Below are 72,089 nucleotides of genomic sequence, written 5' to 3' on the forward strand. Positions count from 1 at the left end.
CGACACAGACACTGTCTGATTAACCTGCACCCTGCCAGTCACTACACAGACTCTGTCTGATTAACCTGCACCCTGCCAGTCACTACACAGACACTGTCTGATTGACCTGCACCCTGCCAGTCACTACACAGACACTGTCTGATTAACCTTTACCCTGCCAGTCACTACACAGACTCTGTCTGATTAACCTGCACCCTGCCAGTCACTACACAGACTCTGTCTGATTAACCTTCGCCCTGCCAGTCAACACACAGACACTGTCTGATTAACCTGCACCCTGCCAGTCACTACACAGACACTGTCTGATTAACCTGCGCCCTGCCAGTCACTACACAGACTCTGTCTGGTTAACCTTTACCCTGCCAGTCACTACACAGACACTGTCTGATTAACCTGCACCCTGCCAGTCACTACACAGACACTGTCTGATTAACCTTCGCCCTGCCAGTCACTACACAGACACTGTCTGATTAACCTTCGCCCTGCCCGTCACTACACAGACACTGTCTGATTAACCTGCACACTGCCAGTCACTACACAGACACTGTCTGATTAACCTTCAACCTGCCAGTCACTGCACAGACTCTGTCCGATTAACCTTTACCCTGCCAGTCACTACACAGACACTGTCTGATTAACCTGCGCCCTGCCAGTCACTACACAGACACTGTCTGGTTAACCTTTACCCTGCCAGTCACTACACAGACACTGTCTGATTAACCTGCACCCTGCCAGTCACTACACAGACACTGTCAGATTAACCTTCAACCTGCCAGTCACTACACAGACTCTGTCTGATTAACCTGCACCCTCCCAGTCACTACACAGACACTGTCTGATTAACCTGCACCCTGCCAGTCACTACACAGACACTGTCTGATTAACCTTCAACCTGCCAGTCACTACACAGACACTGTCTGATTAACCTGCACCCTGCCAGTCACTACACAGACTCTGTCTGATTAACCTTCAACCTGCCAGTCACTACACAGACACTGTCTGATTAACCTGCACCCTGCCAGTCACTACACAGACTCTGTCTGATTAACCTTTACCCTGCCAGTCACTACAAAGACACTGTCAGATTAACCTTCAACCTGCCAGTCACTACACAGACTCTGTCTGATTAACCTGCAACCTGCCAGTCACTACACAGACTCTGTCTGATTAACCTTCAACCTGCCAGCCACTACACAGACACTGTCTGATTAACCTGCACCCTGCCAGTCACTACACAGACACTGTCTGATTAACCTTTACTCTGCCAGTCACGACACATACACTGTCTGATTAACCTTTACTCTGCCAGTCACGACACAGACACTGTCTGATTAACCTGCATCCTGCCAGTCACTACACAGACACTGTCTGATTAACCTGCACCCTGCCAGTCACTACACAGACACTGTCTGATTAACCTTTACCCTGCCAGTCACTACACAGACACTGTCTGATTAACCTGCACCCTGCCAGTCACTACACAGACACTGTCTGATTATCCTGCACACTGCCAGTCACTACACAGACACTGTCTGATTAACCTGCACCCTGCCAGTCACTACACAGACTCTGTCTGATTAACCTGCACCCTGCCAGTCACTACACAGACACTGTCTGATTATCCTGCACCCTGCCAGTCACTACACAGACACTGTCTGATTAACCTGCACCCTGCCAGTCACTACACAGACACTGTCTGATTAACCTGCACCCTGCCAGTCACTACACAGAAAATGTCTGATTAACCTGCACCCTGCCAGTCACTACACAGACTCTGTCTGATTAACCTGCACCCTGCCAGTCACTACACAGACACTGTCTGATTAACCTGCACCCTGCCAGTCACTACACAGACAATGTCTGATTAACCTGCACCCTGCCAGTCACTACACAGACACTGTCTGATTAACCTGCACCCTGCCAGTCACTACACAGACACTGTCTGATTAACCTGCACCCTGCCAGTCACTACACAGACACTGTCTGATTATCCTGCACACTGCCAGTCACTACACAGACAATGTCTGATTAACCTGCACCCTGCCAGTCACTACACCGACTCTGTCTGATTAACCTGCACCCTGCCAGTCACTACACAGACACTGTCTGATTAACCTGCACCCTGCCAGTCACTACACAGACACTGTCTGATTAACCTGCACCCTGCCAGTCACTACACAGACACTGTCTGATTAACCTGCACCCTGCCAGTCACTACACAGACTCTGTCTGATTAACCTGCACCCTGCCAGTCACTACACAGACACTGTCTGATTAACCTGCACCCTGCCAGTCACTACACAGACACTGTCAGATTAACCTGCGCCCTGCCAATCACTACACAGACTCTGTCTGGTTAACCTTTACCCTGCCAATCACTACACAGACACTGTCTGATTAACCTTTACTCTGCCAGTCACGACACAGACACTGTCTGATTAACCTGCACCCTGCCAGTCACTACACAGACTCTGTCTGATTAACCTGCACCCTGCCAGTCACTACACAGACACTGTCTGATTGACCTGCACCCTGCCAGTCACTACACAGACACTGTCTGATTAACCTTTACCCTGCCAGTCACTACACAGACTCTGTCTGATTAACCTGCACCCTGCCAGTCACTACACAGACTCTGTCTGATTAACCTTCGCCCTGCCAGTCAACACACAGACACTGTCTGATTAACCTGCACCCTGCCAGTCACTACACAGACACTGTCTGATTAACCTTTACCCTGCCAGTCACTACACAGACTCTGTCTGATTAACCTGCACCCTGCCAGTCACTACACAGACTCTGTCTGATTAACCTTCGCCCTGCCAGTCAACACACAGACACTGTCTGATTAACCTTCACCCTGCCAGTCACTACACAGACACTGTCTGATTAACCTGCACCCTGCCAGTCACTACACAGACACTGTCTCATTATCCTGCACACTGCCAGTCACTACACAGACAATGTCTGATTAACCTGCACCCTGCCAGTCACTACACAGACTCTGTCTGATTAACCTGCACCCTGCCAGTCACTACACAGACACTGTCTGATTAACCTGCACCCTGCCAGTCACTACACAGACACTGTCTGATTAACCTGCACCCTGCCAGTCACTACACAGACACTGTCTGATTAACCTGCACCCTGCCAGTCACTACACAGACACTGTCTGATTAACCTGCACCCTGCCAGTCACTACACAGACAATGTCTGATTAACCTGCACCCTGCCATTCACTACACAGACACTGTCTGATTAACCTGCACCCTGCCAGTCACTACACAGACTCTGTCTGATTAACCTGCACCCTGCCAGTCACTACACAGACTCTGTCAGATTAACCTGCGCCCTGCCAGTCACTACACAGACTCTGTCTGGTTAACCTTTACCCTGCCAATCACTACACAGACACTGTCTGATTAACCTTTACTCTGCCAGTCACGACACAGACACTGTCTGATTAACCTGCACCCTGCCAGTCACTACACAGACTCTGTCTGATTAACCTGCACCCTGCCAGTCACTACACAGACACTGTCTGATTGACCTGCACCCTGCCAGTCACTACACAGACACTGTCTGATTAACCTTTACCCTGCCAGTCACTACACAGACTCTGTCTGATTAACCTGCACCCTGCCAGTCACTACACAGACTCTGTCTGATTAACCTTCGCCCTGCCAGTCAACACACAGACACTGTCTGATTAACCTGCACCCTGCCAGTCACTACACAGACACTGTCTGATTAACCTGCGCCCTGCCAGTCACTACACAGACTCTGTCTGGTTAACCTTTACCCTGCCAGTCACTACACAGACACTGTCTGATTAACCTGCACCCTGCCAGTCACTACACAGACACTGTCTGATTAACCTTCGCCCTGCCAGTCACTACACAGACACTGTCTGATTAACCTTCGCCCTGCCCGTCACTACACAGACACTGTCTGATTAACCTGCACACTGCCAGTCACTACACAGACACTGTCTGATTAACCTTCAACCTGCCAGTCACTGCACAGACTCTGTCCGATTAACCTTTACCCTGCCAGTCACTACACAGACACTGTCTGATTAACCTGCGCCCTGCCAGTCACTACACAGACACTGTCTGGTTAACCTTTACCCTGCCAGTCACTACACAGACACTGTCTGATTAACCTGCACCCTGCCAGTCACTACACAGACACTGTCAGATTAACCTTCAACCTGCCAGTCACTACACAGACTCTGTCTGATTAACCTGCACCCTCCCAGTCACTACACAGACACTGTCTGATTAACCTGCACCCTGCCAGTCACTACACAGACACTGTCTGATTAACCTTCAACCTGCCAGTCACTACACAGACACTGTCTGATTAACCTGCACCCTGCCAGTCACTACACAGACTCTGTCTGATTAACCTTCAACCTGCCAGTCACTACACAGACACTGTCTGATTAACCTGCACCCTGCCAGTCACTACACAGACTCTGTCTGATTAACCTTTACCCTGCCAGTCACTACAAAGACACTGTCAGATTAACCTTCAACCTGCCAGTCACTACACAGACTCTGTCTGATTAACCTGCAACCTGCCAGTCACTACACAGACTCTGTCTGATTAACCTTCAACCTGCCAGCCACTACACAGACACTGTCTGATTAACCTGCACCCTGCCAGTCACTACACAGACACTGTCTGATTAACCTTTACTCTGCCAGTCACGACACATACACTGTCTGATTAACCTTTACTCTGCCAGTCACGACACAGACACTGTCTGATTAACCTGCACCCTGCCAGTCACTACACAGACACTGTCTGATTAACCTGCACCCTGCCAGTCACTACACAGACACTGTCTGATTAACCTGCACCCTGCCAGTCACTGCACAGACACTGTCTGATTAACCTTCGCCCGGCCAGTCACTACACAGACACTGTCTGATTAACCTGCACCCTGCCAGTCACTACACAGACACTGTCTGATTAACCTTCGCCCTGCCAGTCACTACACAGACACTGTCTGATTAACCTGCACCCTGCCAGTCACTACAAAGACTCTGTTTGATTAACCTGCACCCGGCCAGTCACTACACAGACACTGTCTGATTAACCTGCACCCTGCCAGTCACTACACAGACTCTGTCTGATTAACCTGCACCCTGCCAGTCACTACACAGACACTGTCTGATTAACCCTAACCCTGCCAGTCACTACAAAGACTCTGTTTGATTAACCTGCACCCGGCCAGTCACTACACAGACACTGTCTGATTAACCTTCGCCCTGCCAGTCACTACACAGACACTGTCTGATTAACCTGCACCCTGCCAGTCACTACAAAGACTCTGTTTGATTAACCTGCACCCGGCCAGTCACTACACAGACACTGTCTGATTAACCTGCACCCTGCCAGTCACTACACAGACTCTGTCTGATTAACCTGCACCCTGCCAGTCACTACACAGACACTGTCTGATTAACCTTTACCCTGCCAGTCACTACACAGACACTGTCTGATTAACCTGCACCCTGCCAGTCACTACACAGACACTGTCTGATTAACCTGCACCCTGCCAGTCACTACACAGACACTGTCTGATTAACCTGCCCCTGCCAGTCACTACACAGATTCTGTCTGATTAACCTGCACCCTGCCAGTCACTACACAGACACTGTATGATTAACCTTTACCCTGCCAGTCACTACACAGACACTGTCTGATTAACCTGCGCCCTGCCAGTCACTACACAGACACTGTCTGATTAACCTGCACCCTGCCAGTCACTACACAGACACTGTCTGATTAACCTGCACCCTGCCAGTCACTACACAGACACTGTCTGATTAACATGCACCCTGCCAGTCTCTACACAGACACTGTCTGATTAACCTGCATCCTGCCAGTCACTACACAGACACTGTCTGATTAACCTTTACCCTGCCAGTCACTACACAGACTCTGTCTGATTAACCTGCACCCTGCCAGTCACTACACAGACTCTGTCTGATTAACCTTCGCCCTGCCAGTCAACACACAGACACTGTCTGATTAACCTGCACCCTGCCAGTCACTACACAGACACTGTCTGATTAACCTGCGCCCTGCCAGTCACTACACAGACTCTGTCTGGTTAACCTTTACCCTGCCAGTCACTACACAGACACTGTCTGATTAACCTGCACCCTGCCAGTCACTACACAGACACTGTCTGATTAACCTTCGCCCTGCCAGTCACTACACAGACACTGTCTGATTAACCTTCGCCCTGCCCGTCACTACACAGACACTGTCTGATTAACCTGCACACTGCCAGTCACTACACAGACACTGTCTGATTAACCTTCAACCTGCCAGTCACTGCACAGACTCTGTCCGATTAACCTTTACTCTGCCAGTCACTACACAGACACTGTCTGATTAACCTGCGCCCTGCCAGTCACTACACAGACACTGTCTGGTTAACCTTTACCCTGCCAGTCACTACACAGACACTGTCTGATTAACCTGCACCCTGCCAGTTACTACACAGACACTGTCAGATTAACCTTCAACCTGCCAGTCACTACACAGACTCTGTCTGATTAACCTGCACCCTCCCAGTCACTACACAGACACTGTCTGATTAACCTGCACCCTGCCAGTCACTACACAGACACTGTCTGATTAACCTTCAACCTGCCAGTCACTACACAGACACTGTCTGATTAACCTGCACCCTGCCAGTCACTACACAGACTCTGTCTGATTAACCTTCAACCTGCCAGTCACTACACAGACACTGTCTGATTAACCTGCACCCTGCCAGTCACTACACAGACTCTGTCTGATTAACCTTTACCCTGCCAGTCACTACAAAGACACTGTCAGATTAACCTTCAACCTGCCAGTCACTACACAGACTCTGTCTGATTAACCTGCAACCTGCCAGTCACTACACAGACTCTGTCTGATTAACCTTCAACCTGCCAGCCACTACACAGACACTGTCTGATTAACCTGCACCCTGCCAGTCACTACACAGACACTGTCTGATTAACCTTTACTCTGCCAGTCACGACACATACACTGTCTGATTAACCTTTACTCTGCCAGTCACGACACAGACACTGTCTGATTAACCTGCACCCTGCCAGTCACTACACAGACACTGTCTGATTAACCTGCACCCTGCCAGTCACTACACAGACACTGTCTGATTAACCTGCACCCTGCCAGTCACTACACAGACACTGTCTGATTAACCTTCGCCCGGCCAGTCACTACACAGACACTGTCTGATTAACCTGCACCCTGCCAGTCACTACACAGACACTGTCTGATTAACCTTCGCCCTGCCAGTCACTACACAGACACTGTCTGATTAACCTGCACCCTGCCAGTCACTACAAAGACTCTGTTTGATTAACCTGCACCCGGCCAGTCACTACACAGACACTGTCTGATTAACCTGCACCCTGCCAGTCACTACACAGACTCTGTCTGATTAACCTGCACCCTGCCAGTCACTACACAGACACTGTCTGATTAACCCTAACCCTGCCAGTCACTACAAAGACTCTGTTTGATTAACCTGCACCCGGCCAGTCACTACACAGACACTGTCTGATTAACCTTCGCCCTGCCAGTCACTACACAGACACTGTCTGATTAACCTGCACCCTGCCAGTCACTACAAAGACTCTGTTTGATTAACCTGCACCCGGCCAGTCACTACACAGACACTGTCTGATTAACCTGCACCCTGCCAGTCACTACACAGACTCTGTCTGATTAACCTGCACCCTGCCAGTCACTACACAGACACTGTCTGATTAACCTGCACCCTGCCAGTCACTACACAGACACTGTCTGATTAACCTGCCCCTGCCAGTCACTACACAGATTCTGTCTGATTAACCTGCACCCTGCCAGTCACTACACAGACACTGTATGATTAACCTTTACCCTGCAAGTCACTACACAGACACTGTCTGATTAACCTGCGCCCTGCCAGTCACTACACAGACACTGTCTGATTAACCTGCACCCTGCCAGTCACTACACAGACACTGTCTGATTAACCTGCACCCTGCCAGTCACTACACAGACACTGTCTGATTAACATGCACCCTGCCAGTCTCTACACAGACACTGTCTGATTAACCTGCATCCTGCCAGTCACTACACAGACACTGTCTGATTAACCTGCACAATGCCAGTCACTACACAGACACTGTCTGATTAACCTTTACCCTGCCAGTCACTACACAGACACTGTCTGATTAACCTGCACCCTGCCAGTCACGACACAGACACTGTCTGATTAACATGCACCCTGCCAGTCTCTACACAGACACTGTCTGATTAACCTGCACCCTGCCAGTCACTACACAGACACTGTCTGATTAACCTGCGCCCTGCCAGTCACTACACAGACACTGTCTGATTAACCTGCACCCTGCCAGTCACTACACAGACACTGTCTGATTAACCTGCACCCTGCCAGTCACGACACAGACACTGTCTGATTAACATGCACCCTGCCAGTCACTACACAGACTCTGTCTGATTAACCTGCACCCTGCCAGTCACTAAACAGACACTGTCTGATTAACCTGCGCCCTGCCAGTCACGACACAGACACTGTCTGATTAACATGCACCCTGCCAGTCACTACACAGACTCTGTCTGATTAACCTGCACCCTGCCAGTCACTACACAGACACTGTCTGATTAACCTGCACCCTGCCAGTCACTACACAGACACTGTCTGATTAACCTGCACCCTGCCAGTCACTACACAGACACTGTCTGATTAACCTGCGCCCTGCCAGTCACTAAACAGACACTGTCTGATTAACCTGCGCCCTGCCAGTCACGACACAGACACTGTCTGATTAACATGCACCCTGCCAGTCACTACACAGACTCTGTCTGATTAACCTGCACCCTGCCAGTCACTAAACAGACACTGTCTGATTAACCTGCGCCCTGCCAGTCACGACACAGACACTGTCTGATTAACATGCACCCTGCCAGTCACTACACAGACACTGTCTGATTAACCTGCACCCTGCCAGTCACTACACAGACACTGTCTGATTAACCTGCACCCTGCCAGTCACTACACAGACACTGTCTGATTAACCTGCACCCTGCCAGTCACTACACAGACAATGTCTGATTAACCTGCACCCTGCCAGTCACTACACAGACACTGTCTGATTAACCTGCGCCCTGCCAGTCACGACACAGACACTGTCTGATTAACCTGCACCCTGCCAGTCACTACACAGACTCTGTCTGATTAACCTGCGCCCTGCCAGTCACTACACAGACACTGTCTGATTAACCTGCGCCCTGCCAGTCACGACACAGACACTGTCTGATTAACCTGCACCCTGCCAGTCACTACACAGACACTGTCTGATTAACCTTTACCCTGCCAGTCACGACACAGACACTGTCTGATTAACCTGCACCCTGCCAGTCACTACAGAGACACTGTCTGATTAGCCGGCGCCCTGCCAGTCACTACACAGACACTGTCTGATTAACCTGCGCCCTGCCAGTCACTACACAGACACTGTCTGATTAACCTGCGCCCTGCCAGTCACGACACAGACACTGTCTGATTAACCTGCACCCTGCCAGTCACAACACAGACACTGTCTGATTAACCTTTACCCTGCCAGTCACGACACAGACACTGTCTGATTAACCTGCACCCTGCCAGTCACTACACAGACACTGTCTGATTAACCTGCACCCTGCCAGTCACTACACAGACACTGTCTGATTAACCTGCACCCTGCCAGTCACTACACAGACACTGTCGGATTAACCTTTACCCTGCCAGTCACTACAGAGACACTGTCTGATTAGCCGGCGCCCTGCCAGTCACTACACAGACACTGTCTGATTAACCTGCGCCCTGCCAGTCACTACAAAGACACTGTCTGATTAACCTGCATCCTGCCAGTCACTACACAGACACTGTCTGATTAACCTGCACCCTGCCAGTCACGACACAGACACTGTCTGATTAACCTGCACCCTGCCAGTCACTACACAGACACTGTCTGATTAACCTGCACCCTGCCAGTCACTACACAGACTCTGTCTGATTAACCTTTATCCTGCCAGTCACTACACAGACACTGTCTGATTAACCTTTATCCTGCCAGTCACTACACAGACACTGTCTGATTAACCTTTATCCTGCCAGTCACTACACAGACACTGTCTGATTAACCTGCACCCTGCCAGTCACTACACAGACTCTGTCTGATTAACCTTTATCCTGCCAGTCACTACACAGACACTGTCTGATTAACCTTTATCCTGCCAGTCACTACACAGACACTGTCTGATTAACCTTTATCCTGCCAGTCACTACACAGACACTGTCTGATTAACCTGCACCCTGCCAGTCACTACACAGACTCTGTCTGATTAACCTGCACCCTGCCAGTCACTACACAGACACTGTCTGATTAACCTGCACCCTGCCAGTCACTACACAGTCTCTGTCTGATTAACCTGCACCCTGCCAGTCACTACACAGACACTGTCTGAATAACCTGCATCCTGCCAGTCACTACACAGACACTGTCTGATTAACCTGCACCCTGCCAGTCACTACACAGTCTCTGTCTGATTAACCTGCACCCTGCCAGTCACTACACAGACACTGTCTGATTAACCTGCACCCTGCCAGTCACTACACAGACACTGTCTGATTAACCTTCGCCCTGCCAGTCACTACACAGACACTGTCTGATTAACCTTCGCCCTGCCAGTCACTACACAGACACTGTCTGATTAACCTGCACCCTGTCAGTCACTACACAGACACTGTCTGATTAACCTTCGCCCTGCCAGTCACTACACAGTCTCTGCCTGATTAACCTGCAACCTGCCAGTCACTACACAGACACTGTCTGATTAACCTGCACCCTGCCAGTCACTACACAGACACTGTCTGATTAACCTGCACCCTGCCAGTCACTACACAGTCTCTGCCTGATTAACCTGCAACCTGCCAGTCACTACACAGACACTGTCTGATTAACCTGCACCCTGCCAGTCACTACACAGACTCTGTCTGATTAACCTGCATCCTGCCAGTCACGACACAGACACTGTCTGATTAACCTGCACCCTGCCAGTCACTACACAGACTCTGTCTGATTAACCTGCACCCTGCCAGTCACTACACAGACACTGTCTGATTAACCTGCACCCTGCCAGTCACTACACAGTCACTGTCTGATTAACCTGCACCCTGCCAGTCACTACACAGACACTGTCTGATTAACCTGCACCCTGCCAGTCACTACACAGACACTGTCTGATTAACCTGCACCCTGCCAGTCACTACACAGACACTGTCTGATTAACCTGCACCCTGTCAGTCACTACACAGACACTGTCTGATTAACCTGCACACTGCCAGTCACTACACAGACACTGTCTGATTAACCTGCACCCTGCCAGTCACTACACAGACTCTGTCTGATTAACCTGCACCCTGCCAGTCACTACACAGACACTGTCTGATTAACCTTTACCCTGCCAGTCACTACACAGTCACTGTCTGATTAACCTGCGCCCTGCCAGTCACTACACAGACACTGTCTGATTAACCTGCGCCCTGCCAGTCACTACAAAGACACTGTCTGATTAACCTGCACCCTGCCAGTCACTACACAGACACTGTCTGATTAACCTGCACCCTGCCAGTCACTACACAGACTCTGTCTGATTAACCTGCACCCTGCCAGTCACTACACAGTCTCTGTCTGATTAACCTGCACCCTGCCAGTCACTACACAGACACTGTCTGATTAACCTGCACCCTGCCAGTCACTACACAGACACTGTCTGATTAACCTGCACCCTGCCAGTCACTACACAGACTCTGTCTGATTAACCTGCACCCTGCCAGTCACTACACAGTCTCTGTCTGATTAACCTGCACCCTGCCAGTCACTACACAGACACTGTCTGATTAACCTGCACCCTGCCAGTCACTACACAGTCTCTGTCTGATTAACCTGCACCCTGCCAGTCACTACACAGACACTGTCTGATTAACCTGCACCCTGCCAGTCACTACACAGTCTCTGCCTGATTAACCTGCAACCTGCCAGTCACTAAACAGACACTGTCTGATTAACCTGCACCCTGCCAGTCACTACACAGACTCTGTCTGATTAACCTGCATCCTGCCAGTCACGACACAGACACTGTCTGATTAACCTGCACCCTGCCAGTCACTACACAGACACTGTCTGATTAACCTTTACCCTGCCAGTCACTACACAGTCACTGTCTGATTAACCTGCACCCTGCCAGTCACTACACAGACACTGTCTGATTAACCTGCACACTGCCAGTCACTACACAGACACTGTCTGATTAACCTGCACCCTGCCAGTCACTACACAGACACTGTCTGATTAACCTTTACCCTGCCAGTCACTACACAGTCACTGTCTGATTAACCTGCACCCTGCCAGTCACTACACAGACACTGTCTGATTAACCTGCACCCTGCCAGTCACTACACAGACACTGTCTGATTAACCTGCACCCTGCCAGTCACTACACAGACACTGTCTGATTAACCTTTACCCTGCCAGTCACTACACAGTCACTGTCTGATTAACCTGAACCCTGCCAGTCACTACACAGACACTGTCTGATTAACCTGCACCCTGCCAGTCACTACACAGACACTGTCTGATTAACCTGCACCCTGCCAGTCACTACACAGACACTGTCTGATTAACCGGCGCCCTGCCAGTCACTACACAGTCACTGTCTGATTAACCTGCGCCCTGCCAGTCACTACACAGACTCTGTCTGATTAACCTGCACCCTGCCAGTCACTACACAGACACTGTCTGATTAACCTGCACCCTGCCAGTCACTACACAGACACTGTCTGATTAACCTGCACCCTGCCAGTCACTACACAGACACTGTCTGATTAACCTGCACCCTGCCAGTCACTACACAGACACTGTCTGATTAACCGGCGCCCTGCCAGTCACTACACAGACACTGTCTGATTAACCTTCACCCTGCCAGTCACTACAGAGACACTGTCTGATTAACCTGCACCCTGCCAGTCACTACACAGACACTGTCTGATTAACCTGCACCCTGCCAGTCACTACACAGACACTGTCTGATTAACCTGCACCCTGCCAGTCACTACACAGACACTGTCTGATTAACCTGCACCCTGCCAGTCACTACACAGACACTGTCTGATTAACCGGCGCCCTGCCAGTCACTACACAGACACTGTCTGATTAACCTGCACCCTACCAGATATTACACAGACACTGTCTGATTAACCTGCACCCTGCCAGTCACTACACAGAGACTGTCTGATTAACCTTCGCCCTGCCAGTCACTACACAGACACTGTCTGATTAACCTGCACCCTGCCAGTCACTACACAGACACTGTCTGATTAACCTGCACCCTGCCAGTCACTACACAGACACTGTCTGATTAACCTTCGCCCTGCCAGTCACTACACAGACACTGTCTGATTAACCTTCGCCCTGCCAGTCACTACACAGTCACTGTCTGATTAACCTGCGCCCTGCCAGTCACTACAGTCACTGTCTGATTAACCTTCGCCCTGCCAGTCACTACACAGACACTGTCTGATTAACCTGCATCCTGCCAGTCACCACACAGACACTGTCTGATTAACCTGCATCCTGCCAGTCACTACACAGACACTGTCTGATTAACCTTTATCCTGCCAGTCACTACACAGACTCTGTCTGATTAACCTGCACCCTGCCAGTCACTACACAGACACTGTCTGATTAACCTGCGCCCTGCCAGTCACTACACAGACACTGTCTGATTAACCTTCGCCCTGCCAGTCACTACACAGACACTGTCTGATTAACCTTCGCCCTGCCAGTCACTACACAGACACTGTCTGATTAACCTTCGCCCTGCCAGTCACTACACAGACACTGTCTGATTAACCTTCGCCCTGCCAGTCACTACACAGTCACTGTCTGATTACCTGCGCCCTGCCAGTCACTACACAGTCACTGTCTGATTAACCTGCACCCTGCCAGTCACTACACAGACACTGTCTGATTAACCTTTACCCTGCCAGTGACTACACAGACACTGTCTGATTAACCTGCACCCTGCCAGTCACTACACAGACACTCTCTGATTAACCTGCACCCTGCCAGTCACTACACAGACACTGTCTGATTAACCTTCGCCCTGCCAGTCACTACACAGTCACTGTCTGATTAACCTGCGCCCTGCCAGTCACTACACAGACACTGTCTGATTAACCTGCACCCTGCCAGTCACTACACAGACATTGTCTGATTAACCTTCGCCCTGCCAGTCACTACACAGACACTGTCTGATTAACCTGCACCCTGCCAGTCACTACACAGACACTGTCTGATTAACCTTCGCCCTGCCAGTCACTACACAGACACTGTCTGATTAACCTTTATCCTGCCAGTCACTACACAGACACTGTCTGATTAACCTGCACCCTGCCAGTCACTACACAGTCACTGTCTGATTAACCTGCACCCTGCCAGTCACTACACAGACACTGTCTGATTAACCTTCGCCCTGCCAGTCACTACACAGGCACTGTCTGATTAACCTTTACCCTGCCAGTGACTACACAGACACTGTCTGATTAACCTGCACCCTGCCAGTCACTACACAGACACTGTCTGATTAACCTTCGCCCTGCCAGTCACTACACAGACACTGTCTGATTAACCTGCACCCTGCCAGTCACTACACAGACACTGTCTGATTAACCTTCGCCCTGCCAGTCACTACACAGACACTGTCTGATTAACCTGCACACTGCCAGTCACTACACAGACACAGTCTGATTAACCTTTACCCTGCCAGTCACTACACAGACACTGTCTGATTAACATTTACCCTGCCAGTCACTACACAGACACTGTCTGATTAACCTGCGCCCTGCCAGTCACTACACAGACACTGTCTGATTAACCTGCGCCCTGCCAGTCACTACAGTCACTGTCTGATTAACCTTCGCCCTGCCAGTCACTACACAGACACTGTCTGATTAACCTGCATCCTGCCAGTCACCACACAGACACTGTCTGATTAACCTGCGCCCTGCCAGTCACTACACAGACACTGTCTGATTAACCTGCATCCTGCCAGTCACTACACAGACACTGTCTGATTAACCTGCGCCCTGCCAGTCACTACACAGACACTGTCTGATTAACCTGCTTCCTGCCAGTCACTACACAGACACTGTCTGATTAACCTGCGCCCTGCCAGTCACTACACAGACACTGTCTGATTAACCTTCGCCCTGCCAGTCACTACACAGACACTGTCTGATTAACCTTCGCCCTGCCAGTCACTACACAGACACTGTCTGATTAACCTTCGCCCTGCCAGTCACTACACAGACACTGTCTGATTAACCTTCGCCCTGCCAGTCACTACACAGTCACTGTCTGATTAACCTGCGCCCTGCCAGTCACTAGACAGACACTGTCTGATTAACCTTTACCCTGCCAGTCACTACACAGTCACTGTCTGATTAACCTGCACCCTGCCAGTCACTAGACAGACACTGTCTGATTAACCTTTACCCTGCCAGTCACTACACAGACACTGTCTGATTAACCTGCACCCTGCCAGTCACTACACAGACACTGTCTGATTAACCTTCGCCCTGCCAGTCACTACACAGTCACTGTCTGATTAACCTGCGCCCTGCCAGTCACTACACAGACACTGTCTGATTAACCTGCACCCTGCCAGTCACTACACAGACACTGTCTGATTAACCTGCACCCTGCCAGTCACTACACAGACACTGTCTGATTAACCTTCGCCCTGCCAGTCACTACACAGACACTGTCTGATTAACCTGCACCCTGCCAGTCACTACACAGACACTGTCTGACTAACCTGCACCCTGCCAGTCACTACACAGACACTGTCTGATTAACCTGCACCCTGCCAGTCACTACACAGACACTGTCTGATTAACCTTCGCCCTGCCAGTCACTACACAGACACTGTCTGATTAACCTGCACCCTGCCAGTCACTACACAGACACTGTCTGACTAACCTGCACCCTGCCAGTCACTACACAGACTCTGTCTGATTAACCTTCGCCCTGCCAGTCACTACACAGACACTGTCTGATTAACCTTCGCCCTGCCAGTCACTACACAGACACTGTCTGATTAACCTGCATCCTGCCAGTCACTACACAGACACTGTCTGACTAACCTTCGCCCTGCCAGTCACTACACAGACACTGTCTGATTAACCTGCACCCTGCCAGTCACTACACAGACACTGTCTGATTAACCTTTACCCTGCCAGTCACTACACAGACACTGTCTGATTAACCTGCGCCCTGCCAGTCACTACACAGACACTGTCTGATTAACCTGCGCCCTGCCAGTCACGACACAGACACTGTCTGATTAACCTGCACCCTGCCAGTCACTACGCAGACACTGTCTGATTAACCTTTATCCTGCCAGTCACTACACAGTCACTGTCTGATTAACCTTCGCCCTGCCAGTCACGACACAGACACTGTCTGATTAACCTGCACCCTGCCAGTCACTACACAGACACTGTCTGATTAACCTGCACCCTGCCAGTCACTACACAGACACTGTCTGATTAACCTGCACCCTGCCAGTCACTACACAGACACTGTCTGATTAACCTTCGCCCTGCCAGTCACTACACAGACACTGTCTGATTAACCTTTATCCTGCCAGTCACTACACAGACACTGTCTGATTAACCTGCACCCTGCCAGTCACTACACAGTCACTGTCTGATTAACCTGCACCCTGCCAGTCACTACACAGACACTGTCTGATTAACCTTCGCCCTGCCAGTCACTACACAGGCACTGTCTGATTAACCTTTACCCTGCCAGTGACTACACAGACACTGTCTGATTAACCTGCACCCTGCCAGTCACTACACAGACACTGTCTGATTAACCTTCGCCCTGCCAGTCACTACACAGACACTGTCTGATTAACCTGCACCCTGCCAGTCACTACACAGACACTGTCTGATTAACCTTCGCCCTGCCAGTCACTACACAGACACTGTCTGATTAACCTGCACACTGCCAGTCACTACACAGACACAGTCTGATTAACCTTTACCCTGCCAGTCACTACACAGACACTGTCTGATTAACATTTACCCTGCCAGTCACTACACAGACACTGTCTGATTAACCTGCGCCCTGCCAGTCACTACACAGACACTGTCTGATTAACCTGCGCCCTGCCAGTCACTACAGTCACTGTCTGATTAACCTTCGCCCTGCCAGTCACTACACAGACACTGTCTGATTAACCTGCATCCTGCCAGTCACCACACAGACACTGTCTGATTAACCTGCGCCCTGCCAGTCACTACACAGACACTGTCTGATTAACCTGCATCCTGCCAGTCACTACACAGACACTGTCTGATTAACCTGCGCCCTGCCAGTCACTACACAGACACTGTCTGATTAACCTGCTTCCTGCCAGTCACTACACAGACACTGTCTGATTAACCTGCGCCCTGCCAGTCACTACACAGACACTGTCTGATTAACCTTCGCCCTGCCAGTCACTACACAGACACTGTCTGATTAACCTTCGCCCTGCCAGTCACTACACAGACACTGTCTGATTAACCTTCGCCCTGCCAGTCACTACACAGACACTGTCTGATTAACCTTCGCCCTGCCAGTCACTACACAGTCACTGTCTGATTAACCTGCGCCCTGCCAGTCACTAGACAGACACTGTCTGATTAACCTTTACCCTGCCAGTCACTACACAGTCACTGTCTGATTAACCTGCACCCTGCCAGTCACTAGACAGACACTGTCTGATTAACCTTTACCCTGCCAGTCACTACACAGACACTGTCTGATTAACCTGCACCCTGCCAGTCACTACACAGACACTGTCTGATTAACCTTCGCCCTGCCAGTCACTACACAGTCACTGTCTGATTAACCTGCGCCCTGCCAGTCACTACACAGACACTGTCTGATTAACCTGCACCCTGCCAGTCACTACACAGACACTGTCTGATTAACCTGCACCCTGCCAGTCACTACACAGACACTGTCTGATTAACCTTCGCCCTGCCAGTCACTACACAGACACTGTCTGATTAACCTGCACCCTGCCAGTCACTACACAGACACTGTCTGACTAACCTGCACCCTGCCAGTCACTACACAGACACTGTCTGATTAACCTGCACCCTGCCAGTCACTACACAGACACTGTCTGATTAACCTTCGCCCTGCCAGTCACTACACAGACACTGTCTGATTAACCTGCACCCTGCCAGTCACTACACAGACACTGTCTGACTAACCTGCACCCTGCCAGTCACTACACAGACTCTGTCTGATTAACCTTCGCCCTGCCAGTCACTACACAGACACTGTCTGATTAACCTTCGCCCTGCCAGTCACTACACAGACACTGTCTGATTAACCTGCATCCTGCCAGTCACTACACAGACACTGTCTGACTAACCTTCGCCCTGCCAGTCACTACACAGACACTGTCTGATTAACCTGCACCCTGCCAGTCACTACACAGACACTGTCTGATTAACCTTTACCCTGCCAGTCACTACACAGACACTGTCTGATTAACCTGCGCCCTGCCAGTCACTACACAGACACTGTCTGATTAACCTGCGCCCTGCCAGTCACGACACAGACACTGTCTGATTAACCTGCACCCTGCCAGTCACTACGCAGACACTGTCTGATTAACCTTTATCCTGCCAGTCACTACACAGTCACTGTCTGATTAACCTTCGCCCTGCCAGTCACGACACAGACACTGTCTGATTAACCTGCACCCTGCCAGTCACTACACAGACACTGTCTGATTAACCTTCACCCTGCCAGTCACTACACAGACACTGTCTGATTAACCTTTACCCTGCCAGTCACTACACAGACACTGTCTGATTAACCTGCACCCTGCCAGTCACTACACAGACAATGTCTGATTAACCTGCACCCTGCCAGTCACTACACAGACACTGTCTGATTAACCTGCACCCTGCCAGTCACTACACAGACACTGTCTGATTAACCTTTACCCTGCCAGTCACTACACAGACACTGTCTGATTAACCTGCACCCTGCCAGTCACTACACAGACAATGTCTGATTAACCTGCACCCTGCCAGTCACTACACAGACACTGTCTGATTAACCTGCACCCTGCCAGTCACTACACAGACACTGTCTGATTAACCTGCACCCTGCCAGTCACTACACAGACACTGTCTGATTAACCTGCACCCTGCCAGTCACTACACAGACACTGTCTGATTAACCTGCACCCTGCCAGTCACTACAGAGACTCTGTCTGATTAACCCGCACCCTGCCAGTCACTACACAGACACTGTCTGATTAACCTTCACCCTGCCAGTCAGTACACAGACACTGTCTGATTAACCTGCACCCTTCCAGTCACTACACAGACACTGTCTGATTAACCTGCACCCTGCCAGTCACTACACAGACACTGTCTGATTAACCTGCACCCTGCCAGTCACTACACAGACACTGTCTGATTAACCTGCGCCCTGCCAGTCACTACACAGACTCTGTTTGATTAACCTGCACCCTTCCAGTCACTACACAGACACTGTCTGATTAACCTGCACCCTGCCAGTCACTACACAGACACTGTCTGATTAACCTGCGCCCTGCCAGTCACTACACAGACTCTGTTTGATTAACCTGCAACCTTCCAGTCACTACACAGACAATGTCTGATTAACCTGCACCCTGCCAGTCACTACACAGACACTGTCTGATTAACCTGCGCCCTGCCAGTCACTACACAGACACTGTCTGATTAACCTTTATCCTGCCAGTCACTACACAGACACTGTCTGATTAACCTGCACCCTGCCAGTCACTACACAGTCACTGTCTGATTAACCTGCACCCTGCCAGTCACTACACAGACACTGTCTGATTAACCTTCGCCCTGCCAGTCACTACACAGGCACTGTCTGATTAACCTTTACCCTGCCAGTGACTACACAGACACTGTCTGATTAACCTGCACCCTGCCAGTCACTACACAGACACTGTCTGATTAACCTTCGCCCTGCCAGTCACTACACAGACACTGTCTGATTAACCTGCACCCTGCCAGTCACTACACAGACACTGTCTGATTAACCTTCGCCCTGCCAGTCACTACACAGACACTGTCTGATTAACCTGCACACTGCCAGTCACTACACAGACACTGTCTGATTAACCTGCACCCTGCCAGTCACTACACAGACACTGTCTGATTAACCTTTACCCTGCCAGTCACTACACAGACACTGTCTGATTAACCTGCGCCCTGCCAGTCACTACACAGACACTGTCTGATTAACCTGCGCCCTGCCAGTCACTACAGTCACTGTCTGATTAACCTTCGCCCTGCCAGTCACTACACAGACACTGTCTGATTAACCTGCATCCTGCCAGTCACCACACAGACACTGTCTGATTAACCTGCGCCCTGCCAGTCACTACACAGACACTGTCTGATTAACCTGCATCCTGCCAGTCACTACACAGACACTGTCTGATTAACCTGCGCCCTGCCAGTCACTACACAGACACTGTCTGATTAACCTTCGCCCTGCCAGTCACTACACAGACACTGTCTGATTAACCTGCATCCTGCCAGTCACTACACAGACACTGTCTGATTAACCTGCGCCCTGCCAGTCACTACACAGACACTGTCTGATTAACCTTCGCCCTGCCAGTCACTACACAGACACTGTCTGATTAACCTTCGCCCTGCCAGTCACTACACAGACACTGTCTGATTTACCTTCGCCCTGCCAGTCACTACACAGACACTGTCTGATTAACCTTCGCCCTGCCAGTCACTACACAGTCACTGTCTGATTAACCTGCGCCCTGCCAGTCACTACACAGTCACTGTCTGATTAACCTGCACCCTGCCAGTCACTACACAGACACTGTCTGATTAACCTTTACCCTGCCAGTCACTACAAAGACACTGTCTGATTAACCTGCACCCTGCCAGTCACTACACAGACACTGTCTGATTAACCTTCGCCCTGCCAGTCACTACACAGTCACTGTCTGATTAACCTGCGCCCTGCCAGTCACTACACAGACACTGTCTGATTAACCTGCACCCTGCCAGTCACTACACAGACACTGTCTGATTAACCTGCACCCTGCCAGTCACTACACAGACACTGTCTGATTAACCTGCACCCTGCCAGTCACTACACAGACACTGTCTGATTAACCTTCGCCCTGCCAGTCACTACACAGACACTGTCTGATTAACCTGCACCCTGCCAGTCACTACACAGACACTGTCTGACTAACCTGCACCCTGCCAGTCACTACACAGACTCTGTCTGATTAACCTTCGCCCTGCCAGTCACTACACAGACACTGTCTGATTAACCTTCGCCCTGCCAGTCACTACACAGACACTGTCTGATTAACCTGCATCCTGCCAGTCACTACACAGACACTGTCTGACTAACCTTCGCCCTGCCAGTCACTACACAGACACTGTCTGATTAACCTGCACCCTGCCAGTCACTACACAGACACTGTCTGATTAAACTTTACCCTGCCAGTCACTACACAGACACTGTCTGATTAACCTGCGCCCTGCCAGTCACTACACAGACAATGTCTGATTAACCTGCGCCCTGCCAGTCACGACACAGACACTGTCTGATTAACCTGCACCCTGCCAGTCACTACGCAGACACTGTCTGATTAACCTTTATCCTGCCAGTCACTACACAGTCACTGTCTGATTAACCTTCGCCCTGCCAGTCACGACACAGACACTGTCTGATTAACCTGCACCCTGCCAGTCACTACACAGACACTGTCTGATTAACCTTCACCCTGCCAGTCACTACACAGACACTGTCTGATTAACCTTTACCCTGCCAGTCACTACACAGACACTGTCTGATTAACCTGCACCCTGCCAGTCACTACACAGACAATGTCTGATTAACCTGCACCCTGCCAGTCACTACACAGACACTGTCTGATTAACCTGCACCCTGCCAGTCACTACACAGACACTGTCTGATTAACCTTTACCCTGCCAGTCACTACACAGACACTGTCTGATTAACCTGCACCCTGCCAGTCACTACACAGACAATGTCTGATTAACCTGCACCCTGCCAGTCACTACACAGACACTGTCTGATTAACCCGCACCCTGCCAGTCACTACACAGACACTGTCTGATTAACCTGCACCCTGCCAGTCACTACACAGACACTGTCTGATTAACCTTCGCCCTGCCAGTCACTACACAGACACTGTCTGATTAACCTGCACCCTGCCAGTCACTACACAGACACTGTCTGATTAACCTTCGCCCTGCCAGTCACTACACAGACACTGTCTGATTAACCTGCACACTGCCAGTCACTACACAGACACTGTCTGATTAACCTGCACCCTGCCAGTCACTACACAGACACTGTCTGATTAACCTTTACCCTGCCAGTCACTACACAGACACTGTCTGATTAACCTGCGCCCTGCCAGTCACTACACAGACACTGTCTGATTAACCTGCGCCCTGCCAGTCACTACAGTCACTGTCTGATTAACCTTCGCCCTGCCAGTCACTACACAGACACTGTCTGATTAACCTGCATCCTGCCAGTCACCACACAGACACTGTCTGATTAACCTGCGCCCTGCCAGTCACTACACAGACACTGTCTGATTAACCTGCATCCTGCCAGTCACTACACAGACACTGTCTGATTAACCTGCGCCCTGCCAGTCACTACACAGACACTGTCAGATTAACCTTCGCCCTGCCAGTCACTACACAGACACTGTCTGATTAACCTGCATCCTGCCAGTCACTACACAGACACTGTCTGATTAACCTGCGCCCTGCCAGTCACTACACAGACACTGTCTGATTAACCTTCGCCCTGCCAGTCACTACACAGACACTGTCTGATTAACCTTCGCCCTGCCAGTCACTACACAGACACTGTCTGATTAACCTTCGCCCTGCCAGTCACTACACAGACACTGTCTGATTAACCTTCGCCCTGCCAGTCACTACACAGTCACTGTCTGATTAACCTGCACCCTGCCAGTCACTACACAGACACTGTCTGATTAACCTGCACCCTGCCAGTCACTACACAGACACTGTCTGATTAACCTTCGCCCTGCCAGTCACTACACAGTCACTGTCTGATTAACCTGCGCCCTGCCAGTCACTACACAGACACTGTCTGATTAACCTGCACCCTGCCAGTCACTACACAGACACTTTCTGATTAACCTGCACCCTGCCAGTCACTACACAGACACTGTCTGATTAACCTGCACCCTGCCAGTCACTACAAAGACACTGTCTGATTAACCTTCGCCCTGCCAGTCACTACACAGACACTGTCTGATTAACCTGCACCCTGCCAGTCACTACACAGACACTGTCTGACTAACCTGCACCCTGCCAGTCACTACACAGACTCTGTCTGATTAACCTTCGCCCTGCCAGTCACTACACAGACACTGTCTGATTAACCTTCGCCCTGCCAGTCACTACACAGACACTGTCTGATTAACCTGCATCCTGCCAGTCACTACACAGACACTGTCTGACTAACCTTCGCCCTGCCAGTCACTACACAGACACTGTCTGATTAACCTGCACCCTGCCAGTCACTACACAGACACTGTCTGATTAACCTTTACCCTGCCAGTCACTACACAGACACTGTCTGATTAACCTGCGCCCTGCCAGTCACTACACAGACACTGTCTGATTAACCTGCGCCCTGCCAGTCACGACACAGACACTGTCTGATTAACCTGCACCCTGCCAGTCACTACGCAGACACTGTCTGATTAACCTTTATCCTGCCAGTCACTACACAGTCACTGTCTGATTAACCTTCGCCCTGCCAGTCACGACACAGACACTGTCTGATTAACCTGCACCCTGCCAGTCACTACACAGACACTGTCTGATTAACCTTCACCCTGCCAGTCACTACACAGACACTGTCTGATTAACCTTTACCCTGCCAGTCACTACACAGACACTGTCTGATTAACCAGCACCCTGCCAGTCACTACACAGACAATGTCTGATTAACCTGCACCCTGCCAGTCACTACACAGACACTGTCTGATTAACCTGCACCCTGCCAGTCACTACACAGACACTGTCTGATTAACCTTTACCCTGCCAGTCACTACACAGACACTGTCTGATTAACCTGCACCCTGCCAGTCACTACACAGACAATGTCTGATTAACCTGCACCCTGCCAGTCACTACACAGACACTGTCTGATTAACCCGCACCCTGCCAGTCACTACACAGACACTGTCTGATTAACCTGCACCCTGCCAGTCACTACACAGACACTGTCTGATTAACCTGCACCCTGCCAGTCACTACACAGACACTGTCTGATTAACCTGCACCCTGCCAGTCACTACAGAGACTCTGTCTGATTAACCCGCACCCTGCCAGTCACTACACAGACACTGTCTGATTAACCTTCACCCTGCCAGTCAGTACACAGACACTGTCTGATTAACCTGCACCCTGCCAGTCACTACACAGACACTGTCTGATTAACCTGCACCCTGCCAGTCACTACACAGACACTGTCTGATTAACCTTTATCCTGCCAGTCACTACACAGACACTGTCTGATTAACCTTTATCCTGCCAGTCACTACACAGACACTGTCTGATTAACCTGCACCCTGCCAGTCACTACACAGACACTGTCTGATTAACCTGCGCCCTGCCAGTCACTACACAGTCACTGTCTGATTAACCTGCACCCTGCCAGTCACTACACAGACACTGTCTGATTAACCTTCGCCCTGCCAGTCACTACACAGGCACTGTCTGATTAACCTTTACCCTGCCAGTGACTACACAGACACTGTCTGATTAACCTGCACCCTGCCAGTCACTACACAGACACTGTCTGATTAACCTTCGCCCTGCCAGTCACTACACAGACACTGTCTGATTAACCTGCACCCTGCCAGTCACTACACAGACACTGTCTGATTAACCTTCGCCCTGCCAGTCACTACACAGACACTGTCTGATTAACCTGCTCACTGCCAGTCACTACACAGACACTGTCTGATTAACCTGCACCCTGCCAGTCACTACACAGACACTGTCTGATTAACCTTTACCCTGCCAGTCACTACACAGACACTGTCTGATTAACCTGCGCCCTGCCAGTCACTACACAGACACTGTCTGATTAACCTGCGCCCTGCCAGTCACTACAGTCACTGTCTGATTAACCTTCGCCCTGCCAGTCACTACACAGACACTGTCTGATTAACCTGCATCCTGCCAGTCACCACACAGACACTGTCTGATTAACCTGCGCCCTGCCAGTCACTACACAGACACTGTCTGATTAACCTGCATCCTGCCAGTCACTACACAGACACTGTCTGATTAACCTGCGCCCTGCCAGTCACTACACAGACACTGTCTGATTAACCTTCGCCCTGCCAGTCACTACACAGACACTGTCTGATTAACCTACATCCTGCCAGTCACTACACAGACACTGTCTGATTAACCTGCGCCCTGCCAGTCACTACACAGACACTGTCTGATTAACCTTCGCCCTGCCAGTCACTACAAAGACACTGTCTGATTAACCTTCGCCCTGCCAGTCACTACACAGACACTGTCTGATTAACCTTCGCCCTGCCAGTCACTACACAGACACTGTCTGATTAACCTTCGCCCTGCCAGTCACTACACAGTCACTGTCTGATTAACCTGCGCCCTGCCAGTCACTACACAGTCACTGTCTGATTAACCTGCACCCTGCCAGTCACTACACAGACACTGTCTGATTAACCTTTACCCTGCCAGTCACTACAAAGACACTGTCTGATTAACCTGCACCCTGCCAGTCACTACACAGACACTGTCTGATTAACCTTCGCCCTGCCAGTCACTACACAGTCACTGTCTGATTAACCTGCGCCCTGCCAGTCACTACACAGACACTGTCTGATTAACCTGCACCCTGCCAGTCACTACACAGACACTGTCTGATTAACCTGCACCCTGCCAGTCACTACACAGACACTGTCTGATTAACCTGCACCCTGCCAGTCACTACACAGACACTGTCTGATTAACCTTCGCCCTGCCAGTCACTACACAGACACTGTCTGATTAACCTGCACCCTGCCAGTCACTACACAGACACTGTCTGACTAACCTGCACCCTGCCAGTCACTACACAGACTCTGTCTGATTAACCTTCGCCCTGCCAGTCACTACACAGACACTGTCTGATTAACCTTCGCCCTGCCAGTCACTACACAGACACTGTCTGATTAACCTGCATCCTGCCAGTCACTACACAGACACTGTCTGACTAACCTTCGCCCTGCCAGTCACTACACAGACACTGTCTGATTAACCTGCACCCTGCCAGTCACTACACAGACACTGTCTGATTAAACTTTACCCTGCCAGTCACTACACAGACACTGTCTGATTAACCTGCGCCCTGCCAGTCACTACACAGACACTGTCTGATTAACCTGCGCCCTGCCAGTCACGACACAGACACTGTCTGATTAACCTGCACCCTGCCAGTCACTACGCAGACACTGTCTGATTAACCTTTATCCTGCCAGTCACTACACAGTCACTGTCTGATTAACCTTCGCCCTGCCAGTCACGACACAGACACTGTCTGATTAACCTGCACCCTGCCAGTCACTACACAGACACTGTCTGATTAACCTTCACCCTGCCAGTCACTACACAGACACTGTCTGATTAACCTTTACCCTGCCAGTCACTACACAGACACTGTCTGATTAACCTGCACCCTGCCAGTCACTACACAGACAATGTCTGATTAACCTGCACCCTGCCAGTCACTACACAGACACTGTCTGATTAACCTGCACCCTGCCAGTCACTACACAGACACTGTCTGATTAACCTTTACCCTGCCAGTCACTACACAGACACTGTCTGATTAACCTGCACCCTGCCAGTCACTACACAGACAATGTCTGATTAACCTGCACCCTGCCAGTCACTACACAGACACTGTCTGATTAACCCGCACCCTGCCAGTCACTACACAGACACTGTCTGATTAACCTGCACCCTGCCAGTCACTACACAGACACTGTCTGATTAACCTGCACCCTGCCAGTCACTACACAGACACTGTCTGATTAACCTGCACCCTGCCAGTCACTACAGAGACTCTGTCTGATTAACCCGCACCCTGCCAGTCACTACACAGACACTGTCTGATTAACCTTCACCCTGCCAGTCAGTACACAGACACTGTCTGATTAACCTGCACCCTTCCAGTCACTACACAGACACTGTCTGATTAACCTGCACCCTGCCAGTCACTACACAGACACTGTCTGATTAACCTGCGCCCTGCCAGTCACTACACAGACTCTGTTTGATTAACCTGCACCCTTCCAGTCACTACACAGACACTGTCTGATTAACCTGCACCCTGCCAGTCACTACACAGACACTGTCTGATTAACCTGCGCCCTGCCAGTCACTACACAGACTCTGTTTGATTAACCTGCAACCTTCCAGTCACTACACAGACAATGTCTGATTAACCTGCACCCTGCCAGTCACTACACAGACACTGTCTGATTAACCTGCGCCCTGCCAGTCACTACACAGACTCTGTTTGATTAACCTGCACCCTGCCAGTCACTACACAGACTCTGTCTGATTAACCTGCACCCTGCCAGTCACTACACAGACACTGTCTGATTAACCTGCGCCCTGCCAGTCACTACACAGACAATGTCTGATTAACCTGCACACTGCCAGTCACTACACAGACTCTGTCTGATTAACCTGCACCCTGCCAGTCACTACACAGACAATGTCTGATTAACCTGCACCCTGCCAGTCACTACACAGACACTGTCTGATTAACCTGCGCCCTGCCAGTCACTACACAGACAATGTCTGATTAACCTGCACACTGCCAGTCACTACACAGACTCTGTCTGATTAACCTGCGCCCTGCCAGTCACTACACAGACAATGTCTGATTAACCTGCACCCTGCCATTCACTACACAGACAATGTCTGATTAACCTGCACCCTGCCAGTCACTACACAGACAATGTCTGATTAACCTGCACCCTGCCAGTCACTACACAGACACTGTCTGATTAACCTGCACCCTGCCAGTCACTACACAGACACTGTCTGATTAACCTGCACCCTTCCAGTCACTACACAGACACTGTCTGATTAACCTTCGCCCTGCCAGTCACTACACAGACACTGTCTGATTAACCTTTATCCTGCCAGTCACTACGCAGACACTGTCTGATTAACCTTCGCCCTGCCAGTCACTACACAGACACTATCTGATTAACCTGCACCCTGCCAGTCACTACACAGACACTGTCTGATTAACCTTCACCCTGCCAGTCACTACGCAGACACTGTCTGATTAACCTTTATCCTGCCAGTCACTACACAGACTCTGTCTGATTAACCTGCACCCTGCCAGTCACTACACAGACACTGTCTGATTAACCTGCACCCTGCCAGTCACTACACAGACACTGTCTGATTAACCTTTACCCTGCCAGTCACGACACAGACACTGTCTGATTAACCTTCACCCTGCCAGTCACTACACAGACACTGTCTGATTAACCTTTATCCTGCCAGTCACTACACAGACACTGTCTGATTAACCTGCACCCTGCCAGTCACTACGCAGACACTGTCTGATTAACCTGCACCCTGCCAGTCACTACACAGACACTGTCTGATTAACTTTCATCCTGCCAGTCACTACACAGTCACTGTCTGATTAACCTGCACCCTGCCAGTCACTACACAGACACTGTCTGATTAACCTGCACCCTGCCAGTCACTACACAGACACTGTCTGATTAACCTTCGCCCTGCCAGTCACTACACAGACACTGTCTGATTAACCTTTACCCTGCCAGTCACGACACAGACACTGTCTGATTAACCTTCACCCTGCCAGTCACTACACAGACACTGTCTGATTAACCTTTATCCTGCCAGTCACTACACAGACACTGTCTGATTAACCTGCACCCTGCCAGTCACTACGCAGACACTGTCTGATTAACCTGCACCCTGCCAGTCACTACACAGACACTGTCTGATTAACCTGCACCCTGCCAGTCACTACACAGACACTGTCTGATTAACCTGCACCCTGCCAGTCACTACACAGACTCTGTCTGATTAACCTTCGCTCTGCCAGTCACTACAGAGACACTGTCTGATTAACCTGCGCCCTGCCAGTCACTACACAGACACTGTCTGATTAACCTTCGCCCTGCCAGTCACTACACAGACTCTGTCTGATTAACCTGCACCCTGCCAGTCACTACACAGACACTGTCTGATTAACCTTCGCCCTGCCAGTCACTACACAGACACTGTCTGATTAACCTGCACCCTGCCAGTCACTACACAGACTCTGTCTGATTAACCTTCGCTCTGCCAGTCACTACACAGACACTGTCTGATTAACCTGCACCCTGCCAGTCACTACACAGACACTGTCTGATTAACCTTCGCCCTGCCAGTCACTACACAGACACTGTCTGATTAACCTGCACCCTGCCAGTCACTACACAGACACTGTCTGATTAACCTGCACCCTGCCAGTCACTACACAGACACTGTCTGATTAACCTGCACCCTGCCAGTCACTACACAGATACTGTCTGATTAACCTGCACCCTGCCAGTCACTACACAGACACTGTCTGATTAACCTGCACCCTGCCAGTCACTACACAGTCTCTGTCTGATTAACCTTCGCTCTGCCAGCCACTACACAGACACTGTCTGATTAACCTGCACCCTGCCAGTCACTACACAGACACTGTCTGATTAACCTTCGCCCTGCCGGTCACTACACAGACACTGTCTGATTAACCTGCACCCTGCCAGTCACTACACAGACTCTGTCTGATTAACCTGCACCCTGCCAGTCACTACACAGACACTGTCTGATTAACCTGCACCCTGCCAGTCACTACACAGACACTGTCTGATTAACCTTTACCCTGCCAGTCACTACACAGACACTGTCTGATTAACCTGCACCCTGCCAGTCACTACACAGACAATGTCTGATTAACCTGCACCCTGCCAGTCACTACACAGACACTGTCTGATTAACCCGCACCCTGCCAGTCACTACACAGACACTGTCTGATTAACCTGCACCCTGCCAGTCACTACACAGACACTGTCTGATTAACCTGCACCCTGCCAGTCACTACACAGACACTGTCTGATTAACCTGCACCCTGCCAGTCACTACAGAGACTCTGTCTGATTAACCCGCACCCTGCCAGTCACTACACAGACACTGTCTGATTAACCTTCACCCTGCCAGTCAGTACACAGACACTGTCTGATTAACCTGCACCCTTCCAGTCACTACACAGACACTGTCTGATTAACCTGCACCCTGCCAGTCACTACACAGAGACTGTCTGATTAACCTGCACCCTGCCAGTCACTACACAGACACTGTCTGATTAACCTGCGCCCTGCCAGTCACTACACAGACTCTGTTTGATTAACCTGCACCCTTCCAGTCACTACACAGACACTGTCTGATTAACCTGCACCCTGCCAGTCACTACACAGACACTGTCTGATTAACCTGCGCCCTGCCAGTCACTACACAGACTCTGTTTGATTAACCTGCAACCTTCCAGTCACTACACAGACAATGTCTGATTAACCTGCACCCTGCCAGTCACTACACAGACACTGTCTGATTAACCTGCACCCTGCCAGTCACTACACAGACACTGTCTGATTAACCTGCGCCCTGCCAGTCACTACACAGACTCTGTTTGATTAACCTGCACCCTGCCAGTCACTACACAGACTCTGTCTGATTAACCTGCACCCTGCCAGTCACTACACAGACACTGTCTGATTAACCTGCGCCCTGCCAGTCACTACACAGACAATGTCTGATTAACCTGCACACTGCCAGTCACTACACAGACTCTGTCTGATTAACCTGCACCCTGCCAGTCACTACACAGACAATGTCTGATTAACCTGCACCCTGCCAGTCACTACACAGACACTGTCTGATTAACCTGCGCCCTGCCAGTCACTACACAGACAATGTCTGATTAACCTGCACACTGCCAGTCACTACACAGACTCTGTCTGATTAACCTGCGCCCTGCCAGTCACTACACAGACAATGTCTGATTAACCTGCACCCTGCCATTCACTACACAGACAATGTCTGATTAACCTGCACCCTGCCAGTCACTACACAGACAATGTCTGATTAACCTGCACCCTGCCAGTCACTACACAGACACTGTCTGATTAACCTGCACCCTGCCAGTCACTACACAGACACTGTCTGATTAACCTGCACCCTTCCAGTCACTACACAGACACTGTCTGATTAACCTGCGCCCTGCCAGTCACTACACAGACACTGTCTGATTAACCTGCACACTGCCAGTCACTACACAGACTCTGTCTGATTAACCTGCACCCTGCCAGTCACTACACAGACACTGTCTGATTAACCTGCACCCTGCCAGTCACTACACAGATACTGTCTGATTAACCTGCACCCTGCCAGTCACTACACAGACACTGTCTGATTAACCTTTATCCTGCCAGTCACTACGCAGACACTGTCTGATTAACCTTCGCCCTGCCAGTCACTACACAGACACTATCTGATTAACCTGCACCCTGCCAGTCACTACACAGACACTGTCTGATTAACCTTCACCCTGCCAGTCACTACGCAGACACTGTCTGATTAACCTTTATCCTGCCAGTCACTACACAGACTCTGTCTGATTAACCTGCACCCTGCCAGTCACTACACAGACACTGTCTGATTAACCTGCACCCTGCCAGTCACTACACAGACACTGTCTGATTAACCTTTACCCTGCCAGTCACGACACAGACACTGTCTGATTAACCTTCACCCTGCCAGTCACTACACAGACACTGTCTGATTAACCTTTATCCTGCCAGTCACTACACAGACACTGTCTGATTAACCTGCACCCTGCCAGTCACTACGCAGACACTGTCTGATTAACCTGCACCCTGCCAGTCACTACACAGACACTGTCTGATTAACTTTCATCCTGCCAGTCACTACACAGACACTGTCTGATTAACCTGCACCGTGCCAGTCACTACACAGACACTGTCTGATTAACCTGCACCCTGCCAGTCACTACACAGACACTGTCTGATTAACCTGCACCCTGCCAGTCACTACACAGACTCTGTCTGATTAACCTTCGCTCTGCCAGTCACTACAGAGACACTGTCTGATTAACCTGCGCCCTGCCAGTCACTACACAGACACTGTCTGATTAACCTTCGCCCTGCCAGTCACTACACAGACTCTGTCTGATTAACCTGCACCCTGCCAGTCACTACACAGACACTGTCTGATTAACCTTCGCCCTGCCAGTCACTACACAGACACTGTCTGATTAACCTGCACCCTGCCAGTCACTACACAGACTCTGTCTGATTAACCTTCGCTCTGCCAGTCACTACACAGACACTGTCTGATTAACCTGCACCCTGCCAGTCACTACACAGACACTGTCTGATTAACCTTCGCCCTGCCAGTCACTACACAGACACTGTCTGATTAACCTGCACCCTGCCAGTCACTACACAGACACTGTCTGATTAACCTGCACCCTGCCAGTCACTACACAGACACTGTCTGATTAACCTGCACCCTGCCAGTCACTACACAGATACTGTCTGATTAACCTGCACCCTGCCAGTCACTACACAGACACTGTCTGATTAACCTGCACCCTGCCAGTCACTACACAGACTCTGTCTGATTAACCTTCGCTCTGCCAGTCACTACACAGACACTGTCTGATTAACCTGCACCCTGCCAGTCACTACACAGACACTGTCTGATTAACCTTCGCCCTGCCAGTCACTACACAGACACTGTCTGATTAACCTGCACCCTGCCAGTCACTACACAGACTCTGTCTGATTAACCTGCACCCTGCCAGTCACTACACAGACACTGTCTGATTAACCTGCACCCTGCCAGTCACTACACAGACACTGTCTGATTAACCTGCACCCTGCCAGTCACTACACAGACACTGTCTGATTAACCTGCACCCTGCCAGTCACTACACAGACACTGTCTGATTAACCTGCACCCTGCCAGTCACTACACAGACACTGTCTGATTAACCTGCACCCTGCCAGTCACTACACAGACACTGTCTGATTAACCTGCACCCTGCCAGTCACTACACAGACTCTGTCTGATTAACCTTCGCTCTGCCAGTCACTACACAGACACTGTCTGATTAACCTGCACCCTGCCAGTCACTACACAGACACTGTCTGATTAACCTTCGCCCTGCCAGTCACTACACAGACACTGTCTGATTAACCTGCACCCTGCCAGTCACTACACAGACACTGTCTGATTAACCTGCATCCTGCCAGTCACGACACTGACACTGTCTGATTAACCTGCACCCTGCCAGTCACTACACAGACACTGTCTGATTAACCTGCACCCTGCCAGTCACTACACAGACACTGTCTGATTAACCTGCATCCTGCCAGTCACTGCACAGACACTGTCTGATTAACCTGCACCCTGCCAGTCACTACACAGACACTGTCTGATTAACCTGCACCCTGCCAGTCACTACACAGACACTGTCTGATTAACCTTTATCCTGCCAGTCACTACACAGACACTGTCTGATTAACCTTCGCCCTGCCAGTCACTACACAGACACTGTCTGATTAACCTGCACCCTGCCAGTCACTACACAGACTCTGTCTGATTAACCTGCACCCTGCCAGTCACTACACAGACACTGTCTGATTAACCTGCACCCTGCCAGTCACTACACAGACACTGTCTGATTAACCTTTACCCTGCCAGTCACTACACAGACACTGTCTGATTAACCTGCACCCTGCCAGTCACTACACAGACAATGTCTGATTAACCTGCACCCTGCCAGTCACTACACAGACACTGTCTGATTAACCCGCACCCTGCCAGTCACTACACAGACACTGTCTGATTAACCTGCACCCTGCCAGTCACTACACAGACACTGTCTGATTAACCTGCACCCTGCCAGTCACTACACAGACACTGTCTGATTAACCTGCACCCTGCCAGTCACTACAGAGACTCTGTCTGATTAACCCGCACCCTGCCAGTCACTACACAGACACTGTCTGATTAACCTTCACCCTGCCAGTCAGTACACAGACACTGTCTGATTAACCTGCACCCTTCCAGTCACTACACAGACACTGTCTGATTAACCTGCACCCTGCCAGTCACTACACAGAGACTGTCTGATTAACCTGCACCCTGCCAGTCACTACACAGACACTGTCTGATTAACCTGCGCCCTGCCAGTCACTACACAGACTCTGTTTGATTAACCTGCACCCTTCCAGTCACTACACAGACACTGTCTGATTAACCTGCACCCTGCCAGTCACTACACAGACACTGTCTGATTAACCTGCGCCCTGCCAGTCACTACACAGACTCTGTTTGATTAACCTGCAACCTTCCAGTCACTACACAGACAATGTCTGATTAACCTGCACCCTGCCAGTCACTACACAGACACTGTCTGATTAACCTGCACCCTGCCAGTCACTACACAGACACTGTCTGATTAACCTGCGCCCTGCCAGTCACTACACAGACTCTGTTTGATTAACCTGCACCCTGCCAGTCACTACACAGACTCTGTCTGATTAACCTGCACCCTGCCAGTCACTACACAGACACTGTCTGATTAACCTGCGCCCTGCCAGTCACTACACAGACAATGTCTGATTAACCTGCACACTGCCAGTCACTACACAGACTCTGTCTGATTAACCTGCACCCTGCCAGTCACTACACAGACAATGTCTGATTAACCTGCACCCTGCCAGTCACTACACAGACACTGTCTGATTAACCTGCGCCCTGCCAGTCACTACACAGACAATGTCTGATTAACCTGCACACTGCCAGTCACTACACAGACTCTGTCTGATTAACCTGCGCCCTGCCAGTCACTACACAGACAATGTCTGATTAACCTGCACCCTGCCATTCACTACACAGACAATGTCTGATTAACCTGCACCCTGCCAGTCACTACACAGACAATGTCTGATTCACCTGCACCCTGCCAGTCACTACACAGACACTGTCTGATTAACCTGCACCCTGCCAGTCACTACACAGACACTGTCTGATTAACCTGCACCCTTCCAGTCACTACACAGACACTGTCTGATTAACCTGCGCCCTGCCAGTCACTACACAGACACTGTCTGATTAACCTGCACACTGCCAGTCACTACACAGACTCTGTCTGATTAACCTGCACCCTGCCAGTCACTACACAGACACTGTCTGATTAACCTGCACCCTGCCAGTCACTACACAGATACTGTCTGATTAACCTGCACCCTGCCAGTCACTACACAGACACTGTCTGATTAACCTTTATCCTGCCAGTCACTACGCAGACACTGTCTGATTAACCTTCGCCCTGCCAGTCACTACACAGACACTATCTGATTAACCTGCACCCTGCCAGTCACTACACAGACACTGTCTGATTAACCTTCACCCTGCCAGTCACTACGCAGACACTGTCTGATTAACCTTTATCCTGCCAGTCACTACACAGACTCTGTCTGATTAACCTGCACCCTGCCAGTCACTACACAGACACTGTCTGATTAACCTGCACCCTGCCAGTCACTACACAGACACTGTCTGATTAACCTTTACCCTGCCAGTCACGACACAGACACTGTCTGATTAACCTTCACCCTGCCAGTCACTACACAGACACTGTCTGATTAACCTTTATCCTGCCAGTCACTACACAGACACTGTCTGATTAACCTGCACCCTGCCAGTCACTACGCAGACACTGTCTGATTAACCTGCACCCTGCCAGTCACTACACAGACACTGTCTGATTAACTTTCATCCTGCCAGTCACTACACAGACACTGTCTGATTAACCTGCACCGTGCCAGTCACTACACAGACACTGTCTGATTAACCTGCACCCTGCCAGTCACTACACAGACACTGTCTGATTAACCTGCACCCTGCCAGTCACTACACAGACTCTGTCTGATTAACCTTCGCTCTGCCAGTCACTACAGAGACACTGTCTGATTAACCTGCGCCCTGCCAGTCACTACACAGACACTGTCTGATTAACCTTCGCCCTGCCAGTCACTACACAGACTCTGTCTGATTAACCTGCACCCTGCCAGTCACTACACAGACACTGTCTGATTAACCTTCGCCCTGCCAGTCACTACACAGACACTGTCTGATTAACCTGCACCCTGCCAGTCACTACACAGACTCTGTCTGATTAACCTTCGCTCTGCCAGTCACTACACAGACACTGTCTGATTAACCTGCACCCTGCCAGTCACTACACAGACACTGTCTGATTAACCTTCGCCCTGCCAGTCACTACACAGACACTGTCTGATTAACCTGCACCCTGCCAGTCACTACACAGACACTGTCTGATTAACCTGCACCCTGCCAGTCACTACACAGACACTGTCTGATTAACCTGCACCCTGCCAGTCACTACACAGATACTGTCTGATTAACCTGCACCCTGCCAGTCACTACACAGACACTGTCTGATTAACCTGCACCCTGCCAGTCACTACACAGACTCTGTCTGATTAACCTTCGCTCTGCCAGTCACTACACAGACACTGTCTGATTAACCTGCACCCTGCCAGTCACTACACAGACACTGTCTGATTAACCTTCGCCCTGCCAGTCACTACACAGACACTGTCTGATTAACCTGCACCCTGCCAGTCACTACACAGACTCTGTCTGATTAACCTGCACCCTGCCAGTCACTACACAGACACTGTCTGATTAACCTGCACCCTGCCAGTCACTACACAGACACTGTCTGATTAACCTGCACCCTGCCAGTCACTACACAGACACTGTCTGATTAACCTGCACCCTGCCAGTCACTACACAGACACTGTCTGATTAACCTGCACCCTGCCAGTCACTACACAGACACTGTCTGATTAACCTGCACCCTGCCAGTCACTACACAGACTCTGTCTGATTAACCTTCGCTCTGCCAGTCACTACACAGACACTGTCTGATTAACCTGCACCCTGCCAGTCACTACACAGACACTGTCTGATTAACCTTCGCCCTGCCAGTCACTACACAGACACTGTCTGATTAACCTGCACCCTGCCAGTCACTACACAGACACTGTCTGATTAACCTGCATCCTGCCAGTCACGACACTGACACTGTCTGATTAACCTGCACCCTGCCAGTCACTACACAGACACTGTCTGATTAACCTGCACCCTGCCAGTCACTACACAGACACTGTCTGATTAACCTGCATCCTGCCAGTCACTGCACAGACACTGTCTGATTAACCTGCACCCTGCCAGTCACTACACAGACACTGTCTGATTAACCTGCACCCTGCCAGTCACTACACAGACTCTGTCTGATTAACCTTCGCCCTGCCAGTCACTACACAGACACTGTCTGATTAACCTGCACCCTGCCAGTCACTACACAGACACTGTCTGATTAACCTTTACCCTGCCAGTCACGACACAGACACTGTCTGATTAACCTTCGCCCTGCCAGTCACGACACAGACTCTGTCTGATTAACCTTTACCCTGCCAGTCACGACACAGACACTGTCTGATTAACCTTCGCCCTGCCAGTCACGACACAGACTCTGTCTGATTAACCTGCACCCTGCCAGTCACTACACAGACACTGTCTGATTAACCTTTACCCTGCCAGTCACGACACAGACACTGTCTGATTAACCTTTACCCTGCCAGTCACGACACAGATACAGGACAGTATTCTCCGTTAGCCGACTGCAAAATTGGGAATCATGATTGGCGGAGAATCGGTTCCGACGGCAAAATTGCTGAGGGCGCCAATTTGACACCAAATCGCAATTCTCCGTCAGCTCGACAACGGAGGCAATGCGCTCCGGAACGCACACACACCGTTTGCATCAACACACACATCATTAGCGGGCCTGACCCGGTATTCTCTGGGGCCTCCGCGATTCTCCGCCTCCGATGGGCTGAGTTCCCGACGGCCCGGTTCACTTGTGCTTTTAAATTTTGGGAAAATGGCGCCATGGCTGCTCAGGGAGGGAGGGGGGGCCGGACACAGTGGGACGCGGGGAGGGGGGGCCGGACACAGTGGGACGCGGGGAGGGGGGGCCGGACACAGTGGGACGCGACGATGGGTCACCGATCTGGACATTTACTGTGCTGGCTGCTGTGTGGAGGGGGCCCTGCCAGGGACTGGGTGGGGTGACCAGGGGAATGGCCAGGGGCCCGGGGTGGCCCACCATGGGACTGGGGCGGTGTCCAGGCACGGACCGCCACTGCTGCGGCCTGCAAGGCAGCCATCTTGCTGCGCACCCCACTAACCACTAACCATGGCTTCAGTGATGTTGTTGTGTGGGTGGAGCTGGGCTGTGGCTCTGGGTGTTGGTTTAACTTTCATTTTGAGTTTGAACTGGTTTTGTTCGGCACAGGTTGAAAGGAGGTTTTTCTCTATCTGCAGTTTAAAAGTTGTTTCCAGTTTGCTTGATAACTTGGAAAGAAATAACTGTTTTCTGGAAGAAATTCGAACCTGCTGTTTTGGAAAGGAAACAAGAGCATCCAAACCAGGTCTGAGTGCCGTGTGCTGGGCCATACCTTTAAAAAAGGGGTTTCTGGTTTATAGGATCTTGTTATTAAATTGGAACAGTTAAAGGGTGAAATTTATTAAGGGTTATATATAGAGTACTGTAGCTGGGTGGGGTATTAATGTTGGCAGTTGATAAAAATGTTTACTGTGTGTGTTTATAAAAATGTTAACTAAATTCCTAGAATAAAGCTTGTTTTTGATTAAAAGTGCTTAAGGCCTCTGTTGAATAACCCCTGAAAGGCAGGTCCTTGTGCTCATCATAACCAAAATCAATAAACAGTTGTAGGTCAGGTGAACACCATGATATACTTTGGAGTTTTCCACACCCTGGCCCATAACACCGACTCAGAAACTCGCTATAACGACACGCACTCAGCGACAGGAGCATGACCGAGCCGTGCTTCAGCCTCCTGAAGATGCGTTTCAGGTGCCAGGAGGACTCTGGGAGGGTCGCCCGCATCGTGGCGGCCTGCTGTGTCCCCCACAACATCGTGCAGCAGAGGGGCGACGTGCTGGGGCAGGATAATCCAGGGAACTACAGGCCGGTGAGCCTCACGTCTCTGGTCGGTGAATTATTGGAGCAGGCTCCTCGAGACAGGATTTACTCCCATTTGGAAATAAGTGACGTATTAGCGAAAGGCAACACGGTTTTGTGAAGGGGTGGTCGTGTCTCACTAACTTGGTAGAGTTTTTTGAGGAAGTGATGAAGATGATTGATGCAGGTACGGCAGTGGATGTTATCTATATGGACTTCAATAAGGCCTTTGGCAAGGTCCCTCATGGCAGACTGGTACAAAAGGTGAAGTCACACGGGATCAGGGGTGAGATGGCAAGATGGATACAGAACTGGCTAGGTCATAGAAGGCAGAGAGTACCAATGGAAGGATGCTTTTCTGATTAGAGGCCTGTGACCAGTGGTGTTCCGTAGGGATCAGTGCTGGGACCTTTGCTGTTTGTAGTATATATAAATGATTTGGTGGAAAATGTAACTGGTCTGAGTCGTAAGTTTGCGGACGACACAAAGGTTGGTGGAATTGCGGATAGCGATGAGGACTGTCAGAGGATACAGCAGGATTTAGATTGTTTGGAGACTTGGGCGGAGAGATGGCAGATGGAGTTTAATCTGGACAAATGTGAGGAAATGCATTTTGGAAGGTCTAATGCAGGTAGGGAATATACAGTGAATGGCAGAAGCCTTAAGAGTATTGATAGGCAGAGGCAGCACGGTGGTACAGTGGTTAGCACTGTTACATACGGCGCTGAGGAGCCGGGTTCGAATCCTGGCCCTGGGTCACTGTCCATGTGGAATTTTCACATTCTCCCCGTGTCTGCGTGGGTTTCATCCCCACAACCCAAAGATGTGCAGGGTAGGGGGATTGGCCACGCTAAATTGCCCCTGAATTGGAATAAATAATTGGGTACTCTAAATTTATTTCAAAAAAAGTGTATTGACAGTCAGAGAGATCTAGGAGTACAGGTCCACAGATCACTGAAAGGGGCAACACAGGTGGAGAAGGTAGTCAAGAAGGCATACGGCATGCTTGCCTTCATTGGCCGGGGCATTGAGGATAAAAATTGGCAAGTCATGTTGCATCTGCATAGAACCTTAGTTAGGCCACACTTGGAGTATAGTGTTCAATTCTGGTCGCCACACTACCAGAAGGAAGTGGAGGCTTTAGAGAGGGTGCAGAAGAGATTTACCAGGGTGTTGCCTGGTATGGAGGGCATTAGCTCTGAGGAGCGGTTGAATAAACTCGGTTTGTTCTCACTGAAACGACAGGTTTGGCGACCTGATAGAGGTCCACAAAATTATGAGGGCCATGGACAGAGTGGATAGTCAGAGACTTTTCCCCAGGGTAGAGGGGTCAATTACTAGGCGGCAGACGATTAAGGTGCGAGGGGCAAGGTTTAGAGGAGATGTACGAGGCAAGTTTTTTACACAGAGGGTAGTGGGTGCCTGGAACTCGCTGCCACCCTCCAACCACCTCCCCTCCAACCCTCCCTCCGCCCACCTCCCCTCCAACCCTCCCTCCACCCACCTCCCCTCCAACCCTCCCTCCACCCCCCTCCCCTTCAGCACTCGCTCCACCCCCTCCCCTCCAACCTCCCCTCCAACCCTCCCTCCACCCACCTCCCCTCCAACCCTCCCTCCACCCACCTCCCCTCCAACCCTCCCTCCACCCACCTCCCCTCCAACCCTCCCTCCACCCACCTCCCCTCCAACCCTCCCTCCACCCCCTCCCCTCCAACCTCCCCTCCAACCCTCCCTCCACCCACCTCCCCTCCAACACTCCCTCCACCCACCTCCCCTCCAAACCTCCCTCCACCCACCTCCCCTCCAACCCTCCCTCCACCCACCTCCCCTCCAACCCTCCCTCCACCCCCTCCCCTCCAACCTCCCCTCCAACCCTCCCTCCACCCACCTCCCCTCCAACCCTCCCTCCACCCACCTCCCCTCCAACACTCCCTCCACCCACCTCCCCTCCAACCCTCCCTCCACCCACCTCCCCTCCAACCCTCCCTCCACCCACCTCCCCTCCAACCCTCCCTCCACCCCCTCCCCTCCAACCTCCCCTCCAACCCTCCCTCCACCCACCTCCCCTCCAACCCTCCCTCCACCCACCTCTCCTCCAACACTCCCTCCACCCACCTCCCCTCCAACCCTCCCTCCACCCACCTCCCCTCCAACACTCCCTCCACCCACCTCCCCTCCAACCCTCCCTCCACCCACCTCCCCTCCAACACTCCCTCCACCCACCTCCCCTCCAACCCTCCCTCCACCCACCTCCCCTCCAACCCTCCCTCCACCCACCTCCTCTCCAACCCTCCCTCCACCCACCTCCCCTCCAACCCTCCCTCCACCCACCTCCCCTCCAACCCTCCCTCCACCCACCTCCCCTCCAACCCTCCCTCCACCCCCTCCCCTCCAACCTCCCCTCCAACCCTCCCTCCACCCACCTCCCCTCCAACCCTCCCTCCACCTCCCTCCCCTCTAACCCTCCCTTCACCTCCCCCCCCCCCGCACCACTGTGAACCACGTGTGGTTAACGATTTCCTCTCTGTGTCTCCTCAGGAAAAACTCTCCCACAATCTCCGGGAGAGGGCCCAGACTGGTCATGGGGTGCCGGACTTGAGAATCCTCTCCTCCTTCGAGGAGCGGCCCTGGGGGTGACCGGTGTGGCCGAGGACAGAGCGGTCACCCACGCGGAGGCTGGCAGACGCCCCAGAGGTGAGGAACCACCAGGCCCCACCCAGAGGACCTGTCAAATGTGAGTTGTTGTTGCTTTACTGCCTGACCCATCCCTCCCACTGACCACATGTCCATTCACCCACAGGTCCTCCAGCCGACAGAGCCGGCCCATCCCGGGCGGCCCCTCCCCTGACTCCCATCCCGGGCGGCCCCCTCCCCTGACTCCCATCCCGGGCGGACTCTCTCCTGACTCCCATCCCGGGCGGACTCTCTCCTGACTCCCATCCCAGGCGGCCCCCTCCCCTGCCTCCCAGGAGACCACCTTGGAGAGGAGCTCTGACAAAGACGATCATCACAGCTGTCACCCCCACCCTCCGCCAGCGCGGATACACCCACCTCGGTGGGACATGTTAGTGGTCAGGCTTCTGGGGCACAATTTGGTGAGCACCACACTGCTGCTGATGTACATCAGGTGGAGGCAGGAAGCCCCCCAGGCGAGGTTAGCGCTGCTGGATCCTGGACCCCGCTGGGTCCCAGCCTGACACTGAGCCTCTGGAACGGGGTTACCCGGAGCTGATGGAGACGATAGGGAGCGGCCGGGACATTCAGAGGGAGGTGTCAGCGTCACTCCAGCAGGTTCATAGCCGATTGGAGGAGTCCCAGAGTTACGGGCGCTGGAGATGTCGCCGGCAATGAGCGGCACTGAGGCCAACACTGCCAGGGTGGCGACTGCAATGGAGAGCCTGGTGCACGATGTCGGCACCGTGAGTGAAGGTGTCCAAGGTGTGGAGCAGTCGGTGACGGCCACGGCTGAGGGTCTCGGCAGAATGTCCGACACACTGGGGGATGTCACCCAGTACCGGCCGACCTTGACGAGGTTCTGCGGGACATGTCCCGCTCTCAGATGACCATTGCGGAGATGCTGCAGCGCACGGCCCAGTCACTGAGGGGCATCGCCTAGGGCGTCGACACGATGCTGCGGACATGGGGCGCTGCCACGGCTGGCAGAGACAGATGATGCAGGGGCAGCCGGGGCCCGGACCAGCTGCCCCTCCGTCCCAAGGTGAACCCCAGGGCCCTATGGTCACCGGGTGGGGGGAGGGGGCGCTGAGTGCACCCCGGACACGTCCCGTGAAGTAGTGACGGCGGCCAACAGCTCCCACGAGTTCCACCCCTCTGACGAGGTTGTGTCTCAGGGTCAGCACACGGGACAGGGCGACACATCTGTACATGTACCACCGACAAATGAGCCGGGGCCCTTCGGTCCCCAGAAGGGGGCCAGGGGCATCGAAGTGCACGGGATGAGGTAAGTAGCTGGCTGTCCCGATTTCAGATGTGCATCCTGGAGACACGAGTAGTGGTAGAGCAAGGAGGGTAAAGCACATTGAGGATGGGTGGGTGGGGGTGAGGGCTAGGTGGGGGTTGAGGGGGTGAGGGGTAGGTGGGGGTTGAGGGGGTGAGGGGTGTGCGGAGGTGATGGGGTGAGGGTGGGAGAAATGCACTATCAGTGGCGTAGGGACCTGTATTGAGCAATAAACACCCTGGTGCACAATCAGTAGGGAGGCTCTGTCACTTTCTCCCGCAATGCATCACCGCGTGCAGGCGGTGGGTGTGAGCGGGCACCCAGCAGACAGGCAGGCGGTGGGTGTGAGCGGGCACCCAGCAGACAGGCAGGCGGTGGGTGTGAGCGGGCACCCAGCAGACAGGCAGGCGGTGGGTGTGAGCGGGCACCCAGCAGACAGGCAGGCGGTGGGTGTGAGCGGGCACCCAGCAGACAGGCAGGCGGTGGGTGTGAGCGGGCACCCAGCAGACAGGCAGGCGGTGGGTGTGAGCGGGCACCCAGCAGACAGGCAGGCGGTGGGTGTGAGCGGGCACCCAGCAGACAGGCAGGCGGTGGGTGTGAGCGGGCACCCAGCAGACAGGCAGGCGGTGGGTGTGAGCGGGCACCCAGCAGACAGGCAGGCGGTGGGTGTGAGCGGGCACCCAGCAGACAGGCAGGGGTCAGACTGTGGCACAGATTGAGGAACACCAGCGCCCAGCTCTCTGCGGGTTATCACCACCCCCCTGCCCTCGACAGTGACCCACTGACGGTGTCGACACAGTCCCAGCCCCCTGGAGTGATGTGACACAGACCCTGGGAGGGTGGGAGTTTGGGGTGCGGGGTGGGTAAGGGAGCGGCGATGGACCAGGTCACGTCCTGTGAGAATCGGGCCAGTTTGAGGGCTTCCCTGGCCCTCGGGGCTTGCCGAACCCTTGTCTCTGCCCCCTGTCCTGCAGCCTCCGGTTGGGCCTCTTTTTTCCTCTCTGGCCTCGTCCTCCAGCCCCTCCTGGTCCAACCCCTCCTCATCATCCTCATCTCTGTCCCCCTCCTCCACCCCCTCCTCCTCCAAGGTGGCCACATGTTCCTCCAGCCCGTCGACCCGCTGCTGTGCGAGGTTGTGGAGGGCACAGCAGACCACCACAAAGCGGGCGACTGTCCGGGGGGTGGGGGGGGTGGGGGGGGGGGGGGGGGGGTGTACTGCAGGGCACCACTGGAGCAGTCGAGCATCGGAACCACATCTTGAGGAGTCCGATGCACCGCTCAATGACAGCTCGGGTGGCCACATGGGCGTTACTGTACCGGGTCTCCGCTTCAGTCTCCCGCCTCTGTACTGGCGTCATTAACCAGGTCCACAGCGGGTACCCCGTATCTCCCAAGAGCCAGCCACCCATCCTGGGGTGATCCTCGAAGAGGGCGGAGATGTGTGACTGCTCCAGGATGTAGCTGTCATGCACACTCCCCGGAAAGTGGGCACACACCTGCAATATCTCCATCTGGTGGTCACACACGAGCTGGATGATCAGGGAAACACGGTAGCATGGTGGTTAGCACAATTGCTTCACTGCTCCAGGATCCCAGGTTCGATTCCGGCTTGGGTCACTGTCTGTGCGGAGTCTGCACATCCTCCCCGTGTCTGCGTGGGTTTCCTCCGGGTGCTCCGGTTTCCTCCACAAGTCCTGAAAGACAAAGAACAAAGAACAATACAGCACAGGAACAGGCCCTTCGGCCCTCCAAGCCTGTACTGGTCATGATACCAACCTTTGCCAAAGCCCCCAGCACTTCCTTGTGCCGTGTCCCTCTATACCCGTCCTATCCATGTGTTTGTCAAGATGCCTTTTGAACACCGTTAATGTATCTGCTTCTACAACCTCCCCTGGCAACGCGTTCCAGGCACTCACCACCCTCTGTGTAAAAACCCTGCCTCGCACATCTCCTCTAAACTTTGCCCCACGGACCCCATAATCTTGGGGCTGTTTTAGCACAGTGGGCTAAACAGCTGGCTTGTAATGCCAGCAGCGTGGGTTCAATTCCTGTGCCAGCCTCCTCGAACAGGTGCCGTAATGTGGCGACCAGGGGCTTTTCACATTAACTTCATTTAAGCCTACTTGTGACAAAAAGCGATTATTATTAAATCAATCCCCTGGTGACTGACCCCTCCATCCACTCTATCCATGCCCCTCATAATCTTGTAGACCTCTATCAGGTCACCCCTTAACCTCCGTCTTTCTAATGAAAACAGTCTGAGTCTATTCAGCCTCTCCGCATAGCTGACACCCTCCATACCAGGCAACATCCTGGTAAACCTCCTCTGCATCCTCTCCAAAGCCTCCACTTCCTTCTGGTAGTGTGGTGACCAGAATTGTGCGCAATATTCCAAGTGCGGCCTTACCAAGGTTCTATACAACTGCAGCATGACTTGCCAGTTTTTATACTCAATGCCCCGTCCAATGAAGGCAAGCATTCCGTCTGCTTTCTTGACGACCTTGTCTGCTTGTGTTACCACCTTCAAAGATCTGTGTACCTGCACGCCCAGGTCTCTCTGACGTTCTAAGAGTTTGCCGTTTACTGTATATTTCCCCTCAATGTTAGACCTACCAAAATGCATTACCTCACATTTGTCTGGATTAACCTCCATTTGCCATTTCTCTGCCCAAGTCCCCAACCTATCGATGTCCTGCTGTATCCTCTGACAATCCTCAACACTGTCTGCCCCTCCACCAACCTTAGTGTCAGCTGCGAACTTACTAATCAGACCGGCTACATTGTCTTCCAAATCGTTTATGTACACCACAAACAACAGACGTGCTTGTTAGGTGGATTGGACATTCTGAATTCTCCCTCTGTGTACCCAAACAGGCGCCGGAATGTGGCGACTAGGGGATTTTCACAGTAACGTCATTGCAGTGTTAATGTCAGCCTACTTGTGACAATAAGGATTATTATTATTATTATTACTCTTTGCCGCAGAAGGCTGTGGAGGCCAAATCACTGAGTGTGTTTAAGACAGAGATGGATAGGTTCTTGATTAACAAGGGGGTCGGGGGTTATGGGGGAGAAGGCAGGAGAATGGGGATGAGAAAATATCAGCCATGATTGAATGGCGGAGCAGACTCGATGGGCCGAGTGGCCTAATTCTGCTCCGATGTCTTAATATGTTTCCAAGGGCCAGTGCAGACTCGATGGGCCGAATGGCCTCGTTCTGCACTGTAAATTCTATGTAAAATAATTGGTCTGTCGCCTCACTAAGGAGAGATCCCGATTTCGCCGACGGGAGCAGGCCGGTTGTATCACAACCTGTTTGGTGCCTGGCGCGGTTCACATTTTTGGCCTCTCCCACTATTCACCGGCTTCGTTTCGCTTCAGTGTGAGAGTAACGAGGCCAGAAGGTCGCGCTCCTAGTCTCAGAAATGGAGAATCCTGCCCCTCATCCTCCTTACAATCTCCTGTCCACAGTGTGTAACTTGGTAAATTTGGTAAATAACTTGGTAAATTTCTAATAACCCCAAATATTACAGTAATGAATCAATTCCAACACCAGTGACAGTCTTATTACTGGAATAGAAAGCCTGGACTTGAAATTAATGCTTGAAATTAAAATTAATACAAAATTGAAAACATTTTAGCAATTTAATTCTCTTCCATTCTCAGTTTGACTCTGTTTAAAATTAATTCCAAGATCCCGAGTGCATTCCGCAGGGAGAAAACCAGGGAGCACCCTGGGAAGGTCGGTGACATAAAGTCTTACCCCCAGGTTCCAGCGGCCGTCATTCCCGGGAGCGGGAGAGAGAAAGAGAGAGAGAGCCAGGGAGCAGCTTGGGAACAGGGAAGTGACATAAAATCTTACCTCCAGGTTCCAGCGGACATCATTCCCGGGAGCAGGTGAGAGAGCCAGGGAGCACCCTGGGAAGGTCGGTGACATAAAATCTTACCCCCAGGTTCCAGCGGCCGTCATTCCCGGGAGCGGGAGAGGGAAAGGGAGAGCTGGGGATATATGGCTATTCCGAGTGATCCGACTGCAGGGGGAAAACTGAAAAGTGACGTCACAGGAAAGCTGTGACCTGATTGGCTGGTAGGGAATCATCACTAAATTTAAAAATTAAACATTGTTAAACTAATCAAACATAATTGTTATGGGCCAGGGTTTAGAGCACCCCAAAGTGTATCATGGAGTTCACCTGTCCTACGACTTTTAATAGATTGTGGTTATGGTGAGCACACGGCCCACTCTACAGGTGTGGTACAAACAGAGCGTTACAGTACTTTTAAATTAAAACAATGTTTATTCTATGAACTCAAGTTAACCTTTTTAAAACATACAGTGAACATCTTAGCAAGCATCAATTCAAATACAACCCCCAAAGAATACAACACTAAGTAATCCTTAATAACTTCCCAAACAACATCCAGAAGACAAAAGAAACACCTTTTAACTGAAGCACATTAGGTTTACATTCACGACTGAGAACACTTATAATTCTGAATTCACCAAATGATCAAGAGATAGTCTTTTGATGGCAGAGAGAACAGCAGTACACCTGCTTGGTCTGGCTTCAGCTCCAACACTGAAAATGAATATAAAACACACCCTGCAGCAAACAGCCTAAAACGAAAGTAAAAAACTGACTGACAGCCCAGCTCCACCCACTATCTGACATCACTGCAGGAGTAAACACCTATTTCTTAAAGGTACATTTCTGAAGCACCCATTTCTTAAAGGTTCTCTCACATGACATAATTAATTAATTAATTATTTAATCATAATTTAGAGGGGTATCTAAACCAGAGACAGGAGAGTACTGTATTTAGCTTTTACATTTATAGTAGAAATCTAGTGCTGGGAAACGTATAGTTAGAACATAGAACATACAGTGCAGAAGGAGGCCATTCGGCCCATACAGTCTGCACCAGCTCTTGGAAAGAGCACCCTACCCAAGGTCAACACCTCCACCCTATCCCCATAACCCAGTAACCCCACCCAACACTAAGGGCAATTTTGGACACTAAGGGCAATTTATCATGGCCAATCCACCTAACCTGCACATCTTTGGACTGTGGGAGGAAACCGGAGCACCCGGAGGAAACCCATGCACACACGGGGAGGATGTGCAGACTCCGCACAGACAGTGACCCAAGCCGGAATCGAACCTGGGACCCTGGAGCTGTGAAGCAATTGTGCTATCCACAATGCTACCATGCTGCCCCAAATGTGGCAGGTCCAGGGGGCTTCCAGCATCCCGAATGGCTACATCTGCAGAAAGTGCACCCAACTGGAGCTCGTCACAGACCGCCTGGTTCGGTTGGAGCAGCAGTTGGATGCACTTAGGAGCATGCAGGTGGCGGAAAGCGTCATAGATCGCAGTTATGTAAATGTGGTCACACCCAAGGTGCAGGCAGAGAAATGGGTGACCACCAGAAAGGGCAGGCAGTCAGTGCAGGAATCCCCTGTGGTTGTCCCCCTCTCGAACAGGTATACCCCTTTGGATACTGTCGGGGGGGATAGCCAATCAGGGGAAAACAGCAGCAGCCAGAGCAGTGGCACCACGGCTGGCTCTGATGTTCAGCAGGGAGAGTCAAAGCGCAGAAGAGCAATAGTCATCGGGGACTCTTTAGTCAGGGGCACAGATAGGTGCTTCTGCGGGCATGAAAGAGACTCCAGGATGATGTATTGCCTCCCTGATGCCAGGGTCCAGGGTGTCTCCGAACGGGTAGAGGGCATCCTGAAGGGGGAGGGCAAACAGGCAGAGGTCGTGGAACATATTGGTACTAACGACATAGGCAGGAAGGGGCATGAGGTCCTGCAGCAGGAGTTCAGGGAGCTAGGCAGAAAGTTAAAAGACAGGACCTCTAGGGTTGTAATCTCGGGATTACTCCCTGTGTCACGTGCCAGTGAGGCTAGAAATAGGAAGATAGAGCAGCTAAACACGTGGCTAAACAGCTGGTGTAGGAGGGAGGGTTTCAGTTATCTGGACCACTGGGAGCTCTTCCGGGTCAGGTGTGACCTATATAAGAAGGACGGGTTGCATCTAAACTGGTGAGGCATAAATATCCTTGCCGCGAGGTTAGCTAGTGCCACAACGGAGGGTTTAAACTAGTATGGCAGGGGCTGGGCACGGGAGCAATAGGTCAGAAGGTGAAAGCATTGAGGGAGAACTAGGGAATAGGGCCAGTATGGCTCTGAGGCAGAGCAGACGGGGAGAAGTTGCTGAACACAGCGGGTCTGGTGGCCTGAAGTGCACATGTTTTAATGCAAGGAGCATTACGGGTAAGGCAGATGAACTTAGAGCTTGGATTAGTACTTGGAACTATGATGCTGTTGCCATTACAGAGACCTGGTTGAGGGAAGGACAGGATTGGCAGCTAAACATTCCAGGATGTATGTCTCAGGCGGGATAGAGGGGGATGTAAAAGGGGTGGCGGAGTTGCGCTACTGGTTCGGGAGAATATCACAGCTGTACTACGGGAGGACACCTCAGAGGGCAGTGAGGCTATATGGATAGAGATCAGGAATAAGAAGGGTGCACTCACAATGTTGGGGTTTACTACAGGCCTCCCAACAGGCAGTGGGAGATAGAGGAGCAGACAGGTAGACAGATTTTAGAAAGGAGTAAAAGCAACAGGGTTGTTGATGGGAGACTTTAACTTCCCCAATATTGACTAGGACTCACTTAGTACCAGGGGCTTAGACGGGGCAGAGTTTGTAAGGAGCATCCAGGAGGGCTTCTGAAAACAATATGTAGATAGTCCAACTAGGGAAGGGGCTGAACTGGACCTGGTATTGGGGAATGAGCCCGGCCAGGTGGTAGAAGTTTCAGTAGGGGAGCATTTCGGGAACAGTGACCGCAATTCAGTAAGTTTTAAAGTGCTGGTGTACAAGGACAAGCGTGGTCCTGGGGTGAATATGCTAAATTGGGGGAAGGCTAATTATAACAATATTAGGCGGGAACTGAAGAACCTAGATTGGGGGCGGATGTTTGAGGATAAATCAACATCTGACATGTGGGAGGCTTTCAAATGTCAGGTGAAAGGAATTCAGGATCGGCATGTTCCTGTGAAGAAGAAGGATAAATATGGAAACTTTCAGGAACCTTGGATAATGAGAGATATTGTTGGCCTCGTCAAAAAGAAAAAGGAGGCATTTGTCAGGGCTAGAAGGCTGGGAACAGGCGGAGCCTGTGTGGAATATAAGGAAAGTAGGAAGGAACTTAAGCAAGGAGTCAGAAGGGCTAGAAGGGGTCACAAAACATTATTGGCAAATAGGGTTAAGAAAAATCCCAAGGCTTTTTACACGTACATAAAAAGTAGGAGGGTAGCCAGGAAAAGGGTTGGCCCACTGAAGGATAGGCAAGGGAATCTATGTGTGGAGCCAGAGGAAATGGGAAAAGTACTAAATGAATTCTTTGCATCAGTATTCACCAAAGAGAAGGAATTGGTGGATGTTGAGTCTGGAGAAGGGTGTGTAGATAGCCTGGGTCACATTGAGATCCAAAAAGATGAGGTATTGGGTGTCTTAAAAAATATTAAGGTAGATAAGTCCCCAGGGCCTGATGGGATCTACCCCAGAATACTGAAGGAAGCTGGAGAGGAAATTGCTGAGGCCTTGACAGAAATCTTTGGATCCTCGCTGTCTTCAGGGGATGTCCCGGAGGACTGGAGAATAGTGAATGTTGTTCCTTTGTTTAAGAAGGGTAGCAAGGATAATCCAGGGAACTACAGGCCGGTGAGCCTTACGTCAGTGGTAGGGAAATTATTGGAGAGAATTCTTCGAGAGAGGATCTACTCCCATTTGGAAGCAAGTGGTCGTATTAGCGAGAGGCAGCATGGTTTTGTGAAGGGGAGGTCGTGTCTCATTAACTTGATAGAGTTTTTCGAGGAGGTCACAAAGATTTTTGATGCAGGTAGGGCAGTGGATGTTGTCTATATGGACTTCAGTAAGGCCTTTGACAAGGTCCCTCATGGCAGACTGGTACAAAGGTGAAGTCACACGGGATCAGAGGCGAGCTGGCAAGATGGATACAGAACTGGCTAGGTCATAGAAGGCAGAGAGTAGCAATGGAGGGATGCTTTTCTAATTGGAGGGCTGTGACCAGTGGTGTTCCACAGGGATCAGTGCTGGGGCCTTTGCTGTTTGTAGTATATATAAATGATTTGGAGGAAAATGTAACTGGTCTGATTAGTAAGTTTGCGGATGACACAAAGGTTGGTGGAATTGCGGATAGCGATGAGGACTGTCAGAGGATTCAGCAGGATTTAGATCATTTGGAGACTTGGGCGGAGAGATCGCAGATGGAGTTTAATCCTGATAAATTAGAGATTATGCATTTTGGAAGGTCTAATACAGGTAGGGAATATACAGTGAATGGTAGAACCCTCAAGAGTATTGACAGTCAGAGAGATCTAGGAGTACAGGTCCACAGGTCATTGAAAGGGGCAACACAGTTGGAGAAATGAAATGAAAAAATGAAAATCGCTTATTGTCACAAGTAGGCTTCAATGAAGTTACTGTGAAAAGCCCCTAGTCGCCACATTCCGGTGCCTGTTCGGGGAGGCTGGTACGGGAATCGAACCGTGCTGCTGGCCTGCCTTTGTCTGCTTTCAAAGCCAGCTCTTTAGCCCTGTGCTAAACATGGGCGGCGAGCTGTCAGATGGAGTTTGCCATTGACACTCCGCTGTCCACTGGAATTTGTTACGCTTCTTGAGCAAGTCCGTCGTGTGGAGCGTCCATACTGCTAAAATTTGGTATATATTTCCGGTAAAATCCACTCATACCAAGAAATCGCATTATTTCCCGTCGTGTCGAGGGCATCGGAAACCCCTCAACAACTGTTAGTTTCATATCCCGTGTGACCATTCGACCCTGTCCGATTGTTTGGCAAAGTAAAGTGACTTGGGCTTTTCCAAATTCACTTTTGGCTAGGTTTATCACCAAACCCGCCTCCTGAAGTCAATTGAATAACTCCATCAGATGTTTTAAATGTTCTTTCCATTTCTGGCTGAAAACTACCAGATCGTCGATGTATACCACACAATTGGGACATCCTGAAATGACTGAAACGATTCATCGGGCAGCACGGTAGCATTGTGGATAGCACAATTGCTTCACAACTCCAGGGTCCCAGGTTCGATTCCGGCTTGGGTCACTGTCTGTGCGGAGTCTGCACATCCTCCCCGTGTGTGCGTGGGTTTCCTCCCACAGTCCAAAGATGTGCAGGTTAGGTGGATTGGCCATGATAAATTGCCCTTAGTGTCCAAAATTCCCCTTAGTGTTGGGTGGGGTTACTGGGTTATGGGGATAGGGTGGAGGTGTTGACCTTGGGTAGGGAGCTCTTTCCAAGAGCCGGTGCAGACTCAATGGGCCTAATGGCCTCCTTCTGCACTGTAAATTCTATGATATGACTTTGTTAGTTAACCGTTGAAATGTGGCTGGGGCGTTTTTCATGCTAAATGGCAAATTCACCTGCTCTATTAATCGTTCTCAAAAATTTGACACGTAATCCAATAGTGTAATTTCCAATTTCTCACCCACCAATTTTTCCTTAATCAATTTCAGTGCTCCTCTTACCTCATGACCAAAAATTAGTTCAAAAGGACTAAATTTGGTTGACTCATTCGGTGTATCCCTAATTGCAAACAATACGAATGGAATTCCCTTATCCCAATCCTCTGTATAATCTTGACAACACGCCCTCAACATTGTCTTTAATGTCTGATGCCACCTTCCTAATGCCCCCTGGGATTCTGGATGGTACACAGTTGTTTTAAATTGTTTTATTCCGAAGCGATCCATAACTTCTTCGAATAAATTTGAAGTAAAATTTGTTCCTTGATCCGATTGAATTTCTGTGGGTAGTCAATATCTAGTAAAGAATTTAAGTAATTCCTCCACAATCCTTTTAGCTGTAATATTACGTATTGGAATGGCCTCTGGAAACCTAGTAGGCACATCCATTACAGTCAAAAGATATGAATTCCCACTTTTTGTTTTAGGAAGCGGTCCTACACAATCAATTATGACTCTCGTAAAAGGTTCCTCAAATGCTGGAATGTGTATTAAGGGCACTGGTTTTCCCACTGCTTGAGGTTTCCCTTTCACTTGACATGTGTGACATGATTGACAGAATTTAACTACATCTTTATGTAGTCCAGGCCAATAAAAATGTTTCTGGATTTTATTTCTACATCTTTCTGTTGTAACTCCGTCAATTTTCCTGAACTAAACATATCCGCCTCATCCTCCACGTGTTCTTGTTTTTTTTCAACCATCTGATCAAAAATCGTTTCTGACAATTGCACTTCAACTTCATCTTCACTCTTTGATTTCTCCTCTTGTCTTAACCTTTGACTTTGAGACTTACTACACAATCCGGAAAAATCCCAGGATATTCGTACTTCAACCCTTCAGTTGTCTGATTTTCCACTGGCTTATCAACCACAGTAGGCATCACACCCACCTTCGATCCAGCTATTTCATTACCCAAGATAAGCTGTATTCCTGGACAAGATGGTTTATCTGTTACTCCTACTACCACTTCACCACTCTTCACTGGACTTTCCAATCGTACCTTATATAATGGAATGCTACTCCTCTCACCCTGAATTCCACATATCATCACCTTTTCTGGCAACATTCTTCCCAAACTACATAATTCCTCATCTCTTACCATTAAAGATTGACTAGCCCCCGCATCTCTTAAAATTGTGACTTCTTTACCTGCTCCTCCTGATACACATGAGTAAACTTTACCCACACAAGTAAATTCTTTAAATACATCTGGCACGTTCTCAACAATTACTTCTTGAACAGGCTGTACAATCGTTTGCACCTCCTTCGCTTCCCTTGGGCTTTCCTTTACCACTCTAACAAAACCCACTGTCTTATCCTGTTTTACCACATCAGCCTTCCCAGTGCTTTTCTTCAACCATCAACACTGTGACTTTACAGGGCCTAGTTTATTACAGTGAAAACATTTGAAACTTTTCATTTCTTTTCCACCCTCCTGGATTTCTTTTTTAATCTGAGGTACACTCTCTTTATTGTCTCCCATCAGATCACCTTTACCTTTACCACTTGAGTATTTCTCATGTCCCCAGTTTCTATCCCTCACCGGTTGAAACTGATGTCGGAAACCAATCTTTGATTTATGAACTAATTCATAATCATCTGCCATTTCCACTGCAAATCTCGCAGTTTCAACATGAGTTCTCACTACATCAGGAATTGAATTTTTAAACTCCTCCAAAAGTATAATTTCTCTGAGAGCTTCATACGTTTGGTCTATTTTCAAAGCCGTTATCCACCTGTCAAAATTACTCTGTTTGAGCCTTTCAAACTCCATGTATGTTTGAGCAAATTCTTTCCTTACATTTCTAAACCTTTGTCTGTAAGCTTCAGGCACTAGCTCAAATGCACTTAAGATGGATTTCTTCACCTCCTCATACGTTCCAGATACCTCCTCCGGTAGTGATGCAAACACTTCACTAGCCCCACCAACCAGCTTTGTTTGAATCAGTAATACCCACATGTCTAGTGGCCATTGCATTTGTTTAGCTACCTTCTCAAATGAAATGAAAAAGGCTTCTACCTCCTTCTCGTCAAACCTAGGCAATGCTTGGACATATTTAAATAGATTCCCACCACGTCTTCGACTATGACGCTCTGTCTCATTATCCTCATCCATCTCCTCCAACTGTACGTGTACCTTTGCGTCTGCCAATTTTAACTGATTTTCATGTTTCAGAGCCATTTTACGAAGTTCAAACTCTCTCTCTTTTTCCCTTTCCTCGCTATCTCTTTCTTTGTTTCTTTCTTCTCTCTCCTTTTCTTTTTCCTCTCTATCTCTTTCTCTTTCTTTTTCTGCTCTCTCTCTTTCGTATTCAAGCCGCTTTAATTCTTTCTCATGTTCCATTTGTTTAATTTGCAACTGAATTTTTGCCATTTCCCATGAGTCAAACTCTATCTCAGGCAACTTTAAATGCTTAACCACCGCCATAATTACCTCATCTTTTCGCATTTTGTCCGTGTTATGGGCAGGGCTTTTCAGAACCCCCAAAATGTATCATGGAGTTCAACCAACCTCTCCCTTTAATGGATTTGTTGCTTTTCCTAGCTCACGGCTTGTTCCCTAGGTGTGGGATTACAATTATGGACACGTGGGTTTTTAAACACAAAACACTGTTTATTCTATGAACTCAACTTAACATCTTAAATAAACATTGGATCTCTTAACACCCCTTACTTCAAAGATAACTCAGAAAATATTGCAACAGTAAATACTTCCTTAAAATGTTCCTTCAAACTTCCAAGTGTCTTAACACCTTTAAACAGGATCACATCAGGTTAAAGGATATATATATTTTCTGTAGAATGGCAGAGATATATTATGCTTGGTTGACTTCAGCTCCAGCACCTTGCTTTCTTCATGCAGCTCTCTGGACACACACAGGCACACCCAAGCTGCTGTCCTCAAACCTGGCTTTTTACTTTTAAACTGCTCACAGCAAAACAGCCAGGCACTTTTTAAATTTGCAGCTCTTTCAAAACTGAAACTAAAAACCCTGCAAAGCACAGACTGCAAAATGGCTGAACTGAGCTGAGCTCCACCCACTCTATGATATCACTGTTTTCGTAAAGGTACATTGCTTAAACATCCAGTTCTTAAAGGCACTCTCGCATGACAGTCAGATAATGTTAACTGCAATGTTTTTGCCAGACCCAACAGTCTGCTTTTCGTCTTGTCCGTAAAGTACTGCGTGTGACAGTCTCCACCCCCAAAAACTTCTGAGCCTCTGAAAGAGCCATTGTCCACAATACACTCCCCACTTAAACTAAAATACCACACCGGAAAAGCAACAATCCTTCAATGTCATTAGGTTCACAAAAGCCAATCCAATAGATCGACTTTTATCCCCCTCGAGCCCCCAATTGTTATGGGCGAGGCATTTTCACAACCCCAAAATGTATCATGGAGTTCAACCAACCTCACCCTTTAATGGATTTGTTGCTTTTCCTAGCACACGGCTTGTTCCCTAGGTGTGGGATTACAATTATGGACACATGGGTTTTTAAACACAAAACACTGTTTATTCCATGAACTCAACTGAACATCTTAAATAAACATTGGATCAAACTGCAGCTCCAAAATGGCTGATCTAAAGCCCAGCTCCACCCACACTCTGACATCACTGCAGTTTCTTAGAGGTACATTGCGTAAACATCCATTTCTTAAAGGCACTCTCACATGACAGTAGTGACTTTAACCTGATGTGCTTCTGATAAAGGTTTTGTTTTTAAATCGTATGGATGTTAAAACATAGAACATAGAACAGTACAGCACAGAATAGGCCCTTCGGCCCTCGATGTTGTGCCGAGCATTGTCCGAAATCAAGATCAAGCTATCCCATTCCCTGTCATTCTGGTGCGCTCCATGGGCCTATCCAATAACCGCTTGAAAGTTCCTAAAGTGTCCGACTCCACTATCACAGCAGGCAGTCCATTCCACACCCTAACCACTCTCTGAGTAAAGAACCTACCTTGGACATCCCTCCTATATCCCCCACACTGAATCTTATAGTTGTGCCCCCTTGTAACAGCTACATCCACCCGAGGAAATAGTCTCTGAACGTCCACTCTATCTATCCCCCTCATCATCTTATAAACTTCTATTAAGCCACCTCTCATCCTCCTCCGCTCCAAAGAGAAAAGCCCTAGCTCAACAACCTTTCCTCATAAGACCTATCCTGCAAACCAGGCAGTATCCTGGTAAATCTCCTTTGCACCCTTTCCAATGCTTCCACATCCTTCCTAAAATGAGGTGACCAGAACTGCACACAATACTCCAAATGTGGTCTCACCAGGGTCATGTATAGTTGCAGCATAACCCCACGGCTCTTAAACTCAAGCCCCCTGTTAATAAACGCTAACACACTATAGGCCGCCTTCACGGCTCTATCCACTTGAGTGGCAACCTTCAGAGATCTGTGGACATGAACCCCAAGATCTCTCTGTTCCTCCACATTCCTCAGAACCCTGCCGTTGACCCTGTAATCTACATTCAATTTTTTTCTACCAAAACGAATCACCTCGCACTTATCAGGGTTAAATTCCATCTGCCATTTTTCGGCCCTGCTCTGCATCCTATCAATGTCTCTTTGCAGCCTACAACAGCCCTCCACCTCATCCACTACTCCACCAATCTTGGTGTCATCAGCAAATTTACTGACCCACCCTTCAGCCCCCTCCTCCAAGTCATTGATAAAAATTACAAATAGCAGAGGATCCAGCACTGACTCCTGTGGTACACCGCTGGTAACTGGTCTCCAGTCTAAAAATTTTCCATCCACCACCACCCTCTGTCTTCTATGTGATAGCCAGTTACTTATCCAATTGGCCAAATTTCCCTCTCTCCCACACCTCCTTACTTTCTTCATGAGCCGACCATGGGGAACCTTATCAAACACCTTACTAAAATCCATGTATACAACATCAACTGCTCTACCTTCATCTACATTACCTCCTCAAAGAATTCAATCAAATTTGTGAGGCAAGACCTACCCTTCACAAATCCATGTTGACTATCTCGGATTAAGATGCATCTTTCCAAATGGTCATAAATCCTATTCTTCAGGACCTTTTCCATTATCTTCCTGATCACCGGAGTAAGACTAACTGGCCTATAATTACCAGGGTCATTCCTATTCTCTTTCTTGAACAGAGGAACAACATTCACCACTCTCCAGTCCTCTGGCACTATCCCCGTGAACAGCGAGGACCCAAAGATCAAAGCCAAAGGCTTTGCAATCTCATCCCTTGCCTCCCAAAGAATCTTTGGGTATATCCCATCTGGCCCAGGGGACTTGTCGACCCTCAGGTTTTTCAAAATTGCTAATACATCCTACCTCAGCACATCTACTTCCTCCAGCCTACCCGCCTGAATCACACTCCCATCCTCAAAAATATGGCCCCTCTCCTTTGTGAACACTGAAGAAAAATATTCATTCAACACCTCTCCTATTTCTTCTGACTCCATGCACAAGTTCCCACTACTGTCCTTCACCGGCCCTACTGGGTTATGGGGATAGGGTGGAGGTGTTGACCTTGGATAGGGTGCTCTTTCCAAGAGCCGGTGCAGACTCGATGGGCCGAATGGCCTCCTTCTGCACTGTAAATTCTATGAAAAGAATTCTATGAAACCAAGCTTTGATTTATGAACTAATTCATAATCATCTGCCATTCACCCTGGTCATTCTTTTATTTCTCACAGAGTAAAAAGCCTTGGGGTTTTCCTTGATCCGACCCGCCAAGGACTTCTCATGCCCCTCCTAGCTCTCCTAAGCCCTTTTTTCAGCTCATTCCTTGCTACCTTGTAACCTTCAAGCGACCCTACTGAACCTTGTTTTCTCATCCTTACATACTCTTCCTTTTTCCTCTTGACAAAACATTCAACCTCTTTTGTGAACCATGGTTCCCTCACACGGCCATTTCCTCCCTGCCTGACAGGAACATGCCTATCAAGGACACACAGTTTTTGTTCCTTGAACAAACTCCACTTTTCATTTGTGCCTTTCCCTGACAGTTTCTGTTCCCATCTTACGCTCCCTAATTCTTGAGTAATCGCATCATAATTACCCCTCCCCCAATTTTAAACCTTGCCCTGCCGTATGGCCCTATCCCTCTCCATTGCAATAGTGAAAGACTCCAAATTGTGGTCACTATCTCCAAAGTGCTCTCCCACAAACAAATCTAAGACTTGGCCCGGTTCATTACCCATTAAAAAGGAAAGCTTAAAGGTTTACTTAGTTTTGTAGTCTTTGGGGGTTGTATTTGAATTAATGGTTGCTAAGATGTTCACTGTATGTTTTAAAAAGGTTAAGTTGAGTTCAGAGAATAAACATTGTTTTGCTTTAAAAAATACTTTTCCATTTCTGCTGTCCCACACCTGTAGAGTGGGCCGTGTGCTCCCCATCCCACAATCTAGTAAAAGTTGTGGGTCAGGTGAACTCCATAATACGCTTTGGGGTTCTCTAAACCCTGGCCCATAACAAATTGGGGACTTGAGGGGGATAAAAGTCTATCTATTGGATTGGCTTCGTGAACGTAAAGACAGTGAGGGGTGAACATATTGTGGTTGCTTTTCAGGTGTGGTATTTTAGTTCAAGCAGGGAGTGTGTTGTGGACAATGGCTCGTTCAGAGGCTCTGACGTTTTTGGGGGTGGAGTCGGTCACACGCAGTACCTTACGGACAGAGACTAAAAGCAGACTGTAAGATTTGGCAAAAACATTGCAGTTAACATTACCTGATAAAATGCGAAAAGATGAGGTCATTATGGCGGTGGCTAAGCATTGAAAGTTGCCTGAGATCCAGCTTGACTCATTGGAAATAGCAAAAATTCAGTTACAAATTAAACAAATGGAACATGAGAAAGAATTAAAGCAGCTTGAATATGAAAGAGAGAGAGAGGAAAAAGAAAGAGAAAGAAAAAGAGAGAGAGGAAAAAGAAAGAGAAAGAGAAAGAGAGAGAGAGGAAAAAGAAAGAGAAAGAGAGAGAGGAAAAAGAGAGAGAAGAAAGAAAAACAGTAAGAATAGCCCTAGCAGAACAAAAAGAAAGAGAAATAGATATACAGATCAGGGAAAAAGATAAAGAGAGAGAGTTTGAACTTCAGAAAATGGCCATGAAACATGGCAGTCAGTTAAAATTGGCAGGCGTAAAGGAAAACATACAGTTGGATGATAGTGATGAGGATAGTGAGACAGAGCGTCATTGTCGAATATGTGGTGAGGATCTATTTAAATATGTCCAACCATTGCCAAGGTGTGACGAGAAGGAAGTGGAAGCCTTTTTCATTTCATTTGAGAAGGCAGCTAAACAAAGGAAATGGCCACAGGACATGTGGGTGTTATTGATTCAAACAAAGCTGGTAGGTAGAGCTAGTGAAGTGTTTGCATCGCTACCGGAGGAGGTATCTGGAACATATGAGGAGGTGAAGAAATCCATCTTAAGTGCATATGAGCTAGTGCCTGAAGCTTACAGACAAAGGTTTAGAAATGTAAGGAAAGAATTTGCTCAAACGTACATGGAGTTTGAAAGGATCAAACAGAGTAATTTTGATAGGTGGATGAGGGCTTTGAAAATAGACCAAACGTATGAAGCTCTCAGAGAAATTATACATTTGGAGGAGTTTAAAAATTCAATTCCTGATGTAGTGAGAATTCACGTTGAAGAGCACAGCATTAAAACTGCGAGATTAGCAGCGGAAATGGCAGATGATTATGAATTAGTTCATAAATCAAAGCTTGGTTTCATAGAATTTTTTTCATAGAATTTACAGTGCAGAAGGAGGCCATTCGGCCCATCGAGTCTGCACCGGCTCTTGGAAAGAGCACCCTACCCAAGGTCAACACCTCCACCCTATCCCCATAACCCAGTAACCCCACCCAACACTAAGGGCAATTTTGGACACTAAGGGCAATTTATCATGGCCAATCCACCAAACCTGCACATCTTTGGACTGTGGGAGGAAACCGGAGCACCCGGAGGAAACCCACGCACACACGGGGAGGATGTGCAGACTCCGCACAGACAGTGACCCAAGCCGGAATCGAACCTGGGACCCTGGAGCTGTGAAGTAATTGTGCTATCCACAATGCTACCGTGCTGCCCCTCAGTTTCAGCCTGTGAGGAAGAGAAACTGGGACATGAGAAATACTCAAGCAGTAAAGGTAAAGGTGATCTGATGGGAGACAATAAAGAGAGTGTCCCTCAGATTAAAAAGAAAATCCAGGAGGGTGTAAAAGAAATGAAAAGTTTCAAAAGTTTCACTGTAATAAACTAGGCTATGTAAAGTCACAGTGTTGGTTGTTGAAGAAAAGCACTGGGAAAGCTGATGTGGTTAATCAGGATAAGACAGTGGGGTTTGTTAGAGTTGTAAAGGAAAGCCCAAGTGAAGCAAAGGAGGTGCAAAAGATTGTACAGCCTGATCAAGAGGTGATTGATAAGAAGGTGCCAGATCTCTTTAAAGAATTTACTTGTGTGGGTAAAGTTTACTCATGTGTATCAGGAGGAGAAGGTAAAGAAGTCACAATTTTAAGAGATACGGGAGCTAGTCAATCTGTAATAGTAAGAGATGAGGAGTTATGTAGTTTGGAAAGAATGTTGCCAGAAAAGGTGGTGATATGTGGAATTCAGAGTGAGAGCAGTAGTGTTCCATTATATAAGGTAAGGTTGGATAGTCCAGTGAAGAGTGGTAAATTGGTAGTAGGAGTAATAGAGAAACTATCTTGTCCAGGAATACAGTTTATTTTGGGTAATGATACAGCTGGATCGCAGGTGGGGGTGATGCCGACTGTGGTTGATAAGCCAGTGGAAAATCAGACAACTGAAGTGGTGAAGGACGAATATCCTGGGATTTTTCCAGATTGCATAGTAACAAGGTCACAAAGTCACAGGTTAAGACAAGAGGAGAAATCAAAGAGTGAAGATGACGTTGAAGTGCAATTATCAGAAACGATTTTTGATCAGATGGTTGAAAAAGAATAAAAACAGGTGGAGGATGAGGCGGATATTTTTAGTTCAGGAAAATTGGCGGAGTTACACAAAAAGTTGTAGAAATAAAACGGATATATCAGAAAGCATATACGGAAGAGGAATCTGCGTGTTTACCAGAGTGTTATTGCCGTAAAAATTATGTCTTGATGAGAAAATGGAGACCTGTACATAGGCAGGAGGATGAAAAGTGGGCAGATGTTCATCAAGTAGTATTGCCGGTAGGGTATAAAAAGGAGATGTTGCGAGTTGCACATGAGGTACCAGTGGGAGGTCATTTGGGAATAAGGAAAACTCAAGCTAAAATCCAGAAACATTTTTATTGGCCTGGACTACATAAAGATGTAGTTAAATTTTGTCAAACATGTCACACATGTCAAGTGATAGGGAAACCTCAAGCAGTGTTAAACCCAGTGCCCTTAATACCCATTCCAGCATTTGAGGAACCTTTTACAAGGGTCCTAATTGATTGCGTAGGACCGCTTCCTGAAACAAAAGGTGTGAATCAATATCTTTTGACTATAATGGATGTGTCGACTAGGTTTCCAGAGGCCATTCCAGTACGTAATATTACAGCTAAAAGGATTGTGGTGGAGTTACTTAAATTCTTTACTATATATGGACTACCCACAGAAATACAATCGGATCAAGGATCAAATTTTACCTCCAGGATATTCGCAGAAGTTATGTATAGCTTAGGTATAAAACAATTTAAATCAACTGCGTACCAGGGAGCGTTAGAAAGATGGCATCAGACATTAAAGACAATGTTGAGGGCTTATTGTCAAGATTACCCAGAGGATTGGGATAAACGAATTCCATTCGTACTGTTTGCAATTTGGGACGCACCTAAGAAGTCAACCAAATTCAGTCCTTTTGAACTAACTGTTCGTCATGAGGTAAGAGGAGCACTTAAATTGATTAAGGAAAAATTGGTGAGTGAGAATTCGGAAATTACATTATTGGATTGCCAGTGGAGATAAAATTTTAGTGTTGTTACCGGAGGTAGGTGAGCCTTGAAAAGCTAGGTTTTGTGGACCTTATCACATTGAAAGGAAATTCAGTGAGGTGAATTATATGGTAAAAAGACCAGATAGAAGGAAGACTCACCGAGTGTATCATGTGAATACGCTTAAAAGGTACTTTGAAAGGGAAGGAGAGAAAAAGGAGGTTTTAATGATTCTAACTCAAAGTGACGAACCAAATCCAGATGACTGTGAATTTGACATACCTCAAATTAAATTGGATAATGAGGATGTTCTTAAAAATTGGGATAAATTGTTGAGTTACCTTCCAGAGGAAAAACAAACTGACCTGAAAGAATTATTGATATCACATGGGCAAGTTTGTGGAGATAAATTAGGAAGTACTAAAATGGTTATCCATGATGTAGATGTGGGAAATGCTGCTCCTATCAAACAACATCCATATAGACTTAACCCTTAAAAATTGTCACAGGTTAACAGAGAGATTCAGAGTATGCTGAAGATTGGCAGAATTGAAGTAGGTTGCAGCCAATGGAGTTCACCCATAGTGATGGTACCAAAACCAGACGGTACCCAACGGTTGTGTGTGGACTATAGAAAGGTTAATGCAGTTACAAGAACAGACTCTTATCCTATCCGACGTTTGGAGGATTGCATTGAGAAAGTGGGACAATCAGTTTTTATTTCCAAACTGGATTTACTGAAAGGTTACTGGCAGGTACCTTTATCTGAAAGGGCAAAGGTGATTTCAGCTTTTCTGACTACAGATGGTGTATACGAATTCAGAACACCCCAGCCACATTTCAACGGTTAACTAACAAAGTTGTTTCAGGATTACCCAATTGTGCGGTGTACATCGACAATCTGGTAATTTTCAGCCAGACATGGAAAGAACATTTGAAACATCTGATGGAGTTATTCGATCGACTTCAGGAGGCGGGTTTGGTGATAAACGTAGCCAAATGTGAATTTGGAAAAGCCCAAGTCACTTTCCTTGGCCATACAATCGGACAGGGTCGAATGGTCACACAGGATGTGAAACCAACAGTTGTTGAGGAGTTTCCGATACCCTCTTATCATAGAATTTACAGTGCAGAAGGAGGCCATTCAGCCCATCAAGTCTGCACCAGCTCTTGGAAAGAGCACCCTACCCAAGGTCAACACCTCCACCCTATCCCCATAACCCAGTAACCCCACCCAACACTAAGGGCAATTTTGGACACAAAGGACAATTTATCATGGCCAATCCACCTAACCTGCACATCTTTGGACTGTGGGAGGAAACCGGAGCACCCGGAGGAAACCCACGCACACACAGGGAGGATGTGCAGACTCCGCACAGACAGTGACCCAAGCCGGAATCGAACCTGGGACCCTGGAGCTGTGAAGCAATTGTGCTAACCACCATGCTACCATGCTGCCCTCAAGACGAAGGGAAATAATGCGATTTCTTGGCATGAGTGGATTTGATTGAACATTTGTGCAAAAGTTTTGTAGCGTGGTTGCTCCACTGATGGACTTGCTGAAGAAACGTCAAAAATGTCAATGGAGAGCGGACTTTCAACAGGCATTTGACTGCCTGAAAGCTGTGATAACCAATGCTCCTGTGTTGGGCTGGTTTAGCTCACTGGGCTAAATCGCTGGCTTTTAAAGCAGACCAAGGCAGGCCAGCAGGACGGTTCGATTCCCGTACCAGCCTCCCCGAACAGGCGCCGGAATGTGGCGACTAGGGGCTTTTCACAGTAACTTCATTGAAGCCTACTTGTGACAATAAGCGATTTTCATTTCATTTCATTTCAAGGGACTCTGTGATCAGATTGAACTAAAGTATCTGACTTTAAAGAGAAATGCTAAGGCGTAGAGAAATTAACAAATCATACAGAGACCTTCTTGTTCAAAGAGACTGTCAATTGAGAAGGATTTCAGTTGGAAGAAGATCGGAAAAAAATGGACTATATTATTATACCTGTTTGCGTGTGTTGTTTTTTGAAACGAAAAAGTATATTTACTGTGTGCATTTCTTAAAGGATAGTGAAAAGGTTAAAAATTAAACCATCTTGAAGTTGATGGGTTCATTTTCTTTTCTTGGGGGAGGTGTCATGTGAGAGAACCTTTAAGGAATGGGTGTTTATAAATGGGTGTGTATATAAATATATGTAGTGAGATTACCTTTAAGAAATGAGTGTTTCCTACTGCAGTGATGTCAGAGAGTGGGTGGAGCTGGGCTGTCTGTCAGCTTTTTACTTTCGTTTTTGAGCAGGCTGCAGGGTGTGTTTTAGTTTTGTTTTCAGTGTTGGAGCTGAAGCCAGACCAAGCAGGTGTACTGCTGTTCTCTCTGCCATCAAAAGACTATCTCTTCATCATTTGGTGAATTCAGAATTATAAATGTTTTCAGTAGTGACTTTAACCTGATGTGCTTCTGATAAAGGTTTTGTTTTTAAGTCTTATGGATGTTAAAAAGGAAAGCTTAAAGGATTACTTAGTGTTGTAGTCTTTGGGGTTGTATTTGAATTAATGGTTGCTGAGATGTTCACTGTCTGTTTTAAAAAGGTTAACTTCAGTTCATACAATAAACATTGTTTTGCTATAAAAAGTACTTTTCCATTTCTGCTGTCCCACACCTGTAGAGTGGGCCGTGTGCTCCCCATACCACAGTCTAGTATAAGTTGTGGGTCAGGGGAACTCCATGATACACTTTGGGGTTCTCTGAACCCTGGCCCATAACACACACTTGGAGTAGTGTTCAATTCTGGTCGCCCACACGGCCGGAAGGATGTGGAGTCTTTAGAGAGGGTGCAGAAGAGATTTACCAGAATGTTGCCTGGTATGGAGGGCATAAGCTATGAGGAGAGGTTGAATAAACTCGGTTTGTTCTCACTGGAACGAAGGAGGTTGAGGGGCGACCTGATAGAGTGAAAGAGCGCGAGGAGAGCGGGGGGGACACAGTGAAAGAGCGCGAGGAGAGCGGCGGGGACACAGGATAAAAGAGTGCGAGGAGAGTGGCGGGGCACAGGATAAAGGAGAGCGGCGGGGACACAGCTGCCGTAGAAGCGGCCTTCAGATTTTCGGCGGGGGCAGTGGCCAGGGGTCTGTCGGGAAGGTTAGTTTTCCTCTTTAAAAACTTATCTTGAAGAGTGACATCACAACAAAGCAGTGACCTGATTGGTTGGTAAGGAAAGTGCTCCAATTAGCAGTAGCTGGGAGAGATTTAACCCTACGTTTGTTGGTAAGTATTGTGATTGGTAAGTAAAATCTTTATTCCTTTCACTTATTCATTATTTGATATTATATTTGTAATCAGTTAAGGTAAAGTGTAAAAATGGCAGGAGACCCCAGACCCATGTTATGCTCCTCGTGCACAATGTGGGAGTTCAGGGACGCGGCCGATGCCCCTGACTCCTTCATGTGCGGGAAGTGTGTCCAGCTGCAGCTCCTGTTAGACCGCATGACGGCTCTGGAGCTGCGGATGGACTCACTTTGGAGCATCCGCGATGCTGAGGAGGTCGTGGGTAGCACGTTCAGTGTGTTGGTCACACCGCAGATTAGGATTGGTGAGGGAGACGGGGAATGGGTGACCAAAAGGCGGAGAAAGAGCAGGAAGGCAGTGCAGGTGTCCCCTGCGGTCATCTCCCTCCAAAACAGGCATACCGTTTTGGATACTGTTGGGGGAGATGACTCACCAGGGGAAGGCAGTAGTAGCCAGACTCATGGCACCGTGGCTGGCTCTGCTGCACAGAAGGGTGGGAAAAAGACTGGCAGGGCTATAGTCATAGGGGATTCAATCGTAAGGGGAGTAGACAGGCATTTCTGTGGTCGAAAACGAGACTCCAGAATGGTATGTTGCCTCCCGGGTGCACGGGTCAGGGATGTCTCAGATCGGCTGCAGGAAATACTGAAGGGGGAGGGTGAACAGCCAGTTGTCGTGGTGCATATAGGCACCAACGATATAGGTAAAAAACGGGATGAGGTCCTACAATCAGAATTTAGGGTGTTAGGAGAAAAGTTAAAAAGTAGGACCTCAAAGGTGGTAATCTCAGGATTGCTACCAGTGCCACGAGACAGTCAGAGTAGAAATTCAAGAATAGTCAGAATGAATACGTGGCTTGAGAGATGGTGCAGGAGGGAGGGGTTCAGATTTTTGAGACATTGGAACCAGTTCTGGGGGCGGTGGGACCATTACAAATCGGATGGTCTACACCTGGGCAGGACTGGAACCAATGTCCTAGGGGGTGCTTTTGCTAACACTGTTGGGGAGGTTTTAAACTAATGTGGCAGGGGGATGGGAACCAGATTAGGAAGTTCGAGGTCAGTAAAGAGGCAGCAACTAAAGCCAGTAAGGTTCGAGACCATAAACTCAATGTGACTAAGGGGAAGAGTAGACTGGGAAGAGATGATGAACGCAAAGGGACAGGTCGTCTGAGGTGCATTTGTTTCAATGCGAGAAGTGTAGCAGGTAAGGCAGATGAACTTAGGGCTTGGATTAGTACCTGGGAATATGATGTTATTGGTATTACTGAGACATGGTTGAGGGAAGGTCAAGACTGGCAACTAAATATCCCAGGGTCTCGATGCTTCAGGAGGGATGGAGAGGGAGGTAAAAGGGGTGGAGGAGTTGCATTACTGGTCAGAGATGATATCACAGCTGTGATTAAGGAGGGCACGATGGAGGATTCGAGCACTGAGGCAATATGGGTAGAACTTAGAAATAGGAAGGGTGCAGTAACATTGTTTGGACTTTACTACAGGCCTCCCAAAAGCGAGCGGGAAGTAGAGGTACAAAGAGTAGTAAGGGCGTGGAATGCCCTGCCTGCAACAGTAGTGGACTTGACAACACTAAGGGCATTCAAATGGTCATTGGATAGACATATGGACGATAAGGGAATAGTGTAGATGGGCTTTAGAGTGGTTTCACGGGTCGGCGCAACATCGAGGGCCGAAGGGCCTGTACTGCGCTGTAATGTTCTATATGTTGGAGTTTCAGTGGGAGCGGAGTGCAGAGGCTGCAGGTGGGTGAGTACTGTAATTTAAAGTAACTTACCTTACAGGAGCAGATCTTGGAGTTTCAGCGGGAGCGGAGCGCAGAGGCTGCTGGTGGGTGAGTATTTAAGTAAACACTTACCCGGTCCCGTTTTCGGTCCCTCTTTGCTGTTGTTTTTTTTAAATTTTATTGTTTAAGGCGGGAACAGGAAGTTCAACCCGCGGACTTCTGGGAAGTCCCTCACCAATAAATTCTGGTGGAGAGGAAACCCATTGGTGTGAGGTAAGTACAATATTGTGTTATTATTATTATTATTTTTAAAAAAAATTAATTTAGTTGTTAGCCAGATCTTGGTAGAAAGTTAGAGGAATGGCAGGGAAGGGAGTGCAATGTTCCTCCTCCAGGATGTTTGAGGTGAGGGATGCCGTTAGTGTCCCTGCTGATTTTACCTGCAGGAAGTGCTGCCATCTCCAGCTCCTCCAAGACCGAGTTAGGGAACTGGAGCTGGAGTTGGAAGAACTTTGGATCATTCGGGAGGCAGAAGGGGTCATAGATAGCAGCTTCAGGGAATTAGTTACACCAAAGATTGGAGATAGATGTGTAACTGTAAGAGGGACTGGGAAAAAGCAGTCAGTGCAGGGATCCCCTGCGGTCGTTCCCCTGAGAAACAAGTATACCGCTTTGGATACTTGTGGGGGGGGGGGGGACTTACCAGGGGTAAGCCATGGGGTACGGGCCTCTGGCACGGAGTCTGTCCCTGTTGCTCAGAAGGGAAGGGGGGAGAGGAGCAGAGCATTAGTAATTGGGGACTCGATAGTCAGGGGCACAGATAGGAGATTTTGTGGGAGCGTGAGAGACTCACGTTTGGTATGTTGCCTCCCAGATGCAAGGGTGCGTGATGTCTCGGATCGTGTTTTCCGGGTCCTTAAGGGGGAGGGTGAGCAGCCCCAAGTCATGGTCCACGTTGGCACTAACGACATAGGTAGGAAAGGGGACAAGGATGTCAGGCAGGCTTTCAGGGAGCTAGGATGGAAGCTCAGAACTAGAACAAACAGAGTTGTTATCTCTGGGTTGTTGCCCGTGCCACGTGATAGTGAGATGAGGAATAGGGAAAGAGAGCAATTAAACACGTGGCTACAGGGATGGTGCAGTAGGGAGGGATTCAGATTTCTGGATAACTGGGGCACTTTCTGGGGAAGGTGGGACCTCTACAGACAGGATGGTCTACATCTGAACCTGAGGGGCACAAATATCCTGGGGGGGAGATTTGTTAGTGCTCTTTGGGGGGGTTTAAACTAATGCAGCAGGGGCATGGAAACCTGGATTGTAGTTTTAGGGTAAGGGAGAATGAGAGTATAGAGGTCAGGAGCACAGATTTGACGTCGCAGGAGGGGACCAGTGTTCAGGTAGGTGGTTTGAAGTGTGTCTACGTCAATGCCAGGAGTATACGAAATAAGGTAGGGGAACTGGCAGCATGGGTTGGTACCTGGGACTTCGATGTTGTAGCCATTTTGGAGACATGGATAGAGCAGGGATAGGAATGGATGTTGCAGGTTCCGGGGTTTAGGTGTTTTAGCAAGCTCAGAGAAGGAGGCAAAAGAGGGGGAGGTGTGGCGCTGCTAGTCAAGAGCAGTATTACGGTGGCGGAGAGGATGCTAGATGGGGACTCATCTTCCGAGGTAGTATGGGCTGAGGTTAGAAACAGGAAAGGAGAGGTCACCCTGTTGGGAGTTTTCTATAGGCCTCCAAATAGTACTAGGGATGTAGAGGAAAGGATGGCGAGGATGATCCTGGATAAGAGCGAAAGTAACAGGGTAGTTATTATGGGAGACTTTAACTTTCCAAATATTGACTGGAAAAGATATAGTTCGAGTACTTTAGATGGGTCATTTTTTGTACAGTGTGTGCAGGAGGGTTTCCTGACACAATATGTTGACAGGCCAACAAGAGACGAGGCCACGTTGGATTTGGTTTTGGGTAATGAACCAGGCCAGGTGTTAGATTTGGAGGTAGGAGAGCACTTTGGGGACAGTGACCACAATTCGGTGACGTTTACGTTAATGATGGAAAGGGATAAGTATACACCGCAGGGCAAGAGTTATAGCTGGGAGAAGTGCAATTATGATGCCATTAGAATTGACTTGGGGGGGATAGGGTGGAGAAGTAGGCTGCAAGTGTTGGGCACACTGGATAAGTGGAGCTTGTTCAAGGATCAGCTACTGCGTGTTCTTGATAAGTATGTACCGGTTAGGCAGGGAGGAAGGCGTCGAGCGAGGGAACCGTGGTTTACCAAGGAAGTGGAATCTCTTGTTAAGAGGAAGAAGGAGGCCTATGTGAAGATGAGGTGTGAAGTTTCGGTTGGGGCGATGGATAGTTACAAGGTAGCGAGGAAGGATCTAAAGAGAGAGCTAAGACGAGCAAGGAGGGGACATGAGAAGTATTTGGCAGGAGGGATCAAGGAAAACCCAAAAGCTTTCTATAGGTATGTCAGGAATAAGCGAATGACTAGGGAAAGAGTAGGACCAGTCAAGGACAGGGATGGGAAGTTGTGTGTGGAGTCTGAAGAGATAGGCGAGATACTAAATGAATATTTTTTGTCAGTATTCACTCAGGAAAAAGATAATGTTGTGGAGGAGAATGCTGAAACCCAGGCTATTAGAATAGATGGCATTGAGGTACGTAGGGAAGAGGTGTTGGCAATTCTGGACAGGCTGAAAATAGATAAGTCCCCAGGGCCTGATGGGATTTATCCCAGGATTCTGTGGGAGGCCAGAGAAGAGATTGCTGGACCTTTGGCTTTGATTTTTATGTCATCATTGGCTACAGGAATAGTGCCAGAGGACTGGAGGATAGCAAATGTGGTCCCTTTGTTCAAAAAGGGGAGCAGAGACAACCCCGGCAACTATAGACCGGTGAGCCTCACGTCTGTAGTGGGTAAAGTCTTGGAGGGGATTATAAGAGACAAGATTTATAATCATCTAGATAGGAATAATATGATCAGGGATAGTCAGCATGGCTTTGTGAAGGGTAGGTCATGCCTCACAAACCTTATCGAGTTCTTCGAGAAGGTGACTGAACAGGTAGACGAGGGTAGAGCAGTTGATGTGGTGTATATGGATTTCAGTAAAGCGTTTGATAAGGTTCCCAACGGTAGGCTATTGCAGAAAATACGGAGGCTGGGGATTGAGGGTGATTTAAAGATGTGGATCAGAAATTGGCTAGCTGAAAGAAGACAGAGGGTGGTGGTTGATGGGAAATGTTCAGAATGGAGTTCAGTTACAAGTGGCGTACCACACGGATCTGTTCTGGGGCAGTTGCTGTTTGTCATTTTTATCAATGACCTAGAGGAAGGCGCAGAAGGGTGGGTGAGTAAATTTGTAGACGACACTAAAGCCGGTGGTGTTGTCGATAGTGTGGAAGGATGTAGCAGGTTACAGAGGGATATAGATAAGCTGCAGAGCTGGGCTGAGAGGTGGCAAATGGAGTTTAATGTAAAGAAGTGTGAGGTGATTCACTTTGGAAGGAATAACAGGAATGCGGAATATTTGGCTAATGGTAAAGTTCTTGGAAGTGTGGATGAACAGAGGGATCTAGGTGTCCATGTACATAGATCCCTGAAAGTTGCCACCCAGGTTGATAGGATTGTGAAGAAGGCCTATGGAGTGTTGGCCTTTATTGGTAGAGGGATTGAGTTCCGGAGTCAGGAGGTCATGTTGCAGCTGTACAAAACTCTGGTTCGGCCGCATTTGGAGTATTGCGTACAGTTCTGGTCACCGCATTATAGGAAGGACGTGGAAGCTTTGGAGCGGGTGCAGAGGAGATTTACCAGGATGTTGCCTGGTATGGAGGGAAAATCTTATGAGGAAAGGCTGATGGACTTGAGGTTGTTTTTGTTGGAGAGAAGAAGGTTAAGAGGAGACTTAATAGAGGCATACAAAATGATCAGGGGGTTAGATAGGGTGGACAGTGAGAGCGTTCTCCCGCGGATGGAAATGGCTGGCACGAGGGGACATAGCTTTAAACTGAGGGGTAATAGATATAGGACAGAGGTCAGAGGTAGGTTCTTCACGCAAAGAGTAGTGAGGCCGTGGAAT

This window comes from Scyliorhinus torazame, chromosome 14 (genome assembly GCF_047496885.1).
Source record: "Scyliorhinus torazame isolate Kashiwa2021f chromosome 14, sScyTor2.1, whole genome shotgun sequence".
Taxonomy (NCBI): Eukaryota; Metazoa; Chordata; class Chondrichthyes; order Carcharhiniformes; family Scyliorhinidae; genus Scyliorhinus; species Scyliorhinus torazame.